General features: G+C 37.9%; 1 protein-coding gene, 1 long non-coding RNA gene and 1 other non-coding gene across 6 annotated transcripts; all 3 read right to left on the bottom strand.

Moving 5' to 3' along the window:
* Nucleotides 1-34069: 34069 nt before the first annotated feature.
* Nucleotides 34070-44162, bottom strand: LOC104215491 (uncharacterized). Of its 4 annotated transcripts, XR_708213.2 has the most exons (7): nucleotides 43965-44160; nucleotides 42561-42770; nucleotides 42006-42251; nucleotides 35672-35762; nucleotides 35452-35587; nucleotides 34584-34809; nucleotides 34070-34441 (listed from the first exon to the last, which is right to left on the bottom strand). It is a non-coding gene; the product is annotated as an uncharacterized lncRNA (long non-coding RNA). The 4 variants fall into 4 exon arrangements; XR_708212.2 differs by having other exon boundaries at nucleotides 34070-34809; nucleotides 35711-35762; nucleotides 43965-44162; XR_708211.2 differs by having other exon boundaries at nucleotides 34070-34809; nucleotides 42561-42753; nucleotides 43965-44161.
* On the bottom strand, nucleotides 42102-42202 carry LOC138884502 (U6 spliceosomal RNA). Its single transcript, XR_011404683.1, has one exon. It is a non-coding gene; the product is annotated as a U6 spliceosomal RNA (small nuclear RNA).
* Nucleotides 44163-45327: 1165 nt separating the features above from the next.
* Nucleotides 45328-46583, bottom strand: LOC138883598 (uncharacterized). Its single transcript, XM_070164292.1, has 2 exons — nucleotides 46409-46583; nucleotides 45328-45620 (listed from the first exon to the last, which is right to left on the bottom strand). Exons 1-2 carry the CDS (start codon nucleotides 46581-46583, stop codon nucleotides 45328-45330), a joined length of 468 nt encoding a protein of 155 aa, XP_070020393.1.
* Between the last annotated feature and the right edge of the window lie 25506 nt (nucleotides 46584-72089).

Genomic DNA, 72089 nt, shown 5'->3' on the forward strand with positions numbered 1-72089 from the left:
CGGGGTTTGTCCCAATTAGGTTTTCTCGGGGAGGTTTTTAACGAGGCGACGAAGGGGACGTCTCGAAGTTCAAAGTATAATTCATCGCCCCGCCTGCTGATTACCTCTCCAAGCCGAACGATGAAGGGACTAGATACATGGAAACTTCTCCAATATATGTATGAAACAAACATGTATAGTACTCTAGTGAATGAAATAAAGCAGCATTTTGTACTCTCCACCAAAATATTCTCCAATAAGTAAAATAAAGCAACAGTTTACTCTCCAATCATTTTTTGAATCAAACATTCGACCTCGCTCGAATTACAATGGGTTAACATTTCGATCTTAGGTCAAAATAACACTTCATAGCCAAAGGCCATTGCCAAAAGAAAGAATTCGACCTCGCTCGAATTACAACAGGTTAAAATTTTGACCCTAGCTCGAAATAACACCCCTACGGCCAAAGGCCATTGCCAAAAGAAAAATTCGACCTCGCTCGAATTACTTAACCTTCGACCTCGCTTGAATCACTTAACATTTGACCTCGCACGAATCACTTAACATTCGACCTAGCTCGAATCACTCAACATTCGACCTCGCTCGAATCACTCAACATTCGACCTCGCTCAAATCACTCAACATTCGACCTCACTCGAATTACTTAACGTTCAACCTCGCTCGAATCACTTAACATTCAACCTCGCTCGAACCACTCAATATTCAACCTTGCTCAAATTACTTTACACTCGATCTTGCTGGTGTTACTAAGATATACGATCGACTACGCCAAAAATATTACACATAGGCGACCGAAAAGCCAGGAACCCCCTCACAGCAAACAAAAATAACAATTCAGAGGTACATATCAAAAAGGTAATCATTCCATTACAACTATTATATTACAAAAACAACTTTTTACAAAGGGCGTGAAGACGCCCTCACAAAAATAACAAGGCAAAACAAAATAAATACAACAACCCTATACGACGTCATCTCCCACAGCGTACTCCTTGTTATACCAAGAATCGGAGGCGAACCTATCCGCATCATCATCGACATCATCCCCGTCAGACGTACCGGGATCATAACCACAGGTTTCACGGGTTGCACATGCTTTGACACGAACACCCTCAAGTTTTGCCTCAGAAACCTTCCCATTAGCCTTCAGAGACTTGTACACATCAAGCCGAGCCTCGGTATGAACCCACATCTCATATAATTCCCACGGCACGATGGGATCAACAGAAGTATGAGACGTGGATGGTTGCGACTGCCATCGCTCTTCCTCTACCTTCAAAGCAACAACCTATTCGTTCAATCCGGACAACTTTGCCTCCAGATCTTGGATCCGCTCCTCTAACCTCTCTACCTTGAGCGTCGATGTCTCCACCTTATTATCCCGCTCAGACCTACAAACACGGAGGGCATCATCCAGGACTGCTACTTTAGATATGGCGGTCATCCTACCCTTTTCGGCACAAGCCAGTTCATCAGCCTTAATGCTCAACTCACCCCTCAGGTCGACAACCTCCGCTATCCTTCGCCCAAGCTCAGCAGTTAAGGTGCGTTCTCGGCTATCACCCCCTTGCTCACCTCGAGCTCATAATCCTTGGCCTTAAGAGCCTCCTCGAGTATACTGCATCGACCTATGGCCTTCATCAACTCATCATCCCGCTCTTTCAGCTCTTCGACTTTGTGCCAACTCTTTCTCCTTCTACTTAAGCCCATCACAAAATAGCTGAAAATTGCTATCTTGAGTGAAGACATTAGCCAACGCATGGTGTTTGGTGCAATAATCCTTATACTTGGAGGCCACTTTCTTAAAAACGGCCATCCTTCGTTCATCCCTCCGATCGCGCTCGATCTCCATTATGAGAGTCTAACATGCAACGGAAAGAAAGTCAACATAATTAGGTTACGCATGCAAAACAAATCCTAAAAAGGGAAACAAATACCCACTCGCAAAGCCATGCCGGAAATACTCCGCGATAGTTCCGCATCACTCATCGCCTAAAGCACCACTAGGGGGGAAAGGCCGATGCTGCCTGCTCAGAGTTCACCAAAATTTCATAACCCACAAGAATAATTATGTGTCGGTTAGGACCCTCCGTCCTCACCTCCACACGGGTGTTTCTCTCCAAAAAGGCCCGCACCTCTTCGGGATCGACGTCCGGAACCTGAACCATCGCCCTCTGAGAGAACAGCTACATCCCCTCCGGCAGCCAATGATGCGCTACCTTCAGTAGTCCGCACAGGTTCCCTGCCTTGATATATCCCCTCAGCCCTGGGGGACCTCCCCGGCATGATAGCATCCGCCATAAAAATGCCCCCTGCGTCTAACATAGGCGAGGACGCCCCTCTCGAAAAAGCGACCTTCTTCTTTTCAATACTAGTAGTGATGGCTTTCCCAAGCTCCTCCCTCCCCCTCTTCCTCGACGGCGGCTCCTCCCCGTTAGAGGACTCATCTATGAGGTGGTAGACAGGACGAGAAGAAATCTCGTCCCGTACAGCGACATGCCGAGGAGGGGGTCTCTTTTTGATAAAGCTTGAGTACGACCCACGCGGGTGGACTCAGCTAGAGTAAATTGCATCCCGGCCGATGTAATAGCCTGGCGAAACGCCGGCACTGGAGCTTTCTTCTTAGAAGCCAGTCGACCTGTCACCACAAAGAGGTCGTATCAATAAATGATGGCAGACAGCTGAAGATCAAAACAAAAGTAGCACTTACTAGACGGAACCTTCGGTCCAAAGCGTTTTGTAAAAAATCGCCCAATCTCGGATCCCCACCATGTGAGGTAATACGCGAGCCACCCAGTCCTCAATACCGATAACTGGAAAGGGTGCACGCCTCTCAGCTACACAGAAAAGTCACAGATAAATAAAGATCATAAAGCATGAAAGAAGATAACAAACGTATGTCGTCGACACCTACAATTATGATTCCACTGCTCAGGAAACCCAGCAGGGTCCGACACCAAGTGATCCATTTTGATAAAAAAGTACTTGTGCCAAAACTTCTGGCTCGCCCTGTCATCCATTCCAACCATCAGCCCTCTGGTCCTGTGATGTCGCAGCTGTATTATGGTGCCTCTATGAAAGCTTGATGAAAACAAATGTAATAGGTGGCGTATGTCGACCTCACAACCACCCAACTTCGCGTACGTTGTCAACATCAAAAAGGTTTTATACAAGTACGGAGACAACTGTGCTGGGTAGATGTTATAAAATTGACAGAATTCCTCCGCTAGTGGAAGAAGTGGGAGAGTATAACCAATTACGAAAGGATAGACATAAAAAGCACAATATCCAGGTCTATGGACCTCCACGATGTCGCCCCCAACTGGAACCATCTCAAAATGAGAAGGAATATGTGGATCGGAGTTCATCTATATGAGATGAGCCAGTTTCAGAGATCACCGGAATGGGAGAAGAAACGGGTTCCTTGTTGAAGGCATTTCTGGATAGGGAGTTTCTAGGAAGTATCTCCTCTATGGTAGGAAAACTCTCACCCTCCTCAGCCACGAAATCCTCACCACTGGAAGGAGGGGCCACCGACAACGGAGTGGCGCCGGGAACTTCGTCATGTAAGCGAAGGGTTCGGGATATCTCGGCAACAAAAGGTGTGCTACTAAACCTAGAGAAAGAGGTGAAGACTAAACTGGAAGGCGAGAAATGGAATCGCATAAACGAAGCTAAAAACAAGAACTAATGAAGAAGATCGGAGGAAGGTGATGTACATGCAAGGAGATAAGTGGCAGAAATTTCTGAAAAAATGAAACCCTCATCTACTTATAGGGCTGGATGGCGCGAAAATTGAAGAGAAAGATTGTCAATGGCACTAAAACCAAAGCGACAAGTATGCAGATGCTGTCTCGGGAAGATGCATAATGATTACGTGTGTGGCAGTGACGTCACATCACGATAACCAAGACAATCATGACTCCGCTGGTAGTGTCATTCTCTCGATCTTGGTCGACCCGGCATGATTTAATAGCCAAATTCTCCCACGACGAAAATGAATGATGTCTGATTATCGAGGACGTGCAGGGCTATGACCTCGACAAGCGGAGGGACCAATTGTATAGGTCCAAATTTGGTAACAACAGTAACGAATAAGCAAGACGAAGGGCAGGGTCAACTACGATATAACGAATGAAGGTCGTCCTCATAAGGTCGACGCTAAAAGCGGGCCGCTGAGGCAGGACAGTAATGATAACTTAGATCCAGAAATGGACATAAAAATATTCCTTTGGATATTCTCTATGCTGTACTTTTTAGGGTTTTGGGGAATATCTCTTATGAATAGGAAGAGATAAAGTACAAAAAGGGATCTGCTTTTTTGAGAACTGAGACATATTGTAAAGATTGAGAGAAGAATATACGAAAGTGGTGTCTTATTTAGTTATTCAAGCATATGTTATTCAAACCCTTATCCTTAAATCTCAAGATCCCATACATATTTTGACTTCTTGCTTTTCTACGTCGCCGTCAGAAGAAAATGAACATCCCAATCATACAATCATTGGGTGATAGTTCCCTTTCCAATACGTTCATTGTCATTTCTTACATTTATTATACATTTATGATACTATATGCTTTACCAATCATAACATATTGAGCTCATCATTTAATGTTCCTGAACTCTACTCATCATACAAAAGTTTTATTTTATTTGGTTTAGAAGTTATTAAGTTCAACTGAGATTCACCCTATTAGCTTATTATTCATTGATTTAACATTTATTTTCTCAAACAGGATCAAACATTTTAACTTCTTACGCTTCAAATTAAAGAAATTTCACTTCTATGCAAAAAAAAAGTATATACACAATCTAGGTTATTGTGATAGATAAATGATTATAATATGCATTAATTGGTATCTAACTTGCTATTTGTCACAACCTAGGATCATAGCATGTACTGTCCGTTTTAGTTCAACGAATCTTATGAATTTGTCCATCAGTCATCATATAACCCAAAAACGTCCGTACTATGAAAACTTTGTTCGCTATTTTATATCTTCTCTAAAAGCTTGTTATCCTAGAAGTAATATGTTAGTCCTTATTTATTATCCGTCCTCGCAACCCGCTCTCCGCTATGAGCGTTATAATATTATAGTTAAATTACATTTAAGTTTTTGTCTTGTCCAAGTCAAGACAATTTTTGGTCTCTAATATGACATTTTGCAGCATAAACTAAAATTAGTATTGTTTAATTCAATAGATATTAAAACCTTTTTGAACAAATCAATCAAAGATGAACGAGTAAATCTTAGTCAAGCATAATTAATTCTGGATCGAAAAGTTAACAATAATAATTGCATATGGGATGAAAGAGATATGATTGATCATATTAAGATTCGACACTGCCCTTCTCATCAATCGATGAGGAAGTAGATTTACATTTTCTCTTCGAGGTCATTTCCTCTTTTTCTGGAATACAAGAAGGGAGCATTTTGTCTTCCTTTTTCGAGAGAATGGAGAAGCTCCCCCAAATTGAGAGCTTCTCTTGGCTATATAAAGTTGAGGCCACTTTATCCTTTGCTTGACTCGACACTTTCTTGCCACTAATATGTCTTGGTCGTGATTTTAGGTGCCACTCTTTTTCGATTCGTCGGCTGTCATAGAGGAGAAATGGAGTGGGCTCTATTGACATTCGCTGCGCAGTTACTGAGGCGGAGTGTCAGGCAATCTGGTTGTGCTGGTCAGATTTTGACCAATACAGTTAGTTCCTCCGTCTGTCGGGGTCATCCTATGTCGGACTCGGCAGACGGATCGTGTTCGTTACGAAGTCGAGAGAAATCTGGCCTACAACCTTCCGTTTCTTAACCATATTTTATGGATTTTTAGCGGAGTGGCGGCGTTCTTTCGATCTTCATGGACTATTGCGGTGGTTTCGAAACCAAAACATCATTTTGTATTGAAGCGTTGGTTCGTGATTATCATCATTATGACACACGTTTCTAGGAGACTAAAACGTTTCGTGCCCTATCAGATTCGAATTGCGACTCTTGGGTTTCGTGCTCGAGGGATTTATGTCTCTTATAAATAGAGGAAACTTGTCATTCGATTGACTCACTTCATCTTTCGCTTGAGAGACTGTAGATATATCTTTTTTCTGATACCTCGAATTTTTGTTTACCCTCTTGTTCACTGAAATCTTTCATCTCTCCTTTTTACTACTTTTTTGGCACGCTTTCTGCTAAAAATGGCTTATGATTCTTCTCGCGACAATCTCCCTGCCACTAATCCGGTACCGAAAAATCCTGCTCAAGTTGCTGGAGGGATGGATGCGGCGTAGGATGAGGAGGTTCCCTCAGTGGTTGAGATCTTGCCTCTCCCCAGGAGAGAGGCGACCTACTTCAGTATTAGTGGCGGGGCGGAATCGGAACTTGTCCCCTCCGTCGTGAGGGAAAGCGGGATTGTAGAGTTGAAAGAAAGGTGGGGAATCCCCAATTACGTCGATATGCGGCCGGTGGAGGGGAACGACATAGTTCACTTCGACCGTCACTGGTACTGCGCATTCTACGCCTACCCCTTCATTGTAGGGTATACACTTCCTCTTCCCATGTTGGTGGTGGATTGTTGCCGTTTCTACGAAGTGTGCCCCGCACAACTTTTGCCATATCTGTACAAGTTATTCCTTATGCTTCTCAAGTATGCGGAACTCGCCGGTTGTGAGGTCACTTTGGGCCATATGCTCAGCATCTTTGCTCCTCAACTTATTCGCGGTTCAATGATTCACATGTGTCCTTGGGGATCGAGGAGTCTGGTGGTGAAGATGGACGACAAGACCAACCGTCATTTCTATGAGAATTACTTTTATGTGTGGACTGAACATATTGTGGTGGACCCAACGGGATTCCGTGAGAGATGGAACTTCGCACGTAAGTTTGTGTTTTTAGTCAGTGAAATGTTCGACCATTTTCTGCGAGTGCTAAATTTTATCTCGTCTTTGTAGCTGAGAGATTGCCCCCTCCGCCTGTCGAAGGTATCTGTGAATTGGTGGAGGCCATACTTCCCCATACAGTGGGGATTCGCACATGGTCGGCCTTTCATGAGAGGTTCGGACGCAGGCCCCTTATAGGTGGTATGGCGCCTTTGATTATTGGTCTTTCTCTTCCCCCCCCCCCTCCCTTTTTTTGTTCAGCCACTTATGTGTCGTATGTCGTTTGTCATTGCCAAGGAGAGAGAGGAGAGCGAGGGCTCCTCCGTTAGCTTTTCACCAGCCGACCGCATCTGCTCACCCTATTGTAGTACCCATTGCTCGGCCTTCATCGAGGGCTGCTTCAGTTGAGTTTGCGGCCTTGGTTACTCCAGTGAGGGCCGCTTCTCAGGACGAGGTTCTGGCTGGTGGCGTTCGCCCAACGGATGAGTCACCATCTACTGGAGAGGAAGAGGGGTCGTCGAAGAGATAGAGAGTAGACTTTGAGATGGCGACGCCAACAATAATTCATTTGGACGACTCTCCCCCGACGGGCTCTGGAGATGGTGTTATTGCGGCTCACCCCGTAGGGGCGGAGCAAACCGCTAGAATTGTCGGTGATCGAGATCAGCAATCAGAAACTCCTGTTGCTGCCTTGGCTCAATCAGAAATCCCTGCCGCTATTGATAATCAACAACTTGTCGTGGTGGAGAGTCAGACTTCTGGGGCTGCCGTCGTGATTTCAAACATGCCCTCATCTTCAATAGTAGCGTGCTTCCTCTTCAGCATGAGAAAAGGGGAAAGGCGTAGTTGTTGACGACAATGAATCTGAGTCCGATCTGGACCCTGATGATGTTAGGATGTTTAAGGAGGGTCTTACTCATTCGGTGGTTAATGCGGGGGGCTCGGCCCGTACTCTTCAGATCCCTTCTAGTGTTAATCTCTTGACGGAAGGGGAGGATTTGGTACCGCAGTTAAGCTTGTTGTGCTCCGAAGCTGAAAATGAGTCCCTTCATCTGTTCCCGATGCTGAGTTAATGGACGAGGTGGCTGTCATGGGCTTAAGGGTACGTTACATTTTGTTTTCGCTTTATGCTTTCGCCCTTCTCGAAAGTACTAGTCTTACCCTCGTCTTTACGTTTTCCAGACATATATGGTGGAAGTGGAAAGCATTCGCAGGGCTAATATCTGGGCAAGGATTTTCTTGAAGATGCTAGAGAAATATCGTCGCTACCATGACAGGTGTTGCGAGATGCATGAGCGGCAGAGGACGGATCCTTGTAATCAAGCTCTCAGTGAGGAGTTGGAGTAAAGCTACCAGGAGTTGATGCAGACCATCTGTAGCAAGAGCGAACTCGAGGAGCAACTTTGAATTAAGGATGAGGAGCTCGAGTTGGGTAAGGGGATCGTAGCGGAGTGTGAACATTTGCATGGTAGGTTGAGGTCAATGCATTCGTAAATGGACCAGAACTTGGTCAACATCGAGGCGATGAGTGTGGAGTAGATGAGAAAATTAACTGCGATTGAGAGCAAAGTCGTTGGATTGGAGAGCATTGAGAGTGCCTCGTCTGAGGCTTTGGCGAGAGCGACGGCCCTGGAGAACACGATTTGCATACTCCAATCCAAACAGGAGTCGTAGAGAGCGATAGCTACCCTCAGGGAGGCGAGGCTCGAGGAGCGCATCGGCGTGATTGATCAAAAGGCATCAGTTCTGGGGGATCGGGTCACGGATCTAGAGGCAGAAAATGAGCGATTACTGGCTCAGGTTGAGTCATCTTCTACTGTCGTTCCCCGCTAAATGCATGAGCTCTGGGTTTATGTTGAAGCCTAGCGGGATATATACAAGAGTTTGTGGAAGGCGGGCACCGTGGCCGAGGCTGCTTATGAAGAAATGCGGGCAAAAGCACGGGGGGCTCGCATCAATTGTGGGTATGACGCGGCGACGCTCGAAGCTAATGGGGATGCGGATGATGGTAATGGGGAGCCTCTTGGAGGCGGTGATGATGGTAGTGATGGTGATGGTGCTGGTGACGGCGGTGATGATGCCGAATGAAGAATGTTGTCCTTGTTTGTTTTTATTTCATTTGTTTGTCGACTGTCGTTTGTTCGTTTTTTTTTTTGGTTGATTTGGGCCATATGTAAGCGGTGATAGCCCCCACTGTGACTTTATGTAATTGAAAGTTCTCTTCTTCGCTATTTGACTTGTGTTTCATTTTTATTTCAACTGTTCATGGCTTTGGTGCAAGATAGGTGCTCGTCTGATGAGTCCTGATTTTTCTTTTGTTCCGGTGGTTTTTGACCTAAAAGGGTGTCGTTTCGAACTTATCGAGATGATGGCTCATCGTCGTTCGATCAAGGTCGAACCTTTCCCTTTTTTGGTGAAGTCCCTTGGCCTAAAAGGGTGTTATTTCAAACTTATTGAAATAACAGCATGTCGTTGTTCGATCGAGGTCGAACTCTTCTTTTCTTTTGGGGAAGGCCCTTGGCCTTAAAGGGTGTTATTTCGAATTTATCGAATAATAGCCCATCATCGTTCGATCGAGGTCGAACTCTTTTTTTTTGGCGAAGGCCCTAGGCCTTAAAGGGTGTTATTTCGAACTTATCGAAATAACAACTTGTCGTCGTTCGAACGAGGTCGAACTCTTCTTTTCTTTTAGCGAAGGCCCTTGGCCTTAAAGGATGTTATTTTGCACTTATCGAAATAATAGCCTGTCGTCATTCGATCGAGGTCGAACTCGTGTTTTCTTTTGGCGAAGGCCCTTGACCTTAAAGGGTGTTATTTCGAACATATCGAAATAACAGCGCATTGTCGTTCGATCGAGGTCGAACTCTTCTTTTCTTTTGGCGAAGGCCTTTTGCCTTAAAGGGTGTTATTTCGAACTTATCGAAATAGCAGTCCATCGTGGTTTGATCCAGGTCGAATTTTTCTTTTATTTTGGCGAAGGCCCCAAGCCTTAAAGGGTGTTATTTCGAACTTATCGAAATAATAGCCCGTCATCGTTCGATCGAGGTCGAACACTTCTTTTCTTTTGGCGAAATCCTTTGGCCTTAAAAGGGTGTTATTTCGAACTTATCGAAATAACAGCCCATCGTCATTCGATCGAGGTCGAACTCTTCTTTTCTTTTGGCGAAGGCCCTTGGCTTTAAAGGGTGTTATTTGGAAATTATCGAAATAACAGTCCGCCATCGTTCGTTCGAGGTCGAACTCTTCTTTTCTTTTGGCGAAGGCCCTCGGCCTTAAAGGGTATTATTTTGAACTTATCGAAATAACAACCCGTCATCATTCGATCGAGGTCGAACTCTTTTTTTCTTTTGGCGAAGGCCCTTGGCCTTAAAGGGTGTTATTTCGAACATATCGAAATAACAACCCGTTGTCATTCGAACGAGGTCGAACTCTTCTTTTCTTTTGGCGAAGGCCCGTGGCCTTAAAGGATGTTATTTCGAACTTATCGAAATAACAACCCATCGTCATTCGATCGAGGTCGAACTCTTCTTTTCTTTTGGCGAAGGACCTTGGCCTTAAAGGGTGTTATTTCGAACTTATCAAAATAACAGCCCGTCGTCGTTCAATCGAGGTCGAACTCTTCTTTTCTTTTGGCGAAGGCCCTTGGCCTTAAAGGGTATTATTTCAAACTTATCGAAATAATAGCTCGTCGTCGTTTGATCGAGGTCGAACTCTTCTTTTCTTTTGGGGAAGGCCTTTGGCCTTAAAGGGTGTTATTTCGAACTTATCGAAATAACAGCCTGTCGTGGTTCCAACGAGGACGAACTCTTCTTTTCTTTTGGCGAAGGCCCTTGGCCTTAAAGGATGTTATTTCGAACTTATCGAAATAACCACCCATCATCATTTGATCGAAGTCGAACTCTTCTTTTCTTTTGGCGAAGGCCCTTGGCTTTAAAGGATGTTATTTCAAACTTATCGAAATAACAACCCATCGTCATTCGATCGAGGTCGAACTCTTCTTTTCTTTTGGCGAAGGCCCTTGGCCTTAAAGGGTGTTATTTCGAGCATATCGAAATAACAGTCCGTCGTCATTCAATCGAGGTCGAACTCTTCTTTTCTTTTGGCGATGGCCCTTGGCCTTAAAGGGAATTATTTCAAACTTATCGAAATAATAGCCTGTCGTCGTTTGAACGAGGTCGAACTCTTTTTTTCTTTTGGCGAAGGCCCTTGGCCTTAAAGGGTGTTATTTCGAACTTATCGAAATAACAGCCCGTTGTCATTCGATCAAGGTCGAACTCTTCTTTTCTTTGGGCGAAGGCCCTTTGCCTTAAAGGGTGTTATTTCGAACTTATCAAAATAGCAGCCCATCGTCGTTCGATCGAGATCGAACTCTTCTTTTCTTTGGCGAAGGCCCTCGATCTTAAATGGTGTTATTTCAAACTTATCGAAATAACAGCCCATCATCGTTCGATCGAGGTTGAACACTTCTTTTCTTTTGGCGAAGGCCCTTGGCCTTAAAAGGGTGTTATTTCGAACTTATCAAAATAATAGCCCATCGTCGTTCGATCGAGGTCGAACTCTTATTTTCTTTTGGCGAAGGCCCTTGGCCTTAAAGGGTGTTATTTTGAACTTATTGAAATAACAGCCCGTCATCGTTCGTTCGAGGTCGAACTCTTCTTTTATTTTGGCGAAGGCCCTCGGCCTTAAAGGGTGTTATTTCGAACTTATCGAAATAACATCCCGTCGTCATTCGATCGAGGTCGAACTCTTTTTTCCTTTTGGCGAAAGCCCTTTGGCTTAAAGGGTATTATTTTGAATTTATCGAAATAACAGAATGTCGTCGTTCGATCGAGGTCGAACTCTTCTTTTCTTTTGGCGAAGGCCCTTAGCCTTAAAGGGTGTTATTTCAAACTTATCGAAATAATAGCCCATCGTCGTTCGATCGAGGTCAAACTCTTCTTTTCTTTTGGCGAAGGTCCGTGGCCTTAAAGGGTGTTATTTCGAACTTATCGAAATAACAACCTATCGTCGTTCGATCGAGGTTGAACTCTTCTTTTCTTTTTTCGAAGGCTCTTGGCCTTAAAGGGTGTTATTTCAAACTTATCGAAATAACAGCTCATCGACGTTCGATCGAGGTTGAACTCTTCTTTTCTTTTGGCGAAGGCATTGGCCTTAAAGGGTGTTATTTCGAACTTATCGAAATAATAGCTCATCGTCGTTCGATCGAGGTCGAACTCTTCTTTTATTTTGGCGAAGGCCCTTGGCCTTAAAGGGTGTTATTTTTAACTTATCAAAATAACCACCCGTCATCGTTCGTTCGAGGTCAAACTCTTCTTTTCTTTTGGCGAAGGCCCTTGTCCTTAAAGGGTGTTATTTCGAACTTATTGAAATAAAATCCCGTCGTCATTCGATCGAGGTCGAATTCTTTTTCCTTTTGGCGAAGGCCCTTGGCCTTAAAGGGTGTTATTTTGAATTTATCGAAATAATAGCCCGTCATCGTTCAATCGAGGTTGAACTCTTCTTTTCTTTTGGCGAAGGCCCTTAGCCTTAAAGGGTGTTATTTCAAACTTATCGAAATAATAGCCCATCGTCGTTCGATCGAGGTCAAACTCTTCTTTTCTTTTGGCGAAGGCCCTTGGCCTTAAAGGGTGTTATTTCGAACTTATCAAAATAACATCCCATCGTCGTTCGATCGAGGTCGAACTCTTCTTTTATTTTGGCGAAGGCCCTTGGCCTTAAAGGATGTTATTTTGAACTTATCGAAATAACCGCCTGTCATCATTCGTTCGAGGTCGAACTCTTCTTTTCTTTTGGCGAAGGCCCTTGGCCTTAAAGGGTGTTATTTCAAACTTATTGAAATAACATCCCGTCGTCATTCGATCGAGGTCGAATTCTTTTTTCCTTTTGACGAAGGCCCTTGGCCTTAAAGGGTGTTATTTTGAATTTATCGAAACAACAGCCCGTCGTTGTTCAATCAAGGTCGAACTATTCTTTTCTTTTGGCGAAGGCCCTTAGCCTTAAATGGTGTTATTTCAAACTTAGCGAAATAATAGCCCATCGTCGTTCGATCGAGGTCGAACTCTTCTTTTCTTTTGGCGAAGGCCCTTGGCCTTAAAGGGTGTTATTTCGAACTTATCGAAATAACAGCCCATCGTCGTTCGATCGAGGTCGAACTCTTCTTTTCTTTTCGAAGGCCTTTGGACTTAAAGGGTGTTATTTCAAACTTATCGAAATAACAGCTCGTCGTCGTTCGATCGAGGTTGAACTCTTCTTTTCTTTTGGCGAAGGCATTGGCCTTAAAAGGTGTTATTTTGAACGTATCGAAATAACATCCTATCGTCGTTTGAACGCGGTCGAACTCTTCTTTTCTTTTTGAGAAGGCCCTTGGCCTTAAAGCGTGTTATTTCGAACTTATCAAAATAACAGCCCGTTGTCATTCGAACGAGGTCGAACTCTTCTTTTGTTTTGGCGAAGGCCCGTGGCCTTAAAGGATGTTATTTCGAACTTATCGAAATAACAACCCATCGTCATTCGATCGAGGTCGAACTCTTCTTTTCTTTTGGCGAAGGACCTTGGCCTTAAAGGGTGTTATTTCGAACTTATCGAAATAACTTCCCGTCGTCATTCAATCGAGGTAGAACTCTTCTTTTCTTTTGGCGATGGCCCTTGGCCTTAAAGGGTATTATTTCAAACTTATCGAAATAATTGCTCGTCGTCGTTCGATCGAGGTCGAACTCTTCTTTTCTTTTGGGGAAGGCCTTTAGCGTTAAAGGGTGTTATTTCGAACTTATCGAAATAACAGCCTGTCGTGGTTCCAACGAGGACGAACTCTTCTTTTCTTTTGGCGAAGGCCCTTGGCCTTAAAGGATGTTATTTCGAACTTATCGAAATAACCACCCATCATCATTTGATCGAAGTCGAACTCTTCTTTTCTTTTGGCGAAGGCCTTTGGCTTTAAAGGATGTTATTTAAAACTTATCGAAATAACAACCCATCGTCATTCGATCGAGGTCGAACTCTTCTTTTCTTTTGGCGAAGGCCCTTGGCCTTAAAGGGTGTTATTTCGAGCATATCGAAATAACAGTCCGTCGTCATTCAATCGAGGTCGAACTCTTCTTTTCTTTTGGCGATGGCCCTTGGCCTTAAAGGGTATTATTTCAAACTTATCGAAATAATAGCCTGTCGTCATTTGAACGAGGTCGAACTCTTTTTTTCTTTTGACGAAGGCCCTTGGCCTTAAAGGGTGTTATTTCGAACTTATCGAAATAACAGCCCGTTGTCATTCGATCAAGGTCGAACTCTTCTTTTCTTTGGGTGAAAGCCCTTTGCCTTAAAGGGTGTTATTTCGAACTTATTAAAATAGCTGCCCGTCGTCGTTCGATCGAGATCGAACTCTTCTTTTCTTTTGGCGAAGGACCTCGACCTTAAATGGTGTTATTTCAAACTTATCGAAATAACAGCCCATCATCGTTCGATCGAGGTTGAACACTTCTTTTCTTTTGGCGAAGGCCCTTTGCCTTAAAAGGGTGTTATTTCGAACTTATCGAAATAATAGCCCATCGTCGTTCGATCGAGGTCGAACTCTTATTTTCTTTTGGCGAAGGCCCTTGGCCTTAAAGGGTGTTATTTTGAACTTATTGAAATAACAGTCCGTCATCGTTCGTTCGAGGTCGAACTCTTCTTTTATTTTGGCGAAGGCCCTCGGCCTTAAAGGGTGTTATTTCGAACTTATCGAAATAACATCCCATCGTCATTCGATCGAGGTCGAACTCTTTTTTCCTTTTGGCGAAAGCCCTTGGGCTTAAAGGGTGTTATTTTGAATTTATCGAAATAACAGAATGTCGTCGTTCGATCGAGGTCGAACTCTTCTTTTCTTTTGGCGAAGGCCCTTAGCCTTAAAGGGTGTTATTTTAAACTTATCGAAATAATAGCCCATCGTCGTTCGATCGAGGTCAAACTCTTCTTTTCTTTTGGCGAAGGCCCGTGGCCTTAAAGGGTGTTATTTCGAACCTATCGAAATAACAACCTATCGTCGTTCGATCGAGGTTGAACTCCTCTTTTCTTTTTTCGAAGGCCCTTGGCCTTAAAGGGTGTTATTTCAAACTTATCGAAATAACAGCCCATCGACGTTCGATCGAGGTTGAACTCTTCTTTTCTTTTGGCGAAGGCATTGGCCTTAAAGGGTGTTAATTCGAACTTATCGAAATAATAGCCCATCGTCGTTCGATCGAGGTTGAACTCTTCTTTTATTTTGGCGAAGGCCCTTGGCCTTAAAGGGTGTTATTTTTAAGTTATCGAAATAACCGCCCGTCATCGTTCGTTCGAGGTCAAACTCTTCTTTTCTTTTGGCGAAGGCCCTTGGCCTTAAAGGGTGTTATTTCGAACTTATTGAAATAACATCCTGTCGTCATTCGATCGAGGTCGAATTCTTTTTTCCTTTTGGCGAAGGCCCTTGGCCTTAAAGGGTGTTATTTTGAATTTATCGAAATAACAGCCCGTCGTCGTTCAATCGAGGTCGAACTCTTCTTTCTTTTGGCGAAGGCCCTTAGCCTTAAAGGGTGTTATTTCAAACTTTTCAAAATAATAGCCCATCGTCGTTCGATCGAGGTCAAACTCTTCTTTTCTTTTGGCGAAGGCCCTTGGCCTTAATGGCTGTTATTTCGAACTTATCAAAATAACAGCCCATCGTCGTTCGATCGAGGTCGAACTCTTCTTTTATTTTGGCGAAGGCCCTTGGCCTTAAAGGGTGTTATTTCGAACTTATTGAAATAACATCCCGTCGTCATTCGATCGAGGTCGAATTCTTTTTTCCTTTTGACGAAGGCCCTTGGCCTTAAAGGGTGTTATTTTGTATTTATCGAAATAACAGCCCGTCGTTGTTCAATCAAGGTCGAACTCTTCTTTTCTTTTGGCGAAGGCCCTTGGCCTTAAATGGTGTTATTTCGAACTTATCAAAATAACTGCCCATCGTCGTTCGATCGAGGTCGAACTCTTCTTTTATTTTGGCGAAGGCCCTTGGCCTTAAAGGATGTTATTTTGAACTTATCGAAATAACCGCCCGTCATCGTTCGTTCGAGGTCGAACTCTTCTTTTCTTTTGGCGAAGGCCCTTGGCCTTAAAGGGTGTTATTTCGAACTTATTGAAATAACATCCCGTCGTCATTCGATCAAGGTCGAATTCTTTTTTCCTTTTGACGAAGGCCCTTGGCCTTAAAGGGTGTTATTTTGAATTTATCGAAATAACAGCCCGTCGTTGTTCAATCAAGGTCGAACTATTCTTTTCTTTTGGCGAAGGCCCTTAGCCTTAAAGGGTATTATTTCAAACTTATCGAAATAATAGCCCATCGTCGTTCGATCGAGGTCGAACTCTTCTTTTCTTTTGGCGAAGGCCCTTGGCCTTAAAGGGTGTTATTTCGAACTTATCGAAATAACAGCCTATCGTCGTTCGATCGAGGTCGAACTCTTCTTTTCTTTTGGCGAAGGCCCTTGGCCTTAAAGGGTGTTATTTCGAGCATATCGAAATAACAGTCCGTCGTCATTCAATCGAGGTCGAACTCTTCTTTTCTTTTGGCGATGGCCCTTGGCCTTAAAGGGAATTATTTCAAACTTATCGAAATAATAGCCTGTCGTCGTTTGAACGAGGTCGAACTCTTTTTTTCTTTTGGCGAAGGCCCTTGGCCTTAAAGGGTGTTATTTCGAACTTATCGAAATAACAGCCCGTTGTCATTCGATCAAGGTCGAACTCTTCTTTTCTTTGGGCGAAGGCCCTTTGCCTTAAAGGGTGTTATTTCGAACTTATCAAAATAGCAGCCCATCGTCGTTCGATCGAGATCGAACTCTTCTTTTCTTTGGCGAAGGCCCTCGATCTTAAATGGTGTTATTTCAAACTTATCGAAATAACAGCCCATCATCGTTCGATCGAGGTTGAACACTTCTTTTCTTTTGGCGAAGGCCCTTGGCCTTAAAAGGGTGTTATTTCGAACTTATCGAAATAATAGCCCGTTGTCGTTTGATCAAGGTCAAACTTTTCTTTTCTTTGGGCGAATGCCCTTTGCCTTAAAAGGTGTTATTTTGAACTTATCGAAATAGCAGCCCGTCGTCATTCGATCGAGACTGAACTCTTCTTTTCTTTTGGCGAAGGCCATTGGCCTTAAAGGGTGTTATTTCGAACTTATCGAAATAACAACCCTTCGTCGTTCGATCAAGGTTGAACTCTTCTTTTCTTTTCGAAGGCCTTTGGCCTTAAAGGGTGTTATTTCAAACTTATCGAAATAGCAGCTCGTCGTCGTTCGATCGAGGTTGAACTCTTCTTTTCTTTTGGCGAAGGCATTGGCCTTAAAAGGTGTTATTTTGAACGTATCGAAATAACAGCCTATCGTCATTTGAACGCGGTCGAACTCTTCTTTTCTTTTTGAGAAGGCCCTTGGCCTTAAAGGGTGTTATTTCGAACTTATCAAAATAACAGCCCGTCGTCGTTCGATCGAGGTCGAACTCTTCTTTTCTTTTAGCGAAGGCCCTCGGCCTTAAATGGTGTTATTTTGAACTTATCGAAATAACAGCCCGTCGTCGTTCGATCGAGGTCTAACACTTCTTTTCTTTTGGCGAAGGCCCTTGGCCTTAAAGGGTGTTATTTCGAACTTATCGAAATAACAGCCCATCGTCGTTCGATCGAGGTCGAACTCTTCTTTTATTTTGGCGAAGGCCCTTGGCCTTAAAGGGTGTTATTTTGAACTTATCGAAATAACATCCCGTCATTGTTCGTTCGAGGTCGAACTCTTCTTTTCTTTTGGCGAAGGCCCTCGGCCTTAAAGGGTGTTATTTCAAACTTATCGAAATAACAGCCCGTCATCATTCGATCGAGGTCGAACTCTTCTTTTCTTTTGGCAAAGGCCTTTGGCCTTAAAGGGTGTTATTTCGAACTTATCGAAATAGCAGCCTGTCATCGTTCGATCGAGGTCAAACTCTTCTTTTCTTTTGGCAAAGGCCCTTAGCCTTAAATGGTGTTATTTCAAACTTATCGAAATAATAGCCCATCATCGTTCGATCGAGGTTGAACTCTTCTTTTATTTTGGCGAAGGCCCTTGGCCTTAAAGGGTGTTATTTCAAACGTATCGAAATAGCAGCTTGTCGTCATTCGAACGAGGCTGAACTCTTCTTTTCTTTTGTCGAAGGCCCTTGGCCTTAAAGGGTGTTATATCAAACTTATCGAAATAATAGCCCGTCGTCGTTCGATCGAGGTTGAACTCTTCTTTTCTTTTGGTGAAGGCCCTTGGCTTTAAAGGGTGTTATTTAGAACTTATCAAAGTAACAGCCTGTCGTCGTTTGAACGATGTCGAACTCTTCTTTTCTTTTGGAGAAGGCCCTTGGCCTTAAAGGGTGTTATTTCGAATGTATCGAAATAATAACCTGTCGTCGTTTGAACGAGGTCGAACTCTTCTTTTCTTTTGGCGAAGGCCCTTGGCCTTAAAGGGTGTTATTTCGAACTTATCGAAATAATAGCCCGTTGTCGTTTGATCAAGGTCAAACTTTTCTTTTCTTTGGGCGAATGCCCTTTGCCTTAAAAGGTGTTATTTTGAACTTATCGAAATAGCAGCCCGTCGTCATTCGATCGAGACTGAACTCTTCTTTTCTTTTGGCGAAGGCCATTGGCCTTAAAGGGTGTTATTTCGAACTTATCGAAATAACAACCCTTCGTCGTTCGATCAAGGTTGAACTCTTCTTTTTTTTTGGCGAAGGCACTTGGCCTTAAAGGGTGTTATTTTGAACTTATCGAAATAATAGCCCGTCGTCGTTTGATCGAGGTCGAACTCTTCTTTTATTTTGGCGAAGGCCCTCGGCCTTAAAGGGTGTTATTTCGAACTTATCGAAATAACAACCCGTCGTCGTTCGATCGAGGTTGCACTCTTCTTTTCTTTTGGCGAAGTCCTTGACCTTAAAGGGTGTTATTTCGAACGTATCGAAATAACAGCCTGTCGTCATTTGAATGAGGTCGTACTCTTCTTTTCTTTTGGCGAAGGTCTTGGCCTTAAAGGGTGCTATTTCTAACTTATCAAAATAACAGCTCGTCGCCATTCGATCGAGGTCGAACTCTTCTTTTCTTTTGGCGAAGGACTTGGCCTTAAAGGGTGTTATTTTGAACTTATCGAAATAACAGACCATCGTCGGTCCCGGTTTCTAGAGAGTTGGATATCTTCCGTGGGAGTCCTAGTTTGTTTGGTATTGTTTGCACCAGATGGTGCAACGCTGGTGAACACGAGGTATTGATGTTTCGCTTGGGTTCGCATTGCGTACGCATTATAGTTTTCTTGTTTGACTCCTGCCATCCAGCTCGGAGATGTTGCCGACTGGAGGTATTTCATCTGTGTTGAAGCAATTTTAGTCCTTTAATCGAGATGTTCCTGAGTACGTTCGTCCACGCGGGTCTTATGTGCTTGCATGGACAAAGAGTGGGAGGTGAGGATGAGATTTTCTTCGCTCCCGCCTGGTGGTCCGGTGGGGGAAAACAGGTTGGTAACATCGTTTGCCTTGTTTAATATATCGATGGTTGATGGGGCGAGGATTTCCGAGTCCGGTGATGCTTGGCCCTTCTTCTTCCTCTACGTTGTTCTTGTATCTTGCGTGGGTTGGGTTTTTCCTCTGCGCTCCTTTTGGTGAGTGATTGTATTTCTTGGTTTCGATCTGGGAGAAACTAGGAAATTTTCACTAAGAAATCTCCACAGACGACGCCAAATTGTTTGACTCAAAAGATATTAAAACCTTTTTGAACAAATCAATCAAAGATGAAGGAGTAAATCTTAGTCAAGCATAATTAATTTCGGATAGAAAAGTTAACAATAATAATTGTATATGGGATGAAAGAGATATGATTGATCTTATTAAGATTCGACACTGCCCTTCTCATCAATCGATGAGGAAGTAGATTTACATATTCTCTTCGAGGTCATTTTCTCTTTTTCTAGAATACAAGAAAGGAGCTTTTTATCTTCCTTTTTCGAGAGAATGGAGAAGCTCCCTCAAATTGAGAGCTTCTCTTGGCTATATATAGTCGAGGTCCATTTACCCTTTGCTTGACTCGACACTTTCTTGCCATTAATGTGTCTTGGTCATGATTTTAGGCGTCACTTTTTTTCGATTCCTCGAATGTCATAGAGGAGAAATGGAGTGAACTCTATTGACTTTCACTGCTCAATTACTGAGGTGGGGTGTCAGACAATCTAGTCGTGGTGGTCAAATTTTGACCAATACAAGTATATCATCAATCTTTGTTTTAAGTTACAAAGCCAGCTTAGACGCCAAGTTTCTTGCGAATTGCCTTTATTAGTATAAACTTTTAGAATTTGAGGAAAAAAGTAAAAGCTTATGGTGGAGTAGTAGCTTTCTCTGAAATATATATAATGGAATTGTATAGACTTTTGAAGCATGAAAGACATTGTACTCACCATTAGGCATTAACTTCCATTTCAACTCTTACCCACTACTTTCCCAACAACAAAAAACCAAACTGAACAGAGAAAGAAAGAGCATATAATAAAAACCCAAGAAAATGATTGTTCTCACATGACCCAAGATTTTTGAGAGAATACAAGTGAGTGAGTAGCATAGTGACCACTTCACTTTTCCCTAATAAGTCAGCTCAAAATTTTTTACTATATTTCTCTATATTTCTCCCAACCACCCACCCACCCCTCTTTATCAAACTCCTAAAAGGGGTTCTTCTTTTCTTTTCCTTTGTTTCTGTGTGGCCATGTTTAGAGAGCAAATTTGGCTCTGAAATTGGCAACTGAAAAAAGTTCACAGCACTTCCACTTCTCTTCTTCTCCTACTACTAAAAAATTTCACAAAAACCAAGATTTTGTAATACTATATTACAAGGCAGCAAAATTTATGCATTTGACCTAATACATCCGTCCAAATTCCTAGGCATCCAAAAAAGAAGAACGCTTCCCTTATCAATTTTATTATTTAGCAGCCCATAGACCTCTATTTTGCCATCTTTTCTTGAAAATCCCATGAGCCATGACTTGGGTTTTTAGCAAGAAACAGTTGAGTTTGGCATTTTTATGTCTTATTCTTCTTTTGGGGCTTTTGCATTTCAAAGTTTCATATTGTTGTGGTGCAGAAAATGGAAATAATGGCAAGTTTTACAGATTCAAAGGTGATTATTCTTCTTCTATAAAGAGAGGTGTTAAATCTCATAAACGTGGCTTCTTTTCAAGAGGAAATAATATTCCAAATATGGATGAGATTTTTGGTGATGATAAGAGGAAAGTTCGTACCGGTCCAAATCCTCTACACAACAGATAAGTAAAGTAACAGACAAAAAAAAATACTAGAGCTTGATCTCTCTTATTCAATTTTCTTTTCTTTTTCTATGTTTTTTTAATCATTTTGATATATGGTCTTTGAAGCTAAGTACATTCGCTTCACAGGAAGAATGTTTCAAGAAATCTTGAATTTTGTAAATGAATATTGTTGCCTGCCCCTCATGAGATTTTGTTGAAATCTTGATATTAATATTGTATATGAGAATTGTTGCCTCATGAGATTTTGTTTTGACCAAATTGTTTGATAATAAGATAATCTAATAAAATCTATAATTTTTTTTTGTTTTACATAGTTTTTCTCCGTGAGTTTGAGCTTGAAATGAGTGCATTAAGGTGGTTGTATATCCTTAAAGTGCGGTCATTCTCCGGAACCTGTATGAACACGAAAAATCTTGTGTACCAAACTATTTTTTTTACGGTGAATGTTCGTGCCATAAATGAGATTGTTGGTCAAGTATTATGGTCTTCTTCCACTTTTTTATGTTGGTTGGTGTTTCTATTTCTTTTTCAATTCTCAAATGGCAAAAAAGAAGTTCTCAGGAATCTTTTTCAAAAGCAATGGAATTTTTACTAAGTTTATTTTAAGTTATTCATACTGCCAAATTTAGTACTATAAAACAAAAAGGTGAGATCCACATACTTACAAAGATATTTATACATTTATCTCATTAGGGAACAATCAACGATTTTACTATAACGTGGGGTATGGGTTTAAACAGTACATTCATCAACAAACTCATATCTCCAACCTAAATATATGCAGTATATGTTAAAAACTACTATCATCTGACAGTTCCTTCTTATGGAAAGGATCATTATATGTGAAAGCGTACTTAATTTGCATCTCTTAGTGTAATTTGTATCATTGTTAAAATCATAATACAAACGTGAATACGTGTGCATGGAAATATATACCATATATATGTGTATTTTATTCAGTCCCGGAGGCAAAAAAAGATCCCATCAAACATAGGTGTCTATATATATATTATTATTTTTTGTTTGTTTTCAAGTCCTTTTTCAGAAACTAACCGTTACTTAAACCTTAGAATTTTCTTATAATAACATCATTTGTTTGGAAAAATACTGGTTGCTCTAGTAAAATGCTCTTATACAGAATATATAATATGACATAACATGATAAATCATTTTCAAAGAAATTTGATCATTATAGTGAAATATTCTTACAGAAAAAGAGAGGTCTGACTATACTAGAAATGACTAATTATACTTAGAGGCAGTATAAAGACGTTTATACTATATTGACATAATTTTTATTTTTTTAAAATTATAAATTTTACTTGTTATGAGTAATTATCCATGATTATAGTTTAAATAATCCGATAATATAAGTAATTATATACCATACCGGTACATAGAAGTTAAACTCTAATTTTTATTTGCTTTCAAAGATCAGTCACATAGGGGAGGGGTGTGGGAGACGTAGCAGGCGTTTAATTTTTTATTTTTTTATTTTTTCCTTGTAATTTAGCCCTGAAAAGGGAAAAAGGTAAAAGTTAAAAAAAGGTATAGGGTATGCAAGCTAAGATGAAAACAAAGGCACTTATGCAGAAACATGAATTTCTGTAACAATTTTAATGTAGCTAAGGACCCACCACCCAATCAGGCCCGCCTTATAAAAATATGGTGGGGTTCACTTTCGGCTAAAAATCAGCGAAGGTAATAAATTTTCTGGAAATTTGTTCTTCATTTTTCTTTTCTTTCTTTTTTGTAGAAAAAATATAATCATTCTAACGGGAACGTATATATTTGGCACTACATAATAAATGATTGAGACAGGCACTATTTACCGTTTGGCTCTAACTACTCTCTTCGGTCCAAAATAAGTATTTTTTGGTGTTTTCACACATATTAAAAAATTCATCTTTTAACATTAATTGGCAATGAAATGAACCATATTAACTTTTATTATCTTTTCACATAAACACTCCTAACATATACTCTAACACTAATTACTCCAAGGGCAATGTAGGAAAAAAATAATTAATTATTCTTAAAATTTGAAAAAATCACTTATTTTGGACGTCAAGAAAAAAACCAAAAAATCACTTATTTTGGACCGGAGGGAGTACTATGCTATTTTATTCTTTTTCCATTATTTTTACTACTACTTCCTTTGGTTTATATATCTCTTAGGAAATACACATTTAATAGTCTTCATCTTAAAATTAATTAATTAAATCATTCTTTTATTTTCTTAAAATGTCTCATTTGATTAATAATGAGCTCTCTCCGTTTTCGTTTACTTATTTAGTCAGGGTGGGACCCAAGTGGTGAGAAGTGGGTTTAACTGAACCCGCTTCGTCAAAAAATAATACTGTGTATATGTATAAATTATGGCTAAAGCAAGGTAAATTTTGTATAGAAATTATTTTTGAACCCGCTTATACGGCTTATACCGCTTATGTTAGTTATGGATTTCTCCGACTGAACCCGCTTGTACAAAATCCTGGGTCCGCCACTGTTTAGTATACTAAAGATAGTTTTTCCTTTTACTTATCCTTTGAGCAAATCAAGAGAGAATTAATTATGTTTTTCGATTTTACTCTTATTATTAAGTATCCATTTCACAATCTAATTGGTATACTAGTACTTAAAGTCAGATTTGCAAAGTATTATTCATAAGAATAATCTAGTAAACTAAATATTTAATTAATACTACTTCCTCAATTCAAGTGAAAAATTCCAATCGAACAAGTAAATGGAAACGAAGAGTAAATTTCACAAATAATTATATATATAACTATAAGTTTTTTCCTATCAAAGTTATATAACTTTATTTTCTCACACAAAAATTGTAAAACTTTAATTAACTTACACAAAAATCATAGTCACTGAAAAATATAACTTTCAGTAGTATTTTCTTCTTTACGATTTATTTTTTATGTTCAGTCTAATAAATAATAGTTTAATTTAAAATAGGAATGCCTAACGCCACTGACCACCTGACCCAATGTCCGTATATATAAATTAAAATAATATTAAAAGTGAATCCTTCAAAATATGATACTTTTTTTTTTCAAGATTTTCATTCAAATTAATAGCATTTTTATTTCAAGTGCTCTCTAATTATAACTTTTTTTTCTTCCTTTTTTTTGTCCGAATTTCATGCATTATGAACTATATTTTTTTTTTGAGAGAAAGATTCACTTTTAGTATTATATAATCTATGTATATGGGTATTGGTAAGGTTGGGTTAAGTTATTCCTATTTTAAGAGAAAATATAAAATTGATTGGTCGGCTGAAACTAATTTCATTCGCTAGCCAAATATATATATATATATATATATATATATATATATATATATATATACCTAGCGAATGAAATTAGTTTATATATCAGCTATTATTTTTGGAAGCGACTAAAAATATATATTTCTGCTATTTTAATTGGGTTATTATTTATTAGACTAAAAATATAAAAAAAATGGAATAAGAGAATACTACCAGAAAATTATGTTTTGCGATCATTATGATTTTTGTGTGAGTTAGTGAAAGTTTTATTATTTTTGCGAGAGAAAATGAAGTTATATGACTTTGGTGAAAAAATTCATAGTTTTATGACCATTTGTGAAATTTACCTTAGAATTGAATATAAAAATTAGAACTATGAATAATTTTTTTTAAAAATGAATTCTCGTTTCACAAAAATTTTGTACTGTTAACATCTGAAAGGCTGTAATTTACTCCTTCTGCCAAAGTGCAAGAGATTGAGCATTTATTGCTCTTGAATGAAGTACACAGAAATTAAAATCCTTTCACCAAATTGGGGTGGTTCAAATTTAAAAACTTCGCGTTCCATACCAAGTATTCTGTTGCTATTTGTATAATCTGTATTTAAATACTACTTCCTCCTTTAAGTTTATGTGAACCTATTTCTTTTTTGGTCCGTTCCAAAAAGAATGATCACTTTTTAAATTTGGAAACAATTTTGGTTAAATTTACAATTCTACCCTTAATGAGAAGCTTTTATAACAATACAAATACTCCTGGCCCCTTTTTAAATTGTTTAGGACCATAAATTCCAAAAGTATGATGAATTTATTTTTGTTTTCCAGTCTAGGCTTATGAACAGCTACCTGTTGTTTCAAATGGTAATTATATCTAAAATTTCCCCTTCCTTACATTTACATCCTCTTGTTTCATGATAAGATTAATCCAAAATCATTTGATGAGGAAAGAGTAAAACTTTCCCTTCTGAATGCATAAACTAAGTTGCTCTCTATATATATATATACACACACAAAATTATCAAAGCCTTAACATAACAATCTGTAAAACGTTTTTGGAATGGAAAAAGATGCATAGATAGATGGGACGAAATTATTTACCATACAGTATTTTTTATCTAATTTTGGAATTTCAGCTCTGATCTCTCGTAGTTTTTATCCACTTTATTGATTTTTTTTTTAAAACTTCCATTAGAAGCTGTATCTCCTCCTCGAAATTAAAACAAATCTTAGAGAATCTTACATCCAAAAATAAAAAAAATAAGAGTAAGTAGGAAAGGTACTATGGAAGATGATTTCCGTGGTGGCCTATCACTTGATTCATTTTTGTACTATAAAGTAATATTTGAGTGAGTTACAACTTATATGCATGTTTGTTTTGAAAAACTTAGGAGAGGAGGACGATATCATAATTAACATTCTTTGCTGTTGATGTCAAAATGCTAGATGGGAGGTGTATAGAATATAGTAATTATTATACAACAACATAATCTTGACTATATAATATGATCATGCCGATCTCACCATGAAGTTAATATATATATATTTGTCTCGCCAATATTAATCCTGTTATATCATAAAAGTTCAAAAATCACATTAAAATTCATTAATTCCTCCCCCATTTAATCGTAAAAAGAAAAGAAGGAAAAATATGCGACATAAACAATAATACTAAACACAACTTATTCCCCCGTCACCAAAAAAGAAAAACAACAACTAAATAAGAAGTTTAAAAAAAAAGAGAGAAAGTAAATTAAGAAAGATTAGAAGAAGGAAAGAATTCGATCGCAGTAATTAACCTCCGTGATTTCTACTGATATATATGGCTTGGTTTTCAATATATTTTTTACGTATTTAGTATCTCCTGTTTCATATGTAATAACTGAATTGCCGATATTTTTTTTTATTTTTTTTGCAAAAGGAATTGCCGATATGATCAGCTAGACTCTTTTGCTTGTATTTTGGTATTATCAAAAACAAATAAAGATCAATCTGCCATAAAATTCAAGAAATGTCACAGAGACATCTTCGGGACAAATACCAAATGAATCGGGGGAAACGAGAAAGTCAATGATATGACATGAGACGCCAATGTCGAGTGTTATAGAGAGTTCGACACAATTGACTTTCAGAAATTTTGAAAATTAAAGACTTGGACAAAATATACTAAACTTTTTAATGACAAATGGTCTCCATGCCAGCATATTTGCACTTTAACTATTCTATCGGAAACCTACTACCTCCTACCAGCACGAGTACCAAGTTGCTCTGCCTGAGACTTTTGGAAAGATACATTAATTATAACAAGATGCCATCTTTTTATATAGCATAATATCCAATCAAAACATTATTCACATGGCTCTGTAGTGATAAGAGCGCAACGCTTGATATGTTGGTTGCATAACGGGTTCGAAACCTATCATAGAAGAACGCCTATTTAAGTGCATAAATGATAAAAGAGACAAGCTCATTATTTGGCGATCTGAGAGTTCAAACTGGACTCCTCTTATCCTCGGGACTTCAGGTTTATCAAAACTAGTCTACGAAAACACATTAACAATAGCTGCATGAGAGAAGACATCTCCAACTTTACATATATGTTTTAATCTATTTCCCCATATGGTAAAGCAGCGGATACAAGGCCTGTACATAAGTCCGCAACAAATGAGAAAATGAACCTTCTTTTTTGTTTTTTTGTTTTAACCTTCTTCTTTCATTTGTACCCAAAACAAAATGTTGGGAGAAAGATGCCAAAGTAAGATGAAAAGAAATATCCTCTTCCTCTACGGCACTCCTCATAGGACTTGTTGTTTTCTACTCATGAATCTACTTTTGGTTCTATGCATTTGTCACATGCATCCTTTCTACCCTTGCCTTCATGGCGTTGAATCCCACCACTTTACACGTTGTGAGATCAGTATGGAGTAATTCTTTTGTTTGGACGGAGATATTGGACAAACAAATTTACAATATATACACATTAAATAGAACATAAATTTGACTTGTGTATCTCTTGAGCCCCGCACCTATCGGAAATTTTTCTACCACACACAAAGCAGAGATAAAGTTTGCATACATCTCACCCACTGTATAAATCCCATTTTAGGGATCACACTTGATATGTAGTTGTTATTATCGTGTAAATTTGACTTGACTATACATTAGTGGTAGATCATTCCACTGAGACACTTATATTCAATCAGTAGGTCAAAACTTTGAGTTCAATGCTGCTAAAAAAATAGATCTTGAGCTTAAGTCAATTCTCAAAGGTTAGCTAATGAGCTGAGAATTTATCAAAATATGGTAACACGTTCCAACAACGAATATGCAACACTCTATAACACCCCGCACGGTCCAACTAGAATAACATAAAATGATGCCCAATATTGGATAATTTGATTTTTGATAACATACAAAGAAAATGGATATGTGCCCTAGCTCAGCTCAAAAAGCTAATTCAAGATGTGAAAATTGATGATGTCCATCTCATTGAAGAAGTATTAGGCATGTGCCTAATAAAAGTTTCTTTGGTTTGGTAGCCAACCTTGTTGACTTGGTTTGGTTAGGTAGCCAATCTTGTTGAATTAGTTTGGTTTGGTAGTCAACCTTGTTGAATTAGTTTGGTTTGGTAGCCAACCTTGTTGAATTTCTTTGGTTTGGTAGCCAACTTTGTTGAATTGTAAAAAGTGTGTGTAAATTGTCAAATATTGTAGGCTTTAGAGAGTGAAGTTTTGGCTATAAAAGGAGAGCCTCAACTCTCATTTCTTCACACCAACAAAGAGAGAAAGAAAGAGTGAGGTTCCACAGACAGGGTATAAGAAAATAGTCTGTGAGGAAAATAGAGAGTGAGCGATATTGTAGTGAGGTGGGAATATCAAAAGAGGGTTATTTCTTTTGAGTGTTGTAGTGGTCTTTGGAGTATTTTACTCCGACCTACAAAGTGTAAAATTCCTTACTATAGTGATATCAGTTGCTCCTCTCGGGGCCGTGGTTTTTTCCCTTATTAAAAGGGTTTTCCACGTAAAAATCTTGGTGTCGTTGTTACTCTTTTATTCTTGTTAATTACCGTATCTTGGTGCTACATTATTATTCCGCTTTTATTACCGTGAATATTATTTCTGTGGGGGTTTATTCCCAACAACTGGTATCAGAGCACAGGTTCTGCTCGTTCACTGAAATACTATTCAATATCGGTAGTACTATACTCGGTGAAAAATAAAAATGTCCGGAGTAAAGTACGAGGTAGCAAAATTCAACGGAGATAACGGTTTCTCAACATGGCAAAGAAGGATGAAGGATCTGTTCATCCAACAAGGATTACACAAGGTGCTAGATGCCGATGCCAAAAAGCCTGATACCATGAAAGCTAAGGATTGGGCTGACTTGGATGAAAGAGTCGCTAGTGCAATCAGGTTGCACTTATCAAATGATGTGGTAAATAACATCATTGATGAAGACACTGCACGTGGAATTTGTACAAGGTTGGAAAGCCTATACATGTCCAAAACGCTGACAAATAAATTGTACCTGAAGAAGCAGTTATATGCCCTACACATGGGTGAAGGTATGAATTTTTTGTCACATTTAAATGTGTTTAACGGACTAATCACACAGCTTGCCAACCTCGGAGTGAAAATCGAGGAAGAAGATAAAGTCATCTTGCTATTGAACTCGTTGCCATCTTCGTACGATAATTTGGCAACAACCATCCTGCACGGTAAGACTACTATTCAGTTGAAAGATGTCACATCGGCTCTTTTACTCAATGAGAAGATGAGAAAGAAGCCTGAAAATCAAGGACGTGCTCTCATTACAGAAGGTAGAGGCAGGAGTTATCAAAGGAGTTCGAACAACTATGGTAGATCCGGAGCTCGTGGGAAGTCAAAGAACCGATCCAAATCAAGAGTCAGAAATTGCTAACACTGTGATCAACCAGGTCACTTCAAAAGAGATTGCCCAAATCCAAGGAAGGGCAAAGGTGAAACCAGTGGCCAGAAGAAAGACGACAACACAACCGCCATGGTGCAAAACAATGATAATGTTGTCCTTTTTATAAATGAGGAAGAGAAATGCATGCACCTGTCAGGTCCAGAGTCGGAATGGGTGGTTGACACAGCGGCATCTTACCATGCCACACCGGTAAGAGATCTTTTTTGCAGATATGTAGCAGGTGATTTCGGCACAGTGAGAATGGGTAACACAAGTTACTCAAAGATTGCGGGGATTGGTGACATTTGTATCAAGTCAAATGTCGGATGCACATTGGTTCTAAAGGATGTGCGGCATGTACCTGATTTGCGGATGAACTTGATCTAGGGAATTGCTTTAGACCGATATGGATACGAGAGCTATTTTGCAAATCAAAAGTGGAGACTCACTAAGGGACCATTGGTGATTGCAAAGGGAGTTGCTCGTGGCACGTTATACAGGACAAATACAGAAATATGCCAAGGTGAATTGAACGCGGCAGAAGATGAGATTTCTGCAGATTTGTGGCACAAAAGAATGGGTCATATGAGCGAGAAGGGATTGCAGATTCTTGCCAAGAAATCACTTATTTCTTATGCCAAAGGTACAACGGTAAAACCTTGTGACTACTGTTTATTTGGTAAGCAACATAGAGTCTCATTTCAGACATCGTCTGAAAGAAAATTGAATATACTTGATTTAGTATATTCTGATGTTTGCGGCCCAATGGAAATTGAATCAATGGGCGGTAACAAATATTTTGTTACTTTTATTGATGATGCTTCACGAAAATTATGGGTTTATATTTTGAAAACCAAAGATCAGGTGTTTCAAGTTTTCCAGAAGTTTCATGCTCTAGTAGAAAGGGAGACGGGTCGAAAGCTAAAGCGTCTCCGAAGTGACAATGGAGGTGAGTACACTTCAAGGGAATTTGAAGAGTATTGTTCAAGTCATGGGATCAGACATGAAAAGACAGTTCCTGGAACCCCACAGCACAATGGCGTAGCCGAGAGGATGAACCGCACCATTGTGGAGAAGGTGAGAAGCATGCTCAGAATGGCTAAACTGCCTAAGTCATTCTGGGGTGAAGCAGTTCAGACAGCCTGTTACCTGATCAATAGGAGTCCATCAGTTCCGTTGGCGTTTGAAATCCCAGAGAGAGTCTGGACCAACAAGGAGGTGTCCTACTCGCATCTGAAGGTGTTCGGTTGCAGAGCTTTTGCACATGTACCAAAAGAGCAGAGAACAAAGCTGGATGATAAATCTATTCCCTGCATATTTATCGGATATGGAGATGAAGAGTTCGGGTACAGACTGTGGGATCCTGTAAAGAAGAAGGTCATCAGAAGTAGAGATGTAGTCTTCCGAGAAAGTGAAGTTGGAACTGCTGCTGATATGTCAGAAAAGGCGAAGAATGGTATAATTCCTAACTTTGTTACTATTCCTTCTACTTCTAACAATCCCACAAGTGCAGAAAGTACGACCGACGAGGTTGCCGAGCAGGGGGAGCAACCTGGTGAGGTTATTGAGCAGGGGGAGCAACTTGATGAAGGTGTCGAGGAAGTGGAGCACCCCACTCAGGGAGAAGAACAACCTCAACCTCTGAGGAGATCAGAGAGGCCAAGGGTAGAGTCATGCAGGTACCCTTCCACAGAGTATGTCCTCATCAGTGATGAGGGGGAGCCAGAAAGTCTTAAGGAGGTGTTGTCCCATCCAGAAAAGAACCAGTGGATGAAAGCTATGCAAGAAGAGATGGAATCTCTACAGAAAAATGGCACATACAAGCTGGTTGAACTTCCAAAGGGTAAAAGACCACTCAAATGCAAATGGGTCTTTAAACTCAAGAAAGATGGAAATGGCAAGCTGGTCAGATACAAAGCTCGATTGGTGGTTAAAGGCTTCGAACAAAAGAAAGGTATTGATTTTGACGAAATTTTCTCACCTGTTGTCAAAATGACTTCTATTCGAACAATTTTGAGCTTAGCAGCTAGCCTAGATCTTGAAGTGGAGCAGTTGGATGTGAAAACTGCATTTCTTCATGGAGATTTGGAAGAGGAGATTTATATGGAGCAGCCAGAAGGATTTGAAGTAGCTGGAAAGAAACACATGGTGTGCAAATTGAATAAGAGTCTTTATGGATTGAAGCAGGCACCAAGGCAGTGGTACATGAAGTTTGACTCATTCATGAAAAGTCAAACATACCTAAAGACCTATTCTGATCCATGTGTATACTTCAAAAGATTTTCTGAGAATAACTTTATTATATTGTTGTTGTATGTGGATGACATGTTAATTGTAGGAAAAGACAAGGGGTTGATAGCAAAGTTGAAAGGAGATCTGTCCAAGTCATTTGATATGAAGGACTTGGGCCCAGCACAACAAATTCTAGGGATGAAGATAGTTCGAGAGAGAACAAGTAGAAAGTTGTGGCTATCTCAGGAGAAGTACATTGAACGTGTACTAGAACGCTTCAACATGAAGAATGCTAAGCCAGTCAGCACACCTCTTGCTGGTCATCTAAAGTTGAGTAAAAAGATGTGTCCTACAACAGTGGAAGAGAAAGGGAACATGGCTAAAGTTCCTTATTCTTCAGCAGTCGGAAGCTTGATGTATGCAATGGTATGTACTAGACCTAATATTGCTCACGCAGTTGGTGTTGTCAGCAAGTTTCTTGAAAATCCTGGAAAGGAACATTAAGAAGCAGTCGAGTGGATACTCAGGTACCTGAGAGGTACCACGGGAGATTGTTTGTGCTTTGGAGGATCTGATACAATCTTGAAGGACTATACAGATGCTGATATTGCAGGTGACATTGACAACAGAAAATCCACTACTGGATATTTGTTTACATTTTCAGGGGGAGCTATATCATGGCAGTCTAAGTTGCAGAAGTGTGTTGCACTTTCAACAACTGAAGCAGAGTACATTGCCGCTACAGAAACTGGCAAGGAGATGGTATGGCTCAAACGGTTCCTTCAAGAGCTTGGATTGCATCAGAAGGAGTATGTCGTCTATTGTGACAGTCAAAGTGCAATAGACCTTAGCAAGAACTCTATGTACCATGCAAGGACCAAACACATTGATGTGAGATATCATTGGATTCGAGAAATGGTAGATGATGAATCTCTAAAAGTCTTGAAGATTTCTACAAGTGAGAATCTCGCAGATATGCTGACTAAGGTGGTACCAAGGGACAAGTTCGAGCTATGCAAAGAACTTGTCGGCATGCACTCAAACTAGAAGATAGTGCTACCTCCTCTAGATGAATGAGACTGGAAGGGGAGATTGATGATGTCCATCTCATTGAAGAAGTATTAGGCATGTACCTAATAAAAGTTTCTTTGGTTTGGTAGCCAACCTTGTTGACTTGGTTTGGTTAGGTAGCCAACCTTGTTGAATTAGTTTGGTTTGGTAACCAACCTTGTTGAATTTCTTTGGTTTGGTAGCCAACTTTGTTGAATTGTGAAAAGTGTGTGTAAATTGTCAAATAATGTAGGCTTTAGAGAGTGAAGCTTTGGCTATAAAAGGAGAGTCTCAACTCTCATTTCTTCACACCAACAAAGAGAGAAAGAAAGAGTGAGGTTTCACAGACAGGGTATAAGAAAATAGTTTGTGAGGAAAATAGAGAGTGAGCGATATTGTAGTGAGGTGGGAATATCAAAAGAGGGTTATTTCTTTTGAGTGTTGTAGTGGTCTTTGGAATATTTTACTCCGACCTACAAAGTGTAAAATTCCTTACTATAGTGATATCAGTTGCTCCTCTCGGGGCCGTGGTTTTTTCCCTTATTAAAAGGGTTTTCCACGTAAAAATCTTGGTGTCGTTGTTACTCTTTTATTCTTGTTAATTACCGTATCTCGGTGTTACATTATTATTCCGCTTTTATTACCATGAATATTATTTCTTGGGGGTTTATTCCCAACAAAAATTGCCTAATACCTCATAAAGAGACTGCATCTCGTTCCTTCAACCAACGTAAAGGACTCTAACAAACACAACTAGTAGGCCAGTAGTTCGAGTCACATAAAGGTTAGCAAAGAGTACTATGGTCCTTTGGAATAAGGGTGAGGTAAAAAGAAGAAGAATTTGCAGTAGTATGAGTCTTACTCCGACAGTTAAATTACTTTGCGTCTTCTCCATTTTCCTTTAGGATCTGCTCTCGTTTAGTTTATCTATTAATGTTATGCATAAATTATCAATACACCAACTTAGTTCTTTTTTGTTTTTTAGTTCTTTTTTGTATGAAAGCTAGCTTCGTAATTGACATATTCTAAACTCTAAAGCACATAGACTAGAAGTTGAAGAAAATAATATACCATTGTTATCTTTCTGTAAGTAAAAAAAAAATTACTCACAAATCTTTTCTTGAACATAATTTCAGAACTAAAGTGTGAGCAATTCCAAATCCTATTGAACCAAACTTCTCAAGAACTGACATCTCCAAAGTGCACTCTGGGAAGGCAATAAATGAGCTGTAAACATTCAGAAGAGCAGAGCCATAAACTAGGACTCTTGTATCTACAACTACCCATAACCGCATACTTTCTCAGCAGGAAACAAATGTTTTGTACAGTTCTTAGACAAGTTTGAAGAACATGTAAATGTCTCGTGAAATTAACCCCAAGAGCTGACATGCTGCAACGTATTATCCTGAGGTCCTACAACATGTTGCAGCGGATAAAGCAATGGCTTGTATTCAATAATTATGATGAATACTAGTACTAGTTTGTTTTGTACCGTCTTAGAGACTATTAAGTATCATTCTACCTAATTACCACAAATTCGAATATCCCCTACAAGTTCATTGACTCAATAGAAGTTCATATAAGAAGTTTATTTCAAAAAAATAATCTAAGACAGTAACATTAAAATGAGTTTGCTCCATAAAGATATAGTAGTTCCTTCACCTTTTCATACTGTTATCATCTTACAAATTACCAACCCATGCACGATTATAATTCTATCTTCCACAAAGCAATCCATACGTATACTCGTTCTTCTAAGTCCTGCCCCTACTTTGCATGCGGCGCGGAGGGTTTGTGCAGTCCTCACCTGGACATGCATGCCAGAGTCAGTATGTTTTACAGCACAAGACTTGATGGTACAGCGGGGTTGGTCCAAAGTGACTTTCATGTCAAAGATGCAATATAGACATGTCAAAAGCATCAGAGATACAAGAAGCTTTAGGCAGTACCGGTTGCTCAGAGCTCAAGAAAATGGCAACCAAAGAACCAGAAGCCCCCCAGATCGGTTGCAGTTAAAGTCTCCTGCAGCCAATGTAGGCTCTCTGAGACCCACATTTGACTTCACTTGTAGTCCATTGAGCATGGAAGCAACATCCTCTCAGTACTCACATATCCAGGTTTACCCGAGCATATGGACAACCTCCAATACCTGATACAAAGGTACCCACTGTGACTCTGCCAAGACAAACACAATCGGGAAATTGACAATTAATAATTTGTACATCATTAAAGTTTAAAAGCATATATAAGCATATACTCCTCATTGAAAGATTGTCTTACATGTTTGAATATGACCTAACATGGAATAACAAGATGTTAACTCATATATGACAATAAAAATGCAAATGTTCGAGGATAAAATATCATTGGAAGATTATTTTGCAAAAGCTCTCCAGAAGCACTCCATAAGCAACAAATTGTTGATTATGCTAGGACACACAAAAGTCACCTTCTCAAAACTAGTAGTTAAACAACGGGCCACACTGTATTATCTTTACTTTAGGCAGCAACAGAAACAAGCAATTTTATGAGTTCTTAATTCACTTCATTAGGTAAAATTGTCATCTCGTTTTTCAGTCCATCTGTTGAACATCTATTCTTATTCGGGAATCAGGGTTAAACCCACAAATTGCATAACTATTTGTATGCTTCCGCATTACTAGGATAAGTAATTTGTGGAAATTCAAGGAACTTAAATGGCAAGAATTTCAGAAAAACTATGCTCCCGTACAACTTAGATCAGCAATTCGATAGATAAAAAAAGTCGAGCAACCTAAATACTCCAATATTGACAAACATTAACAAACAGCAGGTTACCTTGTTTTAACATCCTCTACATGCCGTAGGTGCTATAATAACAATTAAGAATACAAAAGAACACTTCTTGTTCGAACCACCCTAGGAGCTTGATTAAAGACCCTCCTTTTTAATCTTTGCCATAGGAATGCTCTCCCTACAATGCCCTCGATGTAAGGAAATATGTCATTATTAGCAGACGGGGAGGGGGGGGGAGTTATTTAGATGACACGATGGCTACCGGAAGAGAAAGAAACTTGAGAAAAAGCTAACTGAACACCTTGCGCAGCAGCTCACAACATATACTCCCCAACACGCTCGACTTCGAATAACTGCAAATTAGAGTGGTAGGTTCTTCATTGCAGAGAAATAAATCACAGAGGAATTTAACAACGAATTAGACATGAATTCCTCAATATTCAAATAATAGCAGGATGCAGAAAAGACATTGCACAAAAGTGGATCACATACCATGTAGCCATGCCTATTTGCTAATTATTTTATGAAAAAACATTCTCGTAACGAAAATTTAATCTCACACTTAGTCCACTAAAACAATGTATGATACACGTATCACAATCCCATCGACATTACCCTCATTAACAGGCCCCTCGCTGCACCCATAAGAACCTTAAAAGGGCTTTCTTGCCACAATTCTAGTTTATGTAGGAAAAATATTTCAAGCAGCCAAATAGATGACTGAGTTCATCCCCAACAAGATTATCTGGTTTATTTAGCTATGAAGGACGAAGTAGTAGAACAAAGAAATTAGATTGAAGGTAGAAAAATGTTCGCCATTCAAACAATTTATTTGAATGACAGGTCAAAAAAAATTCCAGAAATAAAGAAGCATCAAGAATTTTCTCAGTGAAATGTTCATGATTAGTGTGTATGACCTACGATCACTTTTATAATTTGTGTGTTTCTTAATCATTACATTCCCTGCCTATTTCATATGTAACCCAATTTAGATGCATATCCCGCAAATGATTCACTAGTTTTTGGGTCGTCAACATGTTCAGGTCGTAAATTGTGAAAACAAGTATCAAGAGCGATACATTCAAAACAATATAACTATATAGGAAAGAAAGAACAAAATTCCAGGAGAAGCTTTATTGCTGGAACTCTGTGGTTCCTTTCTGTACTCTAACCGTCAGAATTGATCTTTGCAGTATACTGAATCATCTTCCTAGGTGTGGACACTAATTTGCTCTTCAAATTAGACTGTAACTACTTATTTTGGGATGAGATAAGATTTTATTTATACGTTGATATTACAAAGATTGCACTTAAAATCTGAGTAATTACAACATTGAGATTGGTAATAAACTTGTTGAGTCTCTACCAAGAAAGTTTCTTGATGACCTTAAAAGAGTCCAGCATTGCAATTCATGCACCACTATGATGAACTGAAAACTAAACAAAGAATGAGCTTTCAACTTTTCCTCAATATTTATTTTACCTTCAAGCCTAAGAAAAAGAAAAGGCCATGGAATTGAATATGCCTCTAGTGCTCATATTCATGAATATTTCAGATGGGACATGAGTGAACTTCAGAAAAGCAGCAATATCAGATGCAAAATTCAACTAGGGCATAATAATATGCTTATTACCGTCAGCTGAATTTGGGGAAACAGGAAAGTAAAGCGATGAAATAAACTCCGAATAGATTAAGAATCTTGAATAATCTCGTGAGAGAGCACTGCCAACGACGACTGACAAAAAAAAAAATTGGGACCAGAATATCACTGCCGCGTTGAGGCGAAAAAAATTTGGCACTCTGATGTTGAGCTTTCGCCATATAAACTCTGCAAAACTACAGGTCTTGGACGGTGTGGGACTATCTACTGCATATATAGAATATGCCCAAATCACAATAGCATCGAAAGTTGTGTGCTAATCTTTGGAACTTGCCATTTTAAGTGATTAAATGTTTCTGACGATGGAGTACTCTACCCTTCAACTTCTAACTTTGTGCCTTGAAATAATTTTTGTGGATCCAAATTGCGGTATAACCTAATAAGCCCTCGATCGCACATTCATAGAGTTGTCGACCAGAGCGCTAACAGCGCACAATAGTGGAGTCATTTTCTTCAGAATGACAACAAAATGGTATATCCCAGAAATTAGGATCACCATCAATAAACATTAGTGATTCAACAGGCCTTTTACCTCAATAGTTGCGTCATTTTCTTCAGAATGAAAGGAATGACACTGCTTTGGCATTTGCATATCCATGTAGAATATAATAAATGTTTCCTTGGAGCAAACAAACACATCAACCAGAATTAGCGTGATGGCAAGTCCAAGCATTTAACAACCATAGAATGTCATTATTAAAACTATTTCTCAAAAGAGCTTCCATAACATCTTTAGTTCCCACTTTTTTACAGGAAGCCTCAATATCTTACTTCTGTCCAATTAATATTAGAGCTTCACTATTTAAAGATAACTGGTTACAGTTAACAAGCTTCAGAGCGGTTCCAAGTCTCACGTGTCGACAGTTCCTCATCTAATGTTGAAATAACTCAAGAACAGGACAACACCCTTGATCCATTAGAAATAACTTTTTACACCACAGTTCTCCATACTCCTTTTGTTCCTCCGAAATTTTTGTACTTTTATTACGTAAACTAAACTCAAAACCAAAGTACCTCTTGAACTTGCTCTGCACTGGGCTATCCACCAATATAAAATCAAAGGAGGCAAAATAGCTACTTCCAGAAAGTTGTTTGGCCGCTTGCATCTGCGATACATTTTATGGCACTACTTGTTTTATATTCCCTGGAGCAAGCATCAATATTTGAGATATCTGCAGTTTTATCTTTCTAAGACCTTTATCGAAGACCTTTTGCTCCTTATTTTCCATGATTTCAACGCCAGGAAATTGAGATCTAGAGTAGCCTTGCATTTTCTGTCATTCTTGTATACTCCTTGCTGAGTAATAGGTTTAAATGCTTCTATCACCTTGGAAGTAAACTGCAAGGAACCAAATTTATTGATTGTTGTATTTTGATCCGACAGTGTTTAGCATCATTCCCCTTTTTCTTAAGAATAGGCTCAATTGCCTTGTCCTGTATCCTAGCTTGTTCTACAGCATGACTTAATGTAGAAGGTCGAAACAATTTTACGGACAGCTTAATTTCCTCCCTAAGCCCTCTTATAAAACTAGATAAGAAATAAGCTTCATTCAAAGCAAGATTTCTAACCACCATTTGAGCTCTCAGTGCTTTAAATTCCTCTAAATAATCCTCAACTCTTCACTTCTCAGTCAATTTATTAAAATTCCAAAAACATAGACATTTGAAGTCTCAACCCTTAAAATTTGACCGTTGCAATACAGGCACACTATATGCTAAAATGAAAACTAAAGAAAGTACGATCACTCAATTTGGCTCAACATTTATTTACATTCAAAGAGAAGAAACACAAAAGACCACGCAGGATATACTGTAAGTGCTCATATTTATAAATGTAGACCACGCAGGATATACTGCAAGTGCTCATCTATATACTATATTAAAAGCACGAAGGCCCTTAGCGAAATGTCGTTCGCCTTTTTTACCCTTTAAAAATAGAGTTTACATTGGATAAAATAGTAATTTAATTATTTTCCTAATATGTAGGAATAGTCATTTAATCATTTTCCTAATATTTAGGACTACAAAATCAACTAGGTTTTATATATATTACATCCATCCTTATTAGGAATACGTAGAAAGCCTTAATATTTAATTAGAACTTCAAAAACATTAATATTTTACTTTATATAAATTTTTACACTTAAATAATATATGAATGGTAAGAAAAGGAAAGAATTAAAAAGACTAACGAAAGAGGACGTAACCACTTCGTGGTATTTAGAAGTTTGCCCCTTTGGACGGCGCTAGCATAATAGCATTACAACCAAGAATTAAATCAAAAAAAGAGGACGTACGACATTCTTGGAAGATAACGGAGTAAACTTTTTTTGTATTTTGATTTAGGTGAAATTTTTTTATATATTAAAATACTTTAAAATATACAAGTCTATTGCATTAATAATATATTCTACATTGTATCTTTAACTTTCAAAAGTTTTAAATTAACTATTATAATTATTTGGAATGTTGAGCACGAATCAATAATAAACTCAGAAATTATCAGTTATTCTAAGAAGATAATTTATGAGATCAACTAAATTTTTAAAATGATAAGAAATTAAGTTGAATATAAATGGGTTTCTTGACTACAGAAATAATTATTTTCTAAAAGTGCATTCAAATTTTATACTTTATTTTTGGTATATAGTAGGCAAAATAATCATTTAATTATTAGCATAATATTTAGGAATAGTAATTTAATTATTTCTCCTAATAAATAGGAATATGAAATCATCTCAATTTTGTATATTCATGAAACCTGCCTTATTTGAAAAAATAAAGATGTAAAAACCGAGTAGGAACGTATAGCTGAATGATATACTTGGAAAACAATCTTTGGTCATTAGTTTCTTAGAGGTAATTTAATTCCCTTTATTTATGTTGTTTTTCTTATTTTTTTTTTTTTTTGATAAGGTGATAAGGTAATTTCTTATTTCTTTCTAGACTATCATACATCCTATGTTTTTAAGCATAATTAACTTATGAAATTCTTATAGATGAATAGATTGTATTAAAAGAGTAAGTTAGCAAATTGATCAAACTTTTCCCATTAACTTCTAAGAACAAAATTAACTATCACGAGTTTAATATAAAAGACAACAGAAGACTAAATTAATAATTGCAGAACTTTGATAGTTTTACAATTTTTCCTTTTGTAAGTTTAAAGGGTGTTTCGTATTCATTTATTCGCAATACAGTGTTGATGTTCTTTTAATTAAGACGGTCTTTAGAAAAATTTATAACATTTTATTTTTCTGTTGATATGTTTCCTTTGATATAGAGTGTTGATCGTTAAACTTTACATATGGGGTTTAACATTTAAAGCTTGTTCCTACAAGAAGTCACACGGAGTGGACAATTTTAGCATTGGGACTAAGTTATAGTAGAAATAGAGTTCTTAATTGAAGAACACAAAGATGAACAATTGCAGTATTATCAGTCTACAAAATAATAACATATACTAGGATTAAATGAAAAGGAACAACAAAAAAATTCTATAGCTGTTGAGTTTCTCTGACCATAAGGGTCTCTTTGGGGGTTTTTAATATTAGTTTTACATAATTATATTTTTAGTATACTTTTTTAACAATACCAAAATCAACATATTGTAATGCATTCTCCAAGTAGTACACTAAAAAGAACAATATCGAGTTAAAGTATGTTCATTATTTTTAAAAGGACAGAATTCCAGTCATATTGTAGAATAAATAATACTCTTATTCTACTCTTTTATTTTTTAAAAATAATGCCACTTCAAATGCGAGAGTCAAACTTTTTAATCTTAGGTTAGGTTAATTTTAAAACAGAGAATAAACATTAAGTATTTGATTGGCATTTTGTGACCTTCCTCGTGTAAAAGATATTGTTCAATATTCTTGGAATTCGGAATCGTAGTATCTAACCAATATTTTGGATTATTTTTTTTGGTATGTAGAAGTCCTAAAATAATCATGCTTTCCTCTTATTTCTAACTCTCCATTGATACTTCCTTTTTAGGTTCTTGATTGGTTAATGTCTTCATCAACCTAACTATTTGTTGGTAAGTTTCCTACCGAAAATAGAATTCTAAAACTAAATCAGTATAGAATAAGAAGTTGAACACTTCTATTAAAATATCACGATTTCATATTCTTTATTAAAAACTATTTAACATGGATTATTAATTTAAACGTGTGGTGCTATAGGAAAAAGATACTTATTATCCTTGCGAGTTGAACTCCTCCCTAAAGTCGTTTATGACTTAAAATGTTTCTTTTAAAATTACAAAATTGTATAACAAAAGTACTTAAAAACTTTTATGGAATAAGATAAGAAAAAATGACTGACAGTAGTACTTTATTTTTTTAAAGAATAAATGTGCACTTTATTGATATAGGTTAAATTATTACTGTTAATATATGTGGTCAAGTTGTAAAATTTTAGTAAGAATAGTACTTAAAGTTTTGATGGAATGAAAAAGAAAAAGAAGGATAACATTAAGTTTTCATTCTTTTTAATATCAATGTGCATGTTATTTGTTGTAGATAGGCAAACAAGAGTTTTGATCTTGACGACCGAAGCAACAAAAAGTAACATATATCAAGAACCTCATTTTATCCGGTGTGAATAACATTATTCAGAAGATATATTGAACCAACCACTATATTGTATCAATATTTATAGTATATAATAACGATCATTGAACTAAATGAATATAACATTGTGCTTATTTTGATGTCAACTGCTATTAATTAACTTTTATTGCTTGACGTGGTATACACGTGCAACGCACGTACACTAAAACTAGTATTTATAAATGTCTCATGAGTGATTTTTACAAAAACATTAATATCAGAATAAAAATTACACTAGGGCATAATAAGCTTATCCCCGTCAACTAATTTGGGACAGAAGATAAAAAGGGACAAGGAAAACTTCAAATAGTTTACGAACCTCAAGAAATCTCGGGAGAGAGCATCGCCGCGGCCGACCGGAAAAACTTCTTTGGCATCGGAGTATAGCCGATATCACCGCTGGCGAGATGGTAAAAACAATTCGGACCATTTCTCGATTTGTGCGTGCCATCCTTGCACAGGGCATGCTAATCTTCTCTGTATCGTTCCAATTTTATAGGATGTCCCCGAAGGAACGAACTCCCATGTTGAGCTAGGGTTTTTATTGTGCCGTAAAGCTCCTTCTCTGTTCGATGAGGGAGAAAGAACGTACAAGTGTAAAATACCATTTTGAGTCCTAAAGTTAAGGAACTGAATACTTCCATCCTATTTTAAGAACATTTATTTCAAAATCACCCCTTATGTATTTATTCACTTGATAACGTTCCCTCTGCACTTCTGAAGATGTCAAAATTACCCTCTTTTTCCTACTATTCTTTAACCCAAGATGTTGAACAACACAAGACGATGCTATGGTACAGTAACAGTTGGTCCAGAGGGACTTTCATGTCAAAATTGAAATGTAGTGTAGACATGCCAAAGGCATTAGAGATACCTTAAGATTCAGGCAGTACCAGTTGCTCACAGCTCAAGGGAAACCACAGAACCAGAAGGCTGACCGAAAAAGGTTTGCAAATAAAGTAAAAAGTCTCCAGCCAATGCAAGCTTTCTGAGATCAACATTTTTCTTCACTCCTAGTCCAATAAGCATTGAAGCAACATCCTCAGTAGTCACGCTTCCAGAGGCACCTGAGCATATGGACAACCTCCAGATTCAGAGGAATCCACTGTCAATTGCTAAGAAAAACAATCGACAAATATATTGTACCATATCATTTAAGTCTTAAAGCAAACATATTGCATAAATTCCACATTAACAATTCAATTAAGTGTTTTGCAAAACCTGAGTTTGAAATAAAAAGTTATCTACTCCGATTCACCTCACGTGGTAAACAGATAATTTAAGAATTAGGAGAATCACAGTTAAACCACCACTCTTTCAGATCAAATCATTAAGGAAGGAAGTTAGGGGATTGCGAGGCGAAGGTAAATAGAACCTAATCCAATTTGTTTGACTCGGAAATAACATATGCCATATGATATTAGACATTCTGATGTTATCACAGATACAACAGAACAAAAAACGCAAGATGTTCAAGGATAAAATCATCCTAAAAATGCTTTCTAGGAGAACTCGATAAACAACAAAATGTTGATTACGCTATTCGGACACACAAAAGTCACGTATCTGAGGTGTACCAATTTTCGTCATACAAAACTAGCAGCTTAGACCACAAGGCTGCATCACCGAGACGAGCAATTTATCACTTAGTTTTTTTTTTTAATTTTTAAGTTCAGAATTCACTTAAAGTAGGTAAAATTGTCTTCTCATTTTGCAGTCCATCTGTTGAACCAACTGCCACTATCTTCTGGGAATCAGGGATAGATCCCACAAACTGCATATTCATTTATAAGCTGCCACAATACTAGGAGAAACACTTCTTTTGTAACTTAAATCGCGAGGACTTGAGAAAAGAATCATATCTCTACCTTTCGTACAACTTAATTGAAAAGAATCATTCCTTCGATTGAAGTCCCTTTTTTTCATTTTTGCCATAGGAAGGCTTCTCGCTGCAAGGAAATACTTCACTGTGGTAAACCATGTACTCATGCCTATTTGTTAATTCTGTAATGATGTAATATATCTTTGACTAATTATCATAGGTTATAAAAAAGACACCAAAACAATGTATGATGCAGTATCAGAATCCCATCGACAATCCCCTCATTAACAATCCTTAACTGCCTATGGAGTGGGAATATACCTTATCTGCTCATATTCCTAAATGCTACAGATTTCACGAGTGAATTTCACAAAAATTAAACAGTAATAAGCCTATCGCCATTTGGGGAAACATGAAATTAAACAGAATGATACTAAATCCGAACAGTTTACGGACCTTAAGAAACCTCGTAAGAGCGCATCACCGCCGGAGACGACCGGCAAAAATAACTGAGGAAAAAATTTGAGCCGGAGAATCGCAGCCGGCGAGGCCAAAAAAATTTGGACCATTTCTCGATTTGTGAGCTTCCGCCATATTAAGCCTGACGATATTCAGTTGTGGTCGCTGTGGGACTATCTCGTTGGAATAGAACCAGAAAAGGGTCTTGTGTTTACTCGTTTAGTTGAGCCCTTTTCTAAAAGCCCATAACGAAATGGGCTGCTTGTGGGCTATACTATACTAGAATAATCTTTTCTCATGGCATTTTGGAGAAAAAATGACTTTTTTTGAGTCATGAAAATAGATTTATTGATACTAACTCTATTTATTATAAAAGTCGAGACACATTTTTCAAGTATGACGTAATTTCTTATGTGATTTTTATCAAATTTATATTCTTTTGACCCAGGTTTGTTCGAATCCTCTAGTATTCATATGAAGTATTATGATTAATCTATCGACAGTAACTCAAAGTTTTTGTTCTGCATCCACAACTTCCTTTGTGTTGTAGAACCAATTCTTTATCTTTCACGCCAAAATTAAATAAAAATATCAGTTTAATCATATGTCATAATTTAGCTCTCTTTTTTTGTGTCATGATTTAGTTGCTATAATTCTGCCTTGTTAGGACTCCTCGCAACAACGAACAATAACGATATTCTTAAAATGAGGTGAGAATATATATGGTTTAATTAATTCCGGTTAAATGATAATATTTCATGTAAAAAGAGTGTGACCCTTATTCCTCAAAGAGTTTAAAGAACTTTTTATTTATCAAATAACTACAAATCTAATAGCCGAATCCCAACCAAACTCAGTTCGTTAAAAACTTCTCCATGTTTTCTCAAATATTTAAAATCCCAGGGCATATCTCAAATGAAAAGAAGACCTAAATTTCTTCATGTTTTCTAATCATGTTGTCACGATCCAGAGGTGGATCTAGGATTCCGGAAGAATGAGTGCACCATTGCTTTTAAGATAAATATTAAGTTTGCTGACATAAATTTTTACAGTACGATAACTTAGGAAGCAAAAAATAATTAGTTTCATTATCACAAAAAAGAAAACATCATCAATTTACAATTGTATTCGACGAGTTTTCATACTTTGAAAACGATATATAATAGCATCATCTACTTATAGTTGCAAATACTTTACGCTCTATATTGCAAATTAAATAACCATTCAAAAATTCTTCACTAATGCTATTACGTAGATCATTTTTAATGAGCTTCATTGAGGAGAATGTTTTTTTCACGATTGCAGTAGCAACAGGTAGAATCAAAGTAAGCTTCACAAGTAAATAAACATGACACCAAGTTTAATCTAATTTTGTCTTTGCCATCACTATAGCAAGATCCTTAATTCCCTTCAAGTTGACAAACTTGTTATCACACATTCGAGCATAGACTAAGAAATTATCAAGCTGAAAACTGAGATCTCGAAGCTTGTTGTCATCAAACTCACTTGGATAATAGTTGGTCAACTTCATTATTCTGTCTTTGTCAAAATTAGCAAATGAATCAACCGGATTCAAGCAAGCCATACCAAGGAGTACGTCACTAGTCACTACATCAAAGCGTTTATTTAGCTCATGAAGTTGCAAATCAATAACTGCATAAAATATTTCCACATTTTGGAAATCATAATATCATATTATGATTCCCAAAATATTTTTGTCACACTACTTACGCTTCGATCTTGGATAGTTTTCATCCATTTTGGGAATCATAATATCATGTTTACCACAAAATGAGTAAACCTTAATCATCAAAGACTCCAATTCACTTTCTCTCATCGTTTGTAATCTTGTCTTTGCAAGGTCAAGCAAGCTCATAGCATTGACGATGTCTTGATCATTTTTTATTTTTTTTATAAAGCTTTGTTCAATTCATTTGTAAGAAGCAACATCTTGAACATCAAGTGCAACAAAAATACAAATTCAAATTCATGAATATTTTCCAAAAGATTTTTTGCTGCAAATCTCTCAAGAGAATGAGAACTATTATGTTGCATATCTTTAAACACATTAATAATCGAAGAAAATATAATCATGAAATTTTCCAAAGTCTTAAAATGGGATCACCAACGAGTATTACCTGGTCGTTGGAGTTCACATTCTTGATTCAATCCTTGCCCAGTAAATATTTCTCCATATTTAATTAATTCTTCCAGCTACTCTACTTGGTGTTGTCGAAGTAATTCCCTGCATTTAAAAGATACTCCAATAGTATTCAATGCATTAGTGACAACATCAAAAAAATTATTCACATCCGGGTAATTTTTTGAAAGAGTTACAAGTGTCAATTGCAATTGATGGGCAAAACAATGTACACGATATGCAGATGGCGCGTCTTTTAAAATCAAAGACTTCAGGCCATTTATTCTTCCTTGCATATTACCAGCACTGTCATAATCTTGTCCATGTAGCTTGGATAAACTTAATGAGTGAACCAAAATCAAATCATTAATTGCTTTCTGTAATGATAGTGCAGATATATCATTCACGTGGACAATACCCAAAAAGCGCTCTATCACCTCCCCACTTTTGTTAGCATATCGTATAACTAGGGCCATTTGCTTTTTATGTGAGATGTCCTTTGATTCATCAACTAACTAATATCCTAAAGAAATCACCATCCAAGTCTTTGATGATAGCTTTAATTGTTTCTTTAGCACAAACATCCACAATATCCTTTTGAATTGCAGGACAAATCATCATATCATTTTTTGGAGTTGTATGTAATATTACCTTTTCCACATCCGAATGCTTATCCCATGAAATTCCAAAAGTTCAAGAAAAAGACCTTTATATTCAGAATATCCACTCTCATCATGACCACGAAATGACAATCCATTTCTTAAGAGAAATTTCACCACATCAACCGAGACATTTAAGCGAATTCGATGATCACTTTTTGCTTTGTCACTTTACTTGTGAAAAGAAGATTGGATTGATTGTTCTTGATTTATCAAATCTTGCATCCTGTTGAAACATTTGTAATGGATACTATTTACTTCACCAGCATGCATTCTAAGTCTTTCCATACCCTTGTTCCAACCCTTAAATCCATCTTTTGTAAATTCATCCCTCGCATTACCACGACTTTCAAGTTCATTCTTAAATAAATAATAACACGAACAAAATGTAGCATCAGCTTTTATGCTATATTCCAATCATTGAGAATATGAACCCTTAAACCTATCCGGATTAAATTGATGCATTTTGTTCCCAAACTTAATTTTAGGGAAAGCATGACCACTCGGTTGACAAGGCCCTTGCTAAATATAGCGTCTCCTGACACGACCTAACACTACTAGAAATCCGATAATTAGCGACCCAAAAAAGAGACCAACGTTGGTCGGTTTAGGCAAATTACCGACCAAAACTCGTCCAAACATGCTTGATCGCTATTTTGGTTACCTACCAAGGTTGGTCGTTTTAATATACCGACCAAGGTTGGTCGCTAAGTACCGACCAACGTTGGTCGCAAAGGTAAAAAGACCAACTGTGCAATTTAAAGGATATACCGACCAACTTTGATCGGTAACAATATTTTAATAATTTAATTTTACCGACCAAAGTTGGTCGATATATTTAAATTACGTTATGTTATTAATTATTAATATTTAAAAATTAGCGACCAAAGTTGGTCGGTAAAGTAAAATATATATTTTTAAAAAAAATTAAAATTTAACCATACCGACCAAAGTTGGTCGGTAAAGTTGAAATCTGGGTAATCCTTGTTCAATAACCGACCAACTTTAGTTGGTAAATTTTAATTTTTAATTTTTTTAAAATTAAGTGACCAAGGTTGGTCGCGAATCAGTAGAATTATTTTTTAATTAGGAACTTCTGGGTTTTAATTTTGGCAGAAAATGCCTGTTTTGGCAGCTACACCACTTGCCAGCATACCAAAATCCCTAAACAACAACACAATTCAATAAATACATTAAAACTAACAAATTAAAGTTCAATAGAACTAAAAAATCTAAAACCAAGTTCAAAATTATTACAACTAGTTCAAAACCGGTTCTAGTTGTCTAGTTCAAAGTATATAAAAGTCAAGGAGTGTTTTTACAACATCATCATCATCATCGTCTGATGAACTTTCATCTAAAAGACGATGTCGAGAAGGTTCTTGTGGAGGACGGGAAGAACGATCACGGGGAGGACGGGAGGAACGATCACGGGGAGGACGGGAGGAATGATCACGGGGAGGACGGAAGGAACACTCACGTTCAAGTCGAGCCTCTAGCGATGACTCACGAGACCGGGGCAAACAAAAAAGCTCCAGTAGATAGGAGAGTTCTGATCTGAGCTTGCATGCCAAGGAACTGAGCATCTATAACCCTTTCTCTTTCCTTGGCCGCTTTTAGCTCGGATGTGAGTTTTGTCACAGTCTCCCATATAGCGGAGAGGCTCTCCTCATCAAGTTGCTCGCCTTGCGAGGAAGTCCCTATTCCTTGTATTCCACACTTATAGTGATGGAATTTCTTAGTAGGAAGCTCGTATACCTTCCCCCATTTTGGACCGCCAGCAGACTCCATCTATATTCTTTCAGAATCCTCGTCCGAAGGTTAGGTTGGCTCGCCCAATTCACCAGCTGGCTGAGTGCTGATGAATTCCTTCACGTTAGTTTGGTAGCAACCTTATATGAAAATTTAAATTGAATTAGTATTTCAAAATTTATATAAAAGTAAATTAAAATACTTAAAGAAAAGTGAAAGCTTACATATACAGTCGAGGCCCGGTACTCGATCCACCTTTCTTGATCCGTCTCTTTCTTCTTCTTTACAATATGCGTCTCCTTTAATAGCTCATCATGGTTCATTGGACGCCCCAACTTCTTTTCCTGAAAACAAATTAATTTAGTTAATAAACAGAATAGATATAGTTTGAAAATTAAAATAATTTAAGCAATTACATATCAATCTTCTTTTTATTATCCCTAGGCTGATCGTACCTCCAGTGTGCAAGGAGCCTCTCTTCTAAGATGCGCGAACTTTCTTTCCTTTTTTGCTCTTCTCTAAGAACTTTGCGGTAAGCCATTGCCTTTGCAAATCATCCCATAAATTTTGAAGTAACCAGTCAGGCTTCTTGTTCTTCTTTATAGCTTCGGAGAAAGTATGCAACAATCGCTTGCGAGCTTTGTGATGGAAATTTGCAGCCACTTCTGCGCTATAGCGGTGTTCCCATACACACTTGATCTATATTTCAAAAGTTAAATATTATATGAAAATATCATAAATATAAATTATTAAACTGCTTAAAAGAACATTTATACCTTAAATTGATTGAAAATTTGCTCCTTCAGCGAGAATGGGGAATCAGTCCAAGTTGCATAAGGGTCATCATAAAGCTTTCTGATGGCTTTGGTGATTATCCTCGTAGTCTTATTACTCGAGATGAACCTGCAATTTAACAATAAAAACACATTAATATCTTAGTAAAAACTTTACAAAACAATAAACGCAAAAGTAACAAATAACTCTTACCCATCACCCTTAGGGACTATGATGATCCTGCCATATCGATCATAATGCACCTCCTCGTCATCATCAGCATCATCGTCCGAAGCATGTACATCAGAGGCATGTGTGGACGGTGTAGGGGGTCAGAGCTACTACCTCGCAGGCGAAGGCCTGAAATAGATGGAGTCGATGATGAAGATGGTTGTGATCCCTGTAACTGCGACATAGCTGGATGGACCCCAAGTGGTTGTGATCCATGTGGCTGTGACATGGATGGATGTGATATAGATGGTTGCGATCCATGTGGTTGTGAGGAAGCTGGACTGTATGTCGGACGTATAGTCCTATGGCCTTGTGATGAAAGACCTGGTGTCTGCACGAAGGTGTAGGGCTCGTGATGCTGTGGCAGCTCAGTATAGCTGTCGGGTGGAGGATAAGACATAGGCATAGGCATAGGCATCTCTGAAGAGGGTGGATCAGATGGAGTATTATTTTCTACCGTCCTCTTTCCCTTCCTAGCCTTTTCTCGACTCCGAGAACCAGTAGGGTCATTGTTACCTTGACCCTTGCCTGCCATCTGCATAATATAATAAATATTTAGATTGAAACATATAAGAAACTAGCTATAAATGAGAGTTATTTAAAAAACCAACTTTTTAAAGCTCATCGACGTATTGTTCCTCGTCCGAGAATTCTTCGTCCTCACTTGTTTGAGCTTCATCGGTTGATTCTTCGCCCTCATTTTCTATAATTCTTACTTCATTTATATCAACTTCTTCCAATATGTGTTCAGGATGTTCCAAATCATTTTCTAGCTGATGGTCCACTATTTGGTGAACACTGGGGATATCGTTTTGATATGCAACATCTAACACATTCTCGACTTCCACCCTACCTACAAGCTTAGTTTTTATTACAACCCACCAATCGGACTTATTCCGCCGCAATGGATAAGGAGCATAATACACTTGCCTAACATTATATGCAATTATGAAAAAGCGATCATACTCCCTCGTATGATTAACCTCAATTATGTTGTATTGGTTGTGTACTCTTGTACCTCATGTTGGATTTGGGTCAAACCACTTGCATCTAAAGAGTATCAATTTCTTATATGGCCAACCTGTATATTCTAGTTTTATTATTTCTTTGAGCACACCGTAATAATAAATATCTCTAACTTGGCTGCCATCACCACCTTGAACCCACACCCCCTGTTGTTACTATTTTTATTTTTAGAGCAATCCTCTGTATGGAACTTATAACCATTCACTACGTACTTAGACATTGTTGTGACCTGAAGCCTAGGTCCCCAAGATATATCTATCGTCGTTGTTGTTGTTACCTACATAGTGTTAAAAAAATTCATAAGTTAGCATAACTTACAAATATTATTTACCTACACTGTATTAGAACATTATCAGGATAAACTTACAAATTGTTTGAACCACGTATCAAATTTCGTATATACAGCATCATGGCCAAATTGACCCACGAAGTGACTGTGCCATATCAAATATTTTTAATAGTTGCATCGAGATGTAATCACAACAAATTTTATATTTTGATAACTAATAAATCAATACTTACTTGAGAAATGGTACAACTTGGGGACAATTTAGCAACACATGAAGTGTAGCTGACTTGTACTCCATATCAGTCAAACTTCTCTTACTAAAATCTTTAAAACATCGGCCTGGTTGATTGAATATGGACATTGGCGGATATAATGGATCATTCACACATTTGACTGTGTGCCTATTGAGCCTATTCCTAGAAAAACAAACTAATCTCTGTGATGGATTTCCAGATTCTTTCAGGCAAACCACAAAATGCAATAGGCACTAAGATCTCCATGAAAACATGACAGTCATGACTTTTCAAATGGCTCAACTTCCCTACCTCCATATCTACTTTTTTTCCAAGATTCGACGCATAACCCTCAAGCATCTTCAATTTCGTAACCCAATCACAAATTTGCCATCTTTCCTCCAAAGTGAATGTGTAACTTGTTTTGGGCTTGAACACCTTACCATTATTTTCTATCTTCAAGTATAATTCAGCCCGCCTGCAATATTCTTGTAAGTCTATTCTAGCCTTCGGGTTATCCTTTGTCTTACCTTTAACATCCATCACTGTGTTGAACAAATTATCAAAATAATTCTTCTCAATATGCATGACATCAAGGTTGTGACGGAGAAGATTATCCTTCCAATAAGGCAACTCCCAAAATATACTCTGTTTCGTCCAATTATGAGTAACACTGTATCCGGGGAATCAATAAGGTGGAGCTTCAGTAACTTTACTGAAGTTCTGGACCCTCTCCCAAATTTCCTCACCTGAAAGTACCGGAGGTGGAGAATCATATTCCATTTTATTCTTTTTGAATGCATTTTCATCCTTCTAAACTCATGATCATGAGGCAAACATTGAGGATGACAATCAAACCATGATTGCTTTCGGCCACGTTTCAAAGTGAACGCTTTATTATTTTCCATGCAGTAAGGACAAGCTAGCTTCCCAGCAGTCATCCACCCAGACAACATTCCATACGCAGGAAAATCGTTAATAGTCCACACTAAATTAGCATGCAAATTGTCACGACCCTGGTTCACCAATTGTGAGCCTGTCATGACGGCACCATGTCTTCGCGACTAGGTAAGCCTAACACATTGCGGAATTTAACAGTTCGAAATAAAAACAGTAAACAAACACTAAATAGAAAAGGAAGTGTATAACGATGCCGTTTGGCACATACACTGAATACACAACTCCTGAAAGTAACATCCTAAAACCCGGAATCCCATGGGCAACACAGGTTACAAGAAGTCTAACACTGCTCTAGTCACCAGAATTTGTTTAATACAAAGAGAGGAATCGAAATAACAGCTAACAACTAGGGATGGAATGAGAAAGAGACTTTGTGGATTTGTGGACGTAGCAGATGTATACCTCAAGTCTCCAATAATGCTCCTTGACAGCTACTGGCGGTATGCCTGCTCAGATGTACCTGGATCTGCACAACAAAAGTGTGCAGAAGAGTAGCATGAGTACACCACAGCGGTACTCAGTAAGTGCCAAGCCTAACCTCGGTGGGGTAGTGACGAGAAAGGTCGAGGCCCTACTGAGATAAACATAAGAATAAATATGAAATGAATAGACAGAAGGAAATACAATAAATCTCGAGTATCTAGCAAAAACAATAAGTAAACGGAACAGGCTACAAATACAAATCTACAAATACAAGAACGATCACTACAGGCTATTTATCATCGGGGATCTCCTGGTATCCCGAGGATCTCCTGGTATCCTCTTCATATATACAAGGGATCTCCAAGTATCCCGAGGATATCCTAGTATCCTCCATTTAATCACGAGGGATCTCCAAGTATCCTGAGGATCTCCTAGTATCCTCCAATTAATCAATCCTGTGCCGGGGATCTCTTAGTATCCCGCACTTCCAAATCTCGGAACAAAATACGAACGAGGGAAACTCCCGGGATGCCGTCCCGTAGACCCAATCGTAAACACATCACGACAAATCAATAATTAACAGAAAGAAGCTAAGTGCGGACAACAAGAAAAAAAAATCTAGAGTCTAACATGCTTCACAAAGGCAGACATTGCAATTTAGTCAAATAGAGCAAATAAGTTACTAACATGTTCTCCCTACGCTAAAACAAGTGAAATTGCCTTTTTAACAGTTAAATACGTGAAGAAACACAGTCTAAATAAGTCAAGTAAGGTGAATTTTAAACAATTAGCACAAGTACACGCCCATCACCTCGCGCACAAGGCATTTTAACAACAGAAAAGACATCCTAAGGGGAGAGGTCCCCCCCACAAAGTTAGACAAGTCACTTACCCCGAACCGGTACAAAAATCGCTAAGAAACAATGCCCTTGCCACGAGTATCCGACTCCGAGTGGCCCAAATCTATTCAAACCAATTACATATTGTAAATAACATCGCAAGTAACTAGTTCCACTATTAAAATTAAAGCTAAGGCGCGAAAATAGGTAAAATGACCAAAATGCCCCTCAGGCCAACGTCTCGGAATCGAATAAAATTTACATTTCCAGAAACCTCGTACTCTCACGAGTCTAACCATACCAAATTTATCCAATTCCGACACCATTTGGTCCTTCAAATCTTCATTTTATATTTTTGAAAAATTCCACAATTTTCTTCCCAAATTCCATCTCAAATCACTAATTAAATGATGAATTCAATGGTATATTCATGTATTCTAACCAAATCTGAGTTAGAATCACTTACCCCGATGAATTTCTTAAAAAACCTTCGAAAAATCGCCAAAATCCGAGCTTTATAGGTTAAAATATCAAATAAAACCCAAAACCTCATATTTATAGAGTACCCCTCGGATTCCGACAGTGCTGACCGCACAAAAATGACCGCGGTCCGCGCCCAGGGAGTGCTGACCGCACAAAAATAGTCGCGGCCGCACAGCAATTTGACTGCAGTGACAAGCTTCACTATTTAGGTCGTAACTTTCTCTACAAATGTCCAAATGTCTATTATAATATGTTTCTGAAAACTAGATTCAAAGCTCTACAACTTTTGTTTTTGAATCACCTCAAAATTCCGTGTTGATCAAAAGATATGAGCTTCCGAAGTAGAACCAACAGCCTACATATCTTCCCGGGCGCGGCCGCGCGCCCAACGCGAAAAGGAGCGCGGTCCGCGTCTCCACTGCTGCCACCTCCATTTTTCTAAGTTCCGGGGTGTCCGTACTTGCTCAAAACTCACTCGAAACACACCCGAGGCCCCCCGGACCTCAACCAAAAGCACCAACGCATCCTAAAACATTATGCAAACTTGCTCCAATCATCAAAACACCTCGACTAACACTAAAATCATCGAATTACATCAACTTCAAGCCTAAGTTCTTTTAGAAACTTAAAAACACGCATTCGATCAAAAACCCGACCAAAACATGTCCGAATGACTTGAAATTTTGCACGCATGTCCTAAATCATCTAATGAAGCTACAGCAACTTCCGGAATTCCGTTCCAACCCTTGGATCAAAATTTAACCTATCAACCGGAATTTGTCAAAATACTAACTTTCGGCATTTCTAGCCTAAATGAGCTACGGACTTCCAAAATATATTCCGAACACGCTCCCAACCCCGAAATCACCTAACGGAGCTAACGAAACCATCGGATTTCCATTCCGAGGCCATCTTCACACTGTTCCGATTACGAACCATTTTTCAACACTTAAGCTCTTATTTAGGGACTAAGTGTCCCAAAACACTCCGAATCCCAACATCGAACATCCCGGCAAACCAGAATAGCAGAAATGAACTTAGGGGAAGCAGTTAATGGGGATACGGGGCATAAATTCCAAAGACGACTGGTTGGGTCGTCACACAAATTGAAATTCTACTTGGTTGATATGTCATATGTTTCAACACCATCGCACCACAATTGTTTTAGATCATCAATCAAAGGTTGCAAATATACATCAATCAAACTTTTCGAATTACGTGGACTGGGGATAATACAATTTAAAAATATATATGGATTAGTCATGCACAACTCGGGTGGTAGATTATAAGATGTAAGAAAGACAGGCCAACATGAATATGGTATCGCAGATGCAGAAAAAGGCGTGAAGCCATCCTCACACAGACCTAACCGAATGTTCCTTGGTTCATTAGCAAAATCTGGATATGTCCTATCAAAGTGCTTCCAAGCTTCTCCATCTTAAGGATGACACATAACGCCAAGTGGTCTTCTATTTTCAAAGTGTCATCTCATGTGAGGAGCAGAACTCATCGACACATATAACCTCTTTAACCTATGTATAAGAGGTAAATAATGCATCGCCTTGATAGCGACCATATTCCCGCTGGAAAGCCTCTTGAAACGAGGCTTTTCGCAAAATTTACAACTGTTTAAAGTTGCATCATCTTTATAATATAACATGCAATCATCTTCACAACAATCAATTCTCATTGACGAAAGTCCTAACTTAGAAGTCAATCTCTCTGCCTTATAGAAATCATCAGGTAAATTGATATTAGGGTCAACTAGCTCACTCATAAGGTCAATGAGAGAGTCCATGGCTGCTTGAGAAATATTTTAATCAGATTTTATACTTAGTAATTTAACTGCAACAGACAGCTCGGAGTGCAGACTTCCTTTATGTAGTGGATGACTAGCTTCCTCTAACTATTCATAAAAATATTTTGCATCATCATTAGGGGTTTGTTCAACATTTTCATTGGGCTCACCCCCGAAGTGCATCCCAAAAACATCCGTAACCATATCATGAATTCTAGAATCACGATTTGTATTCTCCACCGACCTACTACTTTCACCAACAACCATGTTATGAAATATCCCATGGCTACCATCGATCTCTCCATGATTATTCCACACAAAGTAATTCTCTATAAACCCCTTCCTATAAAGATGAAGCTTAACTACCTCCGATTTTTCAAACTTCATACAGTCACACCTGACACACGGGCACCTAATTACTCCTTCACTTTGGTATGGTGGAACTGACATTGCATGTCTAATAAAGTCATCAACCCCTTCTACCAAATCGTCTCGCAATCCCCGCTGATTAGGATAATTCCTATTGTACATCCAAGTACGATGTTTCATCTATACAAATAAAACAAGAACTAATTAATTTAGTTAATTCATATCATAATCTTTTTCTAGTTAATTCATATCCTAAAAGTTCCAATTCATATCCTAAAAGGTTCATAAACTAAAAGTTCAATTCATAAACTAAAAGTTCAACTACAAATCCTAAAAGTTCACTTCATATCCTAAAAGTTCAATTCATAAACTAAAAGTTCAATTCATATCCAAAAACTTCAATTCATATACTAAAAATTCAATTCATATCCAAAAGGTCCAATTCATAAATTAAAAATTCAACTACAAATCCTAAAAGTTCACTTCATATCCCAGAAGTTCAATTCATAAACTAAAAGTTCAATTCATAAACTAAAAGTTCAATTCATATCCAAAAACTTCAATTCATAAACTAAAAATTCAATTCATATCCAAAAGATCCAATTCATAAACTAAAAATTCAACTACAAATCCTAAAAGTTCACTTCATACCCTAAAATTTCAATTTATAAACTAAAAGTTCAATTCATAAACTAAAAGTTCAACTACAAATCCTAAAAGTTCACTTCATAAACTAAAAGTTCAACTACAAATCCTAAAAGTTCACTTCATATCCTAAAAGTTCGATTCACAAAAACAAATCCTAAACCCTAGATTCTAACTAAACTATTCAAGACAATACAAAGTTAATAATTCAATTCTAACTAAACTATTCAAGGCAATACAAACTCAAACATTGAATTTATACCATATGTGATCAATTCAATTAAAACAAGACCTAAACCATAGATTTCTATAAAATACAATGTTAAATAATCAATTGAAACTAATTAATAGCTAATAAACTAAACATTAGATTTATACACAAAAGATATAAATTGTAATTCAAACCTAGAATTTTTAGGAGGTGGAGAAGGAGAGATGCAGTAGTGACAGTGGCAGCAGCAGCGGCAATGTCGCGGCGGCAGCTGAGCGGTGGCGACGCAGGGTGGGGAATGAAATTTATTGAGGGAAATAGAGAGGGAGAGGGGAAGGTATTGAGTGGGAGTTTAAGGAATTTTGAGAAGAGAGATATGAAAAAAATGGGGGGAATCCCGTATATTTCAGGTCTGTTTTCAAACTTACCGACCAACATTGGTATTGGTCGGTACATTAAGTGTTGACCGTTTGACCAACTACCGACCAACTTTGGTCGGTTTTTTTTTAAATTATTTTTTTTTTGTTTTTATTTTTAACATATTATAAACTATAAAAAAATTATTACAAAATATAAAAATGTCATATGTACTATAAATATTTATTTTATTTAACTACAATTATTTTAAATAATTATAAATTATAAGCATAATCTTTACAAAAAATAATATTAACTAGATAATTACTTTTAATAGATTATAATAGCATCTAAGTAAGTACATTTTTAAGTTATATTTAAGTATATGAGTAATTTCACACACACAAATAAACTATATTGTAATTGATGATCAATCTTATACATTACTAGGTACGTACGAATAATTAATCAATTGATAAACCAACATAATATTATTCTATTTTAGGTCGAGATGTTTTGTTTTTTTATATTAATTGATATAGGTCAAAACGTTTTATTTTTAATATTCATCGATGCATCTAAATAAGATATAAGTCGATGAATTAATTTACAGTTCTATCAATTCCTAAAAGAACCCGACCCTGTATTCCTAGCACTTCATGTTCTTATATATATACGGCTATCAAAGTGTGTGTATATATATCTATACTATATTAAAAGTGAGAAAGCCTTAAATAAAAAGTTGAATTACAAAAATATCCTTCAAAATTTAGTAACCATTTTACCCTTCAACAAAATAAAAATTACCGTCCTCCTACTCAATATTTAAGATACATTAATAAATCAAAATAAACCAATAGACTAACCAACATGACTCTTTGATCGTTGCTATAAATTAAAAAGAATTAGATAAATTTGAGACCCAATTCCAAACGTTAAATTATCAAAATACATTTATGAAATGCATAAATAACTTCACTTTCAAGTTTAACTCTAAATAATTAATTAAATTATGAAAAGACACACACTTTCAAAATAAGTCGTTTAAAGATAATATTAAACTACATTTGTGTATTCTAAAAAATCGTTAAATTATGAAAGGACACAACCATAATGTGACGACCCGGCCGGTCGTCTTAAGAATTTACGCTTCGGCCCCCTATTAACTGCTTTCCCGAGTTTATTTATGCTATTTTAATTTGCCGGGATGTTCGGTTTTGAGTTTCGGAGAGTTTTGAGACACTTAGTCCCTAAATGAGAGCTTAAGTATTGAAAAGTTGACCGTAGTCGGAACAATGTGAAAATGGCCTCGGAATGGAAATCTGATGTTTCCGTTAGCTCCGTTGGATGATTTCGGGCTTAAGGCGTGTTCGGATTGTGTTTTGGAGGTCCGTAGCTAATTTAGTCTTGAAATGCCGAAAGTTGAATTTTTGAAGTTTCCGGTTCGATAGTGAGATGTTGATCCGAGGGTCAGAATGGTATTTCGGAAGTTGGAGTAGCTCCGTAGTATTGAATGTGACGTGTGTGCAAATTTCAGGTCGTTCGGACGAGGTTTGATAGACTTTTTGATCGAAAGCGTATTTTTAGAGTTTTGAAGTTCTTAGGCTTGAATCTGATGCTAAATTGGTGTTTTGATGTTGTTTTGAGCATTCCGAAGGTTGTAACAAGTTTGAATGATGTTATGGGATATGTTGGTAGGTTTGGTTGAGGTCCCAGGGGCCTCGGGTGTATTTCGGATGCTCAAACGGGCACTTTTGGCCTTTGAGAGATTGCTGGTTTTCTGGTATTTTTGCAGCAATGATTTGTTCACTGCGATCGCGTGAGACCATCCGCGATCGCGTAGGGTAAGTTGAGGTTAGGCATATTCTTGTGAATTGCGATCGCAAAGGAAGGAGCGCGATCGCATAGGGTGAGCTGGTTGGTCATTGCGTTCGCATAAGGACCCTTGCGTTCGCGTAGAAGAACTTGGTTCGGCAGTGGGGTGCTAGAATTTGCTCTATGTGATCCTGGTCATGATTGCGTAGCTTGAGGAAGTTGTCTTATGCGATCGCATAGGGATTTCTGCGATCGCATAGGGCTAAATCTGGGCAGTATTTAAATAGTCCATCTGTGACCCTTCTTCATTTTTCCACCATTTTTAACGGGATTGAAGCTTTTGAGGGAGATTTTTTAGGAAACCAAAGGGGAATCACTTGGAGGTAACATTTTTGACTTCATAACTCGTTTATATATGATTAAAGACCTAATTAGTGGTGAAAAATTTGGGAAAAATGGGTAATTAGGGCTTGAGATTAAGAGACCTTAACATGGGTATTTGAGGGGACAATTGAACTCCGATTTCAGTGTTCTTGTTATGTATAGACTCGTGCGAATACGAGGTTTCTGAAAATGTAAATTTCACCAGATTCCGAGACGTGGGCCCGAGGGACATTTTGGTCATTTTACCTAATTTCGCGTATTAGCTTAGAATTTAATGTAGAATCAGTTACTTACAGTGTTATTTACATTATGCAATTGAATTGAATAGATTTGGGTCATTTGGAGTCGAGTACTCGTGGCAAGAACGTGATTTCGAGTTGATTTTGAGCCGGTTCGAGGTAAGTGGCTTGCCTAACCTTGTGTGGGGGACCTTTCCCCTTAGGATTTGGTATATTTGGTAATTGAAATACCTTGTACGTGAGGTGACGAGTGCGTACTTGTGCTAATTGTTGGAAATTCGATATTCATTAAGTAATTACTAGTGTGCTTCCTTTCCTGTTTTATTACTCGCACTATTAAGCCTGTTGTTAGCTTATGAAAGCATGTCTAAGTGATTTAATTGCTTTATTTGCTCAAACTGTCTTACCTGAATTCTGTGCAGCATGCTAGGCTAGAATTACTTGTTGCCTTAATATGAAATTTGCTATTTCTGAATATTTTCCTGTTGCTGCTGTGTATTTACATTGGGACTACGGATGTGGGATTCCGGTAGCTCCCCCTTGCCTGTTTATTTGGAACTACGGATGTGGGATTTTGGTAGATCCTCCCTATCTATTTATTTGGGACTATGGATGTGGGATTCCGGTAGATCCCCCTGCACAGTTATATGGAACTACGGGACTACACCTGGTAGATTCCCCCAGTACTAGGTATTTACATTTGGGGACTAAGAAATGGGATTCTGGTAGATCCCCGGTGCATTATGAGTTGGACTACAGGACGACACCCGGGAGATCCACTGGACATTTACATTTGGGGGCTATAGGACGGTAACCTGGTAGATCCCCAATTGCTATCTCTGTGTTGAGCTGTGTTCCCTCGGTGATTATTTTGCCTCTGTTCTAGTTGTTGTTACTCTTTCTATTCTATGTTATTTCTTACTGTTGCACTTAATTATACTGTCTTGTTCTACACTGTTATACTTTGTATTTTATTTAACCTCAGTAGGGCCCTAACCTTCCTCGTCACTACCCGACCGAGGTTAGGCTTGACACTTACTGAGTACCGGTGTGGTGTACTCATACCCTTTCTGCGCATGTTTTTCATGTGTAGATCCAGGTACTTTCACTCCATCTTATCATCCTTGAGGCGATGCGCTTCTTTAGAGACTTCGAGGTATATCTCCCGCGTCCGCTGACCGGGGAGTCCCTTTCTATCTTTTTGTAATAGTATAGCCCTTCAGTACTTCCCTTTTGTTAGACATTTCTAGAGTTAGAGTTTCTTATGTATCTCTTAGCTTGTGATTCATGGGTTTTCGGGTTTTGGGAGATATATATATTGGATTTGAGAGTTATATTTTTGTATGCCGAGCGGCACTTATAAAACGTTGTTTTATTACATTATTTTTGTTTTAAATTGTATTCTTCTGCAAATTGGTTTATCTTCCGTGTTTTAGGCTTACCTAGTCGTAGAAATTAGGTGTCATCACCATGGTTCACGGAGGGCGAACCGGGGTCGTGACAAATATGTAAAGAGACACTTTTCAAATCAATTATTTAAAATTAATTCATGCCCTTTTATCAAACGCGATATTGATTAGGATAAAAAAGATGAGAAATTAGAGCGTTGTAGATGGAAGTACAGGAATACACATCTCCCTAACTCTCCCTCTACATACGAAGTTTTCAGGTGGGATTAATTTAATTTATAAAATAAAACAAGACATTATACATTATTTCTTGAGTAGAAAAAAATAAAGAGAGCAGATATACTGATTTCATAGGTAATGAGAAAACTGCAAGTAGCAATGCCAAAAGCGATGGGATAGATCCTCGCATCAATTTGTGCTTTGTGCAACGTGACTTGATATTTTATGTCTCTCTTCTTTGCTTCTTTTTATGACTTCAAATTCACAAAAAAGTATCTTTAAGTATCTATTTGCACCATGAGTGATATGATATGATATTCTTATTCTTTGATTTTATGGGTTTCTTTCGTCACCAAGAATAACCCTCTGATTTTTTTGTTTTTTGTTTTTTTTTTTGTTATAAAGGTACGATTGAAGCATACAAAAAAAGAAGTTAGTGTTGAGTTTCTTTTTAATACAGAAAGGTATTAAAAAGAGGGTGAATGGGAAATGGAGAGAAATAAAAATTTTGAGTAAAATATTAAGTTTCCCTCTCCTTTTAATAAGACATTGTCCCTCGTTGGTAGAGGAAAAGGAGTTTGGTGGGTTTATATACAAATGCACTTCATGTAGCTCTTAAAGAGTTAGGAAGAAGGCAAGCCTCGCGCCGTCATCGTCGCTCGCTCGCTCGGCTTCGGCTACGGCTACGGCTACGGCTACGGCTTCGGATTTATATTAACGTAATAATATTCGTGTTTGTAACGGATATGTTCCAATCCGTGGATTTGTGCGTCTCCCACCATTGCCAAATGCTTGCTCCATATACAAATGCACTTCATGTAGCTCTTAAAGAGTTAGGAAGAAGGCAAGCCTCGCGCCGTCGTCGCTCGCTCGCTCGCTCGACTTCGGCTACGGCTACGGCTTCGGCTTCGGATTTGGATTTGGATTTGGATTTGGTCAAATGATCGATTGATTGATTAATTTTTTGGACCAAATTTATTTGTTAATAGTAAATATTAACGTAATAATATCCGTGTTTGTAACGGATATGTTCCAATCCGTGGATTTGTGCGTCTCCCACCATTGCCAAATGCTTGCTCCATAATAGCAAGTGATTGCTCCATTAGTTAGCAGCCTGGTGCTCCGTCCACCATGGCCAAGTGCTCCACTAAATGAGTGGCAGTGGGTCCGTGTTTAGCAGCTAACTGCACTATAAATAGATGGTGCAAGTAGCTTGTTGAAGACACACCGAAAACAGAATTGAGAGCTATTGATCTTCTCTTCACCGAAAACTCAACGTTGGCTATAATTTGCATTCCTTCCTCTCAGAATTTCCATTCGACTTCTGAGTTTTCCTCCCTTGTTCTGCATTGTTTTAAACTACAAACAAAGCATCCGTAAGTGTGATTTGCTGCCGAACTTTGTATTCGCTGAAACACTGGGGTTTGAAGTACCGCTACACCAGTGTGTAATTCGTTCTATCCTGGGAGGAAATAATCCATAACCTTGGGTACTAGGAGGGGATTAAATTCCTTAAGGAAACACTGTGAATTCAGTGGGCTCGAATTAATTTCTGTTTTATTTATATTTACGTTTATAAGCTAATGTTCTAATTTCCAGAATCATTATTTACAAATACAGGCATAATAATAACAAGCTTAAGGAATTTAATAATTTTAATTTCTGTATTTGTGTTACTTTTATTATTCTTGAAACTATAACCTTTGTGGTTTTTGTGTACTCCCGTTTGGAGAGTAAAGCTTTCGTGGCGGTTTGTTGGAGATTAAAATCTACGTGATTTTTACTCCAGTTTTAAAGCCTTCGTGGCGTTTTGTTGGAGATTAAAATCTATGTGATTTTTTTACTCCAGTTTTAAACGTTTGATTGTGTCATTTTTTTTTCCAGAAAAAAAAATGGCGAATGACAACGGAAATCAAGCTGTTCCGATGGTGACTGCCAACGCATCGACAAGCCGGACACCGGCTTTAGCACCGGCAGAAAAGCCCGAAAAATTTTCTGGGATTGATTTCAAGCGCTGGCAGCAGAAGATGTTCTTCTACCTGACTACGTTATGTCTACAGAAGTTCATCAAGGAAGATGTTCCTGATCTGCCAGATGAAACTCCAGAGAATGAAAGCTTTCTCGTGATTGAGGCGTGGAAGCATTCTGATTTTTTGTGCAAGAATTATATTCTTAGCGGACTGGATGATAATCTGTATAATGTATACAGTGGCGTGGAGACATCAAAAGAATTGTGGAATGCGCTTGAAAGAAATACAAAACTGAAGATGCCAGGATTAAGAAATTCGTCGCTGCAAAATTTTTGGACTGCAAAATGGTAGATAGCAAGTCTGTTATTACCCAAGTATAGGAATTGCAAGTAATTATTCATGATCTACTTGCTGAAGGTCTTGTCATCAATGAAGCATTCCAAGTAGCAGCAATAATTGAGAAGTTGCCTCCATTATGGAAGGACTTCAAAAATTATTTGAAACACAAACGAAAGGAAATGTCCCTTGAAGATCTCATTGTTCGATTGAGAATCGAAGAGGACAATAAAGCTGCTGAAAGGAAAGGCCATAGAAATTCAACAATAATGGGAGCAAATATTGTTGAAGATAACAAAAAGAGAAAGAAGGCTTCTGGTCCGAAATACAACCCAAGCAAAAAGCGGTTCAGTGGAAACTGCTACAACTGTGGGAAAACCGGACACAAATCTATGGAGTGTCGTGCTCGGAAGAAAGATAAGAAAATGGGTCAAGCAAACATGGTAGAAAAGCATGATGATGTTGATGACTTGTGTGTCATGCTTTCTGAATGCAACCTGGTAGGAAATCCTAAGGAGTGGTGGATTGATTCTGGAGCCACTCGCCATGTTTGTGCTGTGAGGGGAGCATTTTCTACCTATGCTTCTGCTGGACCCGAAGAGATGTTTTCTATGGGAAATGCTGCTACAGCAAAAATTGAAGGATATGAGAAGATATTTCTCAAGATGACTTCTGGCAAGGTCATTACTTTGAACAACGTCCTTCATGTTCCCGAAATTAGGAAGAATTTAGTCTCTACTGGACTTCTTGTAAAGCACGGTTTCAAGTGCGTTTTTGTATCCGACAAGGTTGTAATAAGTAAGAATGAAATGTTTGTAGGAAAAGGTTACCTCACCGAGGGCCTTTTCAAGCTCAATGTAATAGTTGTTGACAATAATAATAAGACTTCAACTTATTCTTACTTACTTGAGTCAAATAATTTATGGCATGTACGTTTGGGTTATGTCAATTATAAAACCTTGCGGAAAATGATTAACTTGAAAATATTGCCAAAGTTTGAATGCGAAAAATCAACATGTCAAATATGTGTGGAATCTAAGTGTCACACCTCCTTTTTCCGACCCCGCGAAGGGCGTAGGAGTTTTTTCCAATTAAAGGACAATCAAAACGGGATTTATTTATTTATTTCAGAGTCGCCACTTGGGAGATTTAGGGTGTCCCAAGTCACCAATTTTAATCCCGAATCGAGGAAAAGAATGACTCCATATTACAGTCTGCGTACCAGAAATCCGGATAAGGAATTCTGTTAACCCGGGAGAAGGTGTTAGGCATTCCCGAGTTCCGTGGTTCTAGCACGGTCGCTCAATTGTCATATTTAGCTTATTTATCTGATTTTAATACAATTATGAACCGATGTGCCAATCTTAACTTTTTACCACTTTATTATTATTAATATTTTTTTAAAAAAAATAAAAAAATAAAAAAATAAAATTGTGAACATCGTTTAAAACATGTCTTTGGATTACGTCACATGAAATGCACCCGCAATCCGGAACACATTTTTATTCAATGTTTTAGGATTTAGATTTGGGTCGCATGAAATGCGCATCCGAGTTTAAGAAGGTAAAATTAATTAAATCGCGCCTAAAGAGTCTAGCGCGTCATTATCTTTGGGGAAGGAAGTGAAATTCACTAAACAATCCATCCCAAATTCTAAGTAATTAATTAAATATTTATTGAGGGCCCCGCAATTAGTGCATTTTATTGGGCGAGGCTCATCTCATTTTATTTTTAAAAGGACAGTCCTAAAATGCCTACATTTTTTATTGAAATTTGTATCTACAAAATAAAGGAGAAATATCTTAATTTATTTACATGTTATTACCTAGTTACATTATACTAGGCATGTTCTCAGTTTGTCAAATTAAAAAAAACATAGCAATTCTAATTTTAATCCTAGACCATTTATATGCTGAAATTAACCAATATTATTTAACTAAATAAATTTCTACTAACTTCCTACTAGATGGCCTATTCGTTTGATTTTTTATTCAACGGAATTACTACACCATTTATTTATTTTTAGGCAATAGATGTAGATAGTTCATTTGTTAAGCTATCGTCGAATGTTCCACTATATGTATTAAATATCTACATGATTCTGATTTTTTTGCAAACTACATAATTTATACATACAAATAAAATTCAGAATATAATTAAATATAATTCAAAATTTCAACTCTTCATTTTTTCGTATTCATGCTTCATATTTCGGATTACAATAACCAGCGTGTCAGTTGTGTACCTGATATTGGAAGCAAAAGAAAATGAAGATGAGAATCAGCAGCAGCAGTAAAATCAGTACAACACAGCAACAATAGCCCAACAACAGTAACAACCCAGTAACAGACCGGTGGAGTAGTAATCCAAAAAAACAAAAGCTTCAGCTTTTATGAAACAACAATCAATTCTGATTTCAAACAACAAAAGAAAGCAGAATATTTTTTTTATTTTTTTTATTTGAAAGCTTAAATATTTTTCGGAATTTTCTATCTCTTAAATGTTCAGCCCTTTTCTCTCTTATTTTCAGATTTGTTTCTCTCCCCCGTTTTTTTTTCCTGTCTGTGTCTTGTCCTGTCTGTATTTTTTCTATCTGATTTCAAGACTTCTCTTTTATAACCCATCCCATAAACCTTTCAATTAATTAAAATCCATACTTTTTCTCTACCCAACCCATTATCTTTCCACTCATCCCCATTACATTAAATAAACATATCACACCACCCCATTTCATTTTGTCCCCCATGCTTCATTTAAAATAATGCAAGATTCCCCTTTAAATTAAATCTTGTCCCCCCTTTATATTAAATAATCATATCACAACCCACCCCATTTCATTTTGTCCCCCATGCTTCAAATAAACAATTACAAAATGTACAATTCCTAAACTACCCCTTCCGACCTTACTGAAATTACCAAACTACCCCTGAACGTATTACAAATTTACCAAACTACCCATCAGCTATAACACATCAATTAATCAAACTTAACCAAAATATAGACAATATGATCAATTTCTAACAATGTTCAAACAACAATATGAACACGGATGAACATCATAACAACAATATCACATGAACATGATTTTAACAACATTTCAACAACAAATCACATGAACACAAATTGAACAACCAAGAACAACTAAAATTTGATTGAACAATATTTTTGGCAACAACAAACCTATTTTTCGGATTTAAACAACAACAACAATCAAACAAGTATATTTAGATTCCTAAATTCAATAATATTGAACTTAAAATCAACTCTAACAACATTACAACCAACAATTCCTATATTAAACTTTATGAGACAAATTCAAGAAATAATCACAAATGGTAAACAAGAAATCAAGCTATACAAATTTCGGATTCAAGAACAATCAAACAAAGTATGAACATGAATTAAATCTATTTTAAACAACAAACATGATGGATTTAAACGATTAAACCAACATATTTCTCTAACACAACTAAATTCTTTAAACAAATAACAAGACCGACGAAGAAACAATTATGAAATTAAACTTGAACTTAACAATATTAACAATTTCTAACAATACATAAACACATGAAACAAATTGAAGAAATAGTTAATTAAATTTCAATTTGAATCTAACAAACATCAAACTAACAAATACTTACTTAAACAATAATACAAACATGAAATAAACATGAAAACAACTAATTAAACTTCTATTTTGAAATTCTGAAAATTAATTTAACAAACAACATGAACACACTAGAAAATTATTTCAACGATGAACAACGAACAAACAAGAATTGAATTCTTTAACGATTTTGGATCCGGAAAATATCAAACAAAAATATGGACAAAAATAAAACTCAAAAACAACTAACCGGAGATGAATCAACGACGAACTTTGATTGTAAACAAATCTGTCCGAGCCTCGACCAAAGCTCGAACGAAGAACGACGAAGACGAAGAAGAAGTAGAAGCAGACGCAGCTCGAAGAGAAGAGACGCAATGGCAGCCATGGCTGCCTGCGTTGATGAGGAACAGCTGAACGAGCTGGAACGGCAGCAGCAGTGGCGACCATGGCAGTAGCTGTTCGTCGACGGGGAGAAGAAGAAAACATCGGCAGAAGCAACAGGGCATAAACGGGCATCAGTGACGCGTTTGAACGATGAGGAAGCAGCTGCGGCGCAGTAGGAGCTTCGACGAGCAGCAGCAGCAGTCTTAAAGTGAGGAAGAAGAAGCAGCAACGTTGGTTAAAGATCGACGAAGAACGAAGGAGGAGGAGCAGCCATGGATGAGCTTTTTGAGCTCGACATGGAGAAGATGAAGACGCAACTGGGTTGTCCATGGTGAGGGTGAAGATGAAGCTGTGAGGGGTTGTTTGGACGTGATAATGGAGGGTAAAGGGCAGCCATGGGAGCTTGAGGGGGAAGCCATGGATGAGCTTTGGAGAAACTTGGAGAAGAAGAAGATAGGGAAGGGGGGGGGGGCGGATTGTTTTAGTGTTTTTTAGGGTTTTCCTTCTTCTTCTTTTTTTTGTTTTGTTTTGTAAAATGCAAGACAAAGGGGTTTGGGTCTTTTGGGTTATGGACTGGGTCGACCCAGTTCGAAATGGACTGGGTCGTAGGGAAGATTGGGCCATTTTTTGGGCCTATAGCTTGAAATTGAAGAAGAGGCTCAATTCCGACTTTCTTTATATTTTCGCTCTCTTTTCTTCTTTTATTTTTCTAAAACTAAATTATAAAAATACTTAAACTATTATTAAGAACTAAATTAAGTTATAAAGGCGCAAATTAACTCCCAATAACAATTAACGCACAATTAAGTATTAATTAAGCATAAAATTGTATATTTGGACATTAAATGCTAAAAATGCAAACGATGCCTATTTTTGTAATTTTTAATTTTTGTAAAACAATTTTAATTACTAACAATTGTAGAATTAAATCCTACATGCAAAAATGCGACATATTTTTGTATTTTTTATTAATTTAGCGAATAAACACGCACAGACAAATACAAATAATTCTTCAAAATATCACAAAATTGCACACCAAAGAAAAATCATTTTATTTTTGAATTTTTTGGGAGTAATTCTCATATAGGGCAAAAATCACGTGCTTACAGCTGCCCCTCTTTGCCCGGAGACACGAAGGGTTTTCGTGCAAAGATAAAGCGAGCGATTTTTGCCCATCCGAGTACTCCGTTGAAGCATTTTTTTGAAAAAGATTTGACCGAACCTTTGCTTCAAAGGTTTCCTACATATCCTGGGCTAAACAGGAATCAGGTCAATGTAGTTCGAGAAATTTTGGTAGCTGGGACTACCGTTGGACTGCAATGTTACTGTTGTTGCATGCTATTACTACTGCTTACCGATCTCCTTGTTACACCGTGCTTAAAAAAACAAGAAGCTAGGCTAGAGTACAATTTGTTTTTGTTGCCTTGCTTCCTTGTCTGCTTGCATTTCTTTCGGTGCTTTACTTCTTTTGACACATGTACTTGAGTTTGTACTGTGACCTCTTGTTGCAACCTTCTGTTTCCCGGTGCCGGGGAATTTTATTGTTTCCTGCTGGGGATTCCTATTGTAACCCTCTGTTTTATTGTCCTCTGACTTGATCTTGAAATGTATGCCTCTTGTTCTATGGGCGGGCTCCCAACTTCAACACTTGAAATTAAAGACTGAATGTATGCCTCTGTTATCTGGGCGGGCTTCCAACTTCAACTCTTGAAATGTAAAGACTGAAATGTATGCCTCTGTTATCTGGGCGGGCTCCCAACTTCAATGCTTGAAATGTAAATACTGAAATGTATGCCTCTGTTATCTGGGCGGGCTCCCAACTTCAATGCTTGAAATGAAAAGACTGAAATGTATTCCTCTGTTATCTGGGCGGGCTCCCAACTTCAATGCTTGAAATGAAAAGACTGAAATGTATTCCTCTGTTATCTGGGCGGGCTCCCAACTTCAACAACAACTTTTAAAAATAAGCGTCATTCCTCTCTTCAGGCGGGCTCCTGACTTCAAATACACAACTTTTAAAATAAACGCCTTTCCTCTCTTCAGGCGGGCTCCTGACTTCAACAACAACTTTGAAAATAAATCGCCATTCCTCTCTTCAGGCGGGCTCCTGACTTCAAACAATACATCGCCATTCCTTTCTTTAGGTTGGCAAGATTTCAACAACTTTTAAAAACGCCTTTCCTCTCTTCAGGCGGGCTCCTGACAACAACTTTGAAATTAATCGCCATTCCTCTCTTCAGGCGGGCTCCTGACTTCAAACAATACATCGCCATTCCTTTCTTTAGGTTGGCAAGATTTCAACAACTTTTAAAAACGTCTTTCCTCTCTTCAGGCGGGCTCCTGACGTCATACTTGAAAAATATGTCTCTGTTCTCCAGGCGGACTCCTGATTTCAACAACAACTTAGGAGGAAATGCCTCTCCTATGGGTAAAATAAACTTAGGAGGAAATGCCTCTCCTATGGGTAAGACTAAACTTAGGAGGAAATGCATCTCCTATGGGGTGAAACTAAAAGAAACTTAGGAGGAAATGCATCTCCTATGGGTAAAATAAACTTAGGAGGAAATGCCTCTCCTATGGGTAAAACAAACTTAGGAGGAAATGCCTCTCCTATGGGTGAAACTAAACTTAGGAGGAAATGCCTCTCCTATTGGTTCAACAACAACTTAGGAGGAAATGTCTCTCCTATGGGTGAAACTAAACTTAGGAGAAAATGCCTCTCCTATGGGTAAAAATTAAACTTAGGAGGAAATGTCTCTCCTATGGGTGAAACTAAACTTAGGAGGAAATGCGTCTCCTATTGGTTCAACAACAACTTAGGAGGAAATGTCTCTCCTATGGGTAAAAACAAACTTAGGAGGAAATGCATCTCCTATGGGTGAAACTAAAACAAACTTAGGAGGAAATGCATCTCCTATGGGTAAAAACAAACTTAGGAGGAAATGCATCTCCTATGGGTGAAACTAAAACAAACTTAGGAGGAAATGCATCTCCTATGGGTAAAAACAAACTTAGGAGGAAATGCATCTCCTATGGGTGAAACTAAAACAAACTTAGGAGGAAATGCATCTCCTATGGGTAAAAACTAAACTTAGGAGGAAATGCATCTCCTATGGGGTAAAAGTAAACTTAGGAGGAAATGCATCTCCTATGGGTGAAACTAGACTTAGGAGGAAATGCCTCTCCTATGCGTGAACCATTTCCTTCTTCCTGAATTATTTACTTACCTGTGTTGTCTTCCCTCGAAACTGCTGGGGATTATTTTGTTGGGGATGACTTTTCCTTTTCTTCCTTACCCACTCTGGGTTGCCCGAAACTCTGTCGAGGATGCTTCTACATCTCGATGATCCACTGGGGATAACACTGTTGTGGATAACTCTGCTGAGTAAATATGTTATCTTACTCCTTCCAAAATTACTTCCTTTTGAATAGGATGTTTCATTCCTCTGCAAACTACTTCCCCCTTTTTCTTTCTTTTTTCGTTTTTTTTAAATGAAAAGACTGAATGTATTCCTCTGTTATATGGGCAGGCTCCCAACTTCAACCAACAAATCAGCATTCTATTTTTTAGGGGGGCTCCTGATTACTTAAAATTTGAATTGTATTCCCTTATTCTCCAGGTGGGCTCCTGATTGCTGATACTTCCATTGTATTCCCTTATTCTCCAGGTGGGCTCCTGATTGCTGATACTTCAACTGCTCTTCCTTGTTCTCCAGGTGGACGCCTGATTGCTAATACTCCAACTGCTCTTCCTTGTTCTCCAGGTGGACGCCTGATTGCTGGGGATAATACTACTAGGGAAGTCTCCCTTCTTCCCCTCCTTCAAATTCAATTTTTTTTCTTTTTTTTTCCTTTTTTTTCAACACTGCTGGGGATAAAAGTGTTATCTTCTCGGGATAACGTTGTTGAGGATAACGCTACTGGGGAATTTTATCCCTTCAAGTCGATGCTTCATTCTTCTGGAAGCTGCTGGGGATGATAATGGCTTTTTGCTTTTCTGAGCACAAGTGTCATCCCTTTATTCTGTCTGCTGGGGAATACTTCCTCCATTTAAACTTATTATGTTGGGGCAACACTGGTTCAAATACCACTTCCCTTGAGACTGGTGCTATCTTTATTCTTCCTCGAATGGGTACTTGACTTCCAGAAAATTTTCCAAATGAAAGGAAAATTTTCTGCCCCAGTTTGACAGTCTCCCTTATGGCATGCATTTCTATCATCAATGCCATTTCCTTTACCTGTTTCAAATCAAACAAAATTTGTTAGTTTAAAACGTGGTGGTTGGTTGTGATATTCCTACTGGGATGACTTTTCCTTTTCTCCTTCCTTGCTCTGCGCTCCACAACTTGTTGGAGATGATATTATTTGCTGGGGATAATCCCTTTCTGCTGGGGATATCCCTCTTCTTTTGTGGCATAGCTCGGAAACTGGCATTTCCCCGACCTTTTAGTCTAGTATGAATTTCCCCAAATCATGCTCACTGCTCTCCTTGCTTTGTTCAACGGGCCTTGGCCTTGAGGTTTATAACCTTTGATTTCGGCAAGGGTATCCCTCTTGACACTTGTCA

Source organism: Nicotiana sylvestris, chromosome 12 (genome assembly GCF_000393655.2).
Source record: "Nicotiana sylvestris chromosome 12, ASM39365v2, whole genome shotgun sequence".
Taxonomy (NCBI): Eukaryota; Viridiplantae; Streptophyta; class Magnoliopsida; order Solanales; family Solanaceae; genus Nicotiana; species Nicotiana sylvestris.

Coding starts and splice junctions, on each gene's coding strand:
- LOC138883598 (XM_070164292.1), bottom strand. CDS start 46,583: ATGGCCCTAGTTATACGATATGCTAACAAAAGTGGGGAGGTGATAGAG. Junction 45,621..46,408: donor ACAAGATTATGACAGTGCTG/GTAATATGCAAG, acceptor TATTTTATGCAG/TTATTGATTTGCAACTTCAT.